This window comes from Oncorhynchus clarkii, chromosome 33 (genome assembly GCF_045791955.1).
Source record: "Oncorhynchus clarkii lewisi isolate Uvic-CL-2024 chromosome 33, UVic_Ocla_1.0, whole genome shotgun sequence".
Taxonomy (NCBI): Eukaryota; Metazoa; Chordata; class Actinopteri; order Salmoniformes; family Salmonidae; genus Oncorhynchus; species Oncorhynchus clarkii.
Window position 1 is genome coordinate 10,224,175 of NC_092179.1, and position 60,948 is coordinate 10,285,122.

Consider the following 60,948-nt stretch of genomic DNA (forward strand, 5'->3'; position numbering starts at 1 on the left):
CACACAACCTAATGGTGGGGAAAAAGGGCTGCCTAAGTATGATCCCCAATCAGAGACAATCAGCTGCCTCGGATTGGGAACCACACTCAGCCACAAACAAAGAAACAGAAGACATAGAATTTCTCACCCGAGTCACACCCTGACCTAACCAAACGTAGAGAATAATAAGGATCTCTAAGGTCAGGGCGTGACAACACTAGATGGTTTCATTTTATTTTTTGGCAGTGAAAGGAGGCTACTCAGGCGAGAAAAAAACCTCCCCCATTGGAATATATAAATGTTTGAAAATGTAAAGAAGAAAACATTTTTTTTTTTAATATGTAGAGATTGAATTTTTCAAAATGTGACTACCATTTCTATTTGGCGTACCCTCGACGGCATTGCACGTACCCCCAGTACGCAAGCTAGGAAACTTTAGGCAGGCAGGCAAGTTGCAGAAGGACGTGGATGCTACAATTCCTCATTGTTTATCAGTGCAATTTTGACAGCCAACTTGCTGAAAAGGTTTGAGAGGGTTTATCTAATGTTCCTTTGTTATGTTTTAGCTCATCTTGCGCTGGCTAGCATTAGTTATTGATCTTGTTGATTTGCATAACTGAGAGAGAGCCTACCTTTTCATGCTTGTTTGATCAATAGGACTGTAAATTCCATAAATGTAAGAGGACATCCGTGGTATTTACATTTTTGCAGAAATCCATTCAGGTGTATTTTGTGGCATTTGGCAAATGCGTTCTAATGATCTAAAGTCGCGCTGTTGCAACTGCCTGTAAACACACAGTCCAGTTCAAAGGGAATGGTGGCAGGCCTGTGTGGCAATGGCTTGTTTGAATAAAGGCCTATTGCAGCTCTGATTGGCTATTGCGCACCGGTCTGTGTAGACTCCGGTCCTGGACGAGACAGATGTTTTTATAAGGTTTTATTTACTGCAGTGTCTATTAATTGTCCAAACCACAGCCGCTTTCCCACCCCTGTATTGCTATAGAAGTTATATAAGCAATTCCCAAACGTTCTAAGAATTTATGAAAACGTGAAAACGACCATATCTCAGTGCCTTTTTTTTTAAAGTGTCATATTCTTCCTGGGGGTGCATATAAACAGATGTTAAGAAGATTTATTGTTGCGAAAAAATGCTGTCATTTCCAATTGAACTTATTTTTTTACTAGAAAACATAGAAACGCACAATTTTCATGTTGATGTTGGGGGTGGTGCTGGGGAAATATTTAGAAATGTTCCATTTAATCTTTACATCCCTATTGTATATGTTTCCACACTATGAGGTTGGAAATAATACTGTGAAATTGTGAAAATTATGATAATGCTCTTTTTAGTGTAAGAGCTGTTTGAAAAAGACGGCCTGAAATGTCTGCCTGTTGTGCTGGGATGACGTTTTGGCCTGCCTGGTGACATCGCCAAATGGTAGATTAGATAATAAACCAATAGCTAAATTCTTGCTTGATCAATAGCTTTTTGCTAATACGATTTTTTTTCTTCTTTTTGACCTTTAAAAAAAAAAAAAAAATCACAGTAACGTACTCAATTGTTCCCACAGAAATGGTTTGATATTGAGATAAAAACAGCTGCATTGGACCTTTAAGAGACTGTTCCATGTAAAGGTATTGTACAGTCAGTGAGCATGTACAGTACCAGTCAAACGTTTGGACACACCTACTCATTCAAGGGATTTTCTTAATTTCTACTATTGTTCTACATTGTAGAATAATAGTGAAGATATCAAAACTATGAAATAACACATATGGAATCATGTGGGTTAGCAAAAAAAAAAGTGTTCAATCAAAATATATTTTAGATTCTTCAAAGTAGCCACCCTTTGCCTTGATAACAGCTTTGCACACTCTTGGCAATCTCTCAACCAGCTTCACCTGAAATGCTTTTCCAACAGTCTTGAAGGAGTTCCCACATATGCTGAGCACTTGTTGGCTGCTTTTCCTTCACTCTGTGGTCCAACTCATGCCAAACCTTCTCAATTGGGTTGAGGTCTGGTGATTGTGGAGGCCAGGTCATCTGATGCAGCTCTCTACCACTCTCCTTCTTGGTTAAATAGCCCTTACACAGCCTGGAGGGTTGGGTCATTGTGGTGGGTTGGGTCATTGTGTTGGGTCATTGTCCTGTTGAAAAACAAATGACAGTTCCACTAAGCGCAAGCCAGATGGGATGGCGTATCGCTGCAGAATGCTATGGTAGCCATGCTGGTTAAGTGTGCCTTGAATTCTAAATAAGTCACTGACAGTGTTCACCTACTCTGCGTATCACAATGTCACGGCGTTTAGAACCAAAAATCTCAAATTAGGATTAATCAGAACAATGGACAGATTTCCACCGGTCTAATGTCCATTGCTCGTGTTTCTTGGCCAAAGTAAGTCTCTTATTTTTATTGGTGTCCTTTAGTAGTGGTTTCTTTGCAGCAATTCGACCATGAAGGCCTGATTCACGCAGTCTCCTCTGAACAGTTGATGTTGAGATGTGTATGTTACTTGAACTCTGAGAAACATTTATTTGGGCTGCAATCTGAATTCATCCTCTGCATTAGAGGTAGCTCTGGGTCTTCCTTTCCTGTGGCGGTCCTCATGAGAGCCAGTTTCATCATAGCTCTTGATTAATTTTTGTGACTGCACTTGAGGAAACTTTAAAAGTTCTTGAAATTTTCCTGATTGACTGACCTTCATGCTTAAAGTATTGATGGACTGTCGTTTCTCTTTGCTTTTTTACAGCTGTTTCTTGCCATAATTTGGACTTGGTCTTTGTGAAGCAGTAACCGAAGCAGCGGATTGGACAGTGAGGAGACAGACAGGATCTTAGGGGGTGGTGCATAATTTCCCATAGACATAACATCATAAGCAACGTTTTACATCAACACACACACACTTCAGTAACCTGTGCCATAGCTACTTTATGTCACACGATACACATTCATGAAGTAATTCGCCCCCGCAATAATTCATCACTTTGGTTATTCCCGTCAACCAATATATATTTTGATTTGTTGAACACCTTTTTGGTTACCACATGATTCCATATGTGTTATTTCATAGTTTTGTTGTCTTCACTATTATTCTACAATATAGAAAATAGTCAAAATAAAGAAAAACCCTGCAATGATTAGGTGTGTCCAAACATTTGACCGGTACTATATATATTTCCATGCTATATGATGATATTGTACATAGTGCACTGTGCCATTAATCATTTTCTTTAGGCTGAATGTCACAGTCGTGTGCAGTGCCACCTGCTTCTAGCTCGCCTTGTATAAACATCCCTTCAGGATCAACATTCTCATATTTCTTTCTATTTCCATGTGATAGTGTCTTCAGTGGCTGGTGAGGCCTCAAAAGGCTAGACTAGCATGTACAGTAAATAAAATAACAATGAGGCGTGTGTGAGACTGAGTGTGTGCATCGGCGCGCGCGCGTGTGATTACACTGAGGCATAGCAGGTCCCCTCTCTTTCCCTCGTTTGTTATCGTTAGGGTGATTGCCTCAATGTCTCGCTGACCTTCAGACACCATCCTCTGCTCTAGTCCACGCACACACACACACACACACACACACACACACACACACACACACACACACACACACACACACAAACACACACACACACACACACACACACACACACACCAAGAGATGATTACTTCTGTTTTTATATATTCTCTCTATCTCTCCCTTTCTGTCTTTGTCTGTGTGTCTGTGCTGTGTAATAGCAGAAATGTGGATATTTTCATAGCGATGTATGTTTTCACTGTTAATTTCAGCTTCCCGATGACTTCCTATGAGACTACTACTTTCACTCCCTTTCTGTATTTCCAAAATAACCTATTCATAATGGACAGTAGTACAGTACAGTGCTGTGTAGCTAGCCTAGGTGGTTGCTGGGGCAACGCATGGCTGTCCAATCCCTGATTCCCAGTTGGCAGTGACAGTTGGAAGTTTCCTGTGTGTGTGAGTGTACATGTGTGTGCTGAGACCGAGGCACTGTTTCACTGAGCGGCTTTGACCTTCAACAGTGATTAGGGACAATTAAATTGTAAACAGGCGGTTGAAACAGGCCCTCAGTAGAGAGGAGCAGTCCACACGGGGGGAGAGTAAGAGGGCAGTTGGGTGTCATCGTGTCACTTCCTCCTGAACCAGGAGCCAGCCGTGACTGGTCAGGGCTACTGTGGGCGTGGTCATCATAGGGTCGTGACCTCACTGTCAGCGTACATGCCAACCGTATCATCTGAAGTCGACAGAGAAATGGTAGTGAGGGGGTTGGGGGGGGGGGGGGGGCTTGTGTGTGTGTGTGTAGATGCATGTGCTTGCTTGTATTCAATTTCTCACATTTTCACGACCTCGCCCAATGGTAGCAGTACATTATTTTTGTTATTGCTCATCGTCATCACAGCACCATATCAATATTTATCAGCAGCAGCAGGACTGAAATGGAGGAACGATGATTAATATTAATTACAGGCGACAACGTGATTGAAGGCAGCAAGGTTTCTCGTGGTGGAGTGCCTGATGATGTCTCCAGAGTCCCTCCCACGCAGCGTGAGCAGCCCCAGCCAGCCAGGGGAGGGTTGCCTGAGTAGCAGCCCAGCCGGGACTGACATAGCGGGGAGGGAGGATTCTCTCAGTGCTCTATGCTGTCTGTTTCTCCTCCACAATGTTTTCTCAGACTGCAACGTGGTTGAGCACGTTTTCCCTTCCTTCAGATACGCCTTATTGGAACAAATTACGCCGTCGCCATTCCTCCGCGAAATACCCCTCAGCACCAAGTGATTCATTATGTCCACTCAACCATTTAACATACATACAGCTATGTCAGTCTCTCCTCCCAAACAGTGAGACAATCATGGGTGGTGAAGGGTGGTGTGCTATGGAATTGATTTCTATGGTAACAAGTCAGCCAGCATGCACGCGCCACTCATCTGAGATGAATAGTGTCAATGTTAGCATTCTGAACTCTCTCTCTCTCCTACCAATAAAGTTGGTTTGAGTCTTCCAGACCTTTAGACCCCACAGTCTAGCCCGTGTCTGTTATTGTAGATTGACTGAAACTACTATGTATCTATCTCTATATCTGACCAGGCCTGACCCGGGTGGTGCTATAGTAGGTTATGCATGATGTGGTCCACTCTGTGTTGAGTGTTAATGTGTGTGGAGGCTGGAGGACCAGGCTCTGGTGAGGGGGTTGTGTTGGGGCCCCGGGAGAGGGTAGTGGGGAAACTGAGGGGGCCTCTGAAATTAAGAATGACTAGCACCAGGAGCGGTGCTGTGGAGCGGGGCAGGGGAACAAGTCTCAGCTAATGAACAGAGCCAGGGGGCGAAAGGAAAGCCCCGTGGAGATAGATACAGAGAAATGCACACACACAGTCGGCTCTGATCAAATACAGTAGTTCAGGAGGGGTAACTATCTGGAAGTCTTTGGGTGCAGCGAGCATGCTAATGCTAATTAGCAATGGCTCGCGAAACTACCTCCTTCATGCTGGATGCAGAGACATAAAAATCCTGAACTATTAACTTCACCATAACTAGGAAGTCCAGTGTTCATTTATTTCATTTTGTGTATTTAGAAGAGAAATGGGTGTGACAGAGTAAATGTTGAAAAAGCACAGGCAGCCGGTGTGGCATTATTGCAGCAATCAGTGCTCAATAATTTTATGAGTTTATAAGTGTCAGCATAATTAATATCACTGTCAAGTTACTTCAATGACAAACATTTTTGTTGGCTTCGCCGGTGATGTCATTTACTTTTCGACTTTCCTGTTAGCGGGAGTTTTTCAACGCAGATGTGCCAATGAAAACAGCTCCGCCGCTACCCCCCCCCCCCCTTCTCCATTTTCCTCCTCTGACTCTCCCTCTCTCTCTCTCCACTCTTCCCCTTTCTCTCATTCTCTCTCTCTATCTGCCATGTTCTCAAATGTCCCTCTCTCTCTCTCTCCCTTTCTATCTCTCTCTCTCCTTTCTCTCAGTCACACTCTACCCCTGGCACTGGAGATGTTTTCAAGCAGAAAAGCATATCCATACACACGGTAAGGGTTTGTAACCAATGTGAGTGGCTTTCACTTCTCTGCCATCAACAAAAGCTTTTCCTTGCTTTGTAACAATTTACTATTCCCGGGAGAAGTGCGTGTTTACGAGTAAGCTTCAATCGTTCTGACACTCTGGAATTGCTTAGCAGAGCAAATGTTTCATCAGTTTCATGCATTGTGTTGGACTGCCTGAGAATAGAATCCCATACATGTTTGCAGGGAACGTGTTCTTGGCGCACAACCAGGAATTCTCCATAAAAACAATTCTGGATTTCACTTCACCTACTTACTCATATTGCACTGTTGAATTGTACTTTTAGAATGATGAAGAATGAATAAGTGGCATAAATTCACTTTGAATAACCCCCATCGTAGCACTTCACATTGCGTGGCGGTAACTCCCCCCACCTGTAAGAATTAGGTGGTATCTCCCATGGGGGGTTGAGGTATGTAGACGTCAGGCCAGCCCACTCCTCTCAGAGGACCAGTGCATGGGGGAGTCAGTCAGTGAGTGGGCATGCAGCCCTCCCACACAGAGCAGGTGTACTTTTAAAACCTCCCTGGCCATATTCATCTCTAATGAATAATGATGCTGGGGCTGTTGTTTATTTGCTGGCTCTGAAACAGGATCAGGCTTATTTAGTAGGACCTCTCACTCGTCCTCCATCTCTCTCAGTGCTCCCTCTCTTTCTCTCCTCTTTATATCTCTCTCACTCTCTCTCTCGCTCTTTCTATCCCTCTCTCCCACACACAATCTCTCGCTCTCCCACTCTCCGTTTCTCTCTCTCGCACACACCATCTCTCTCTCTGTTTTTCTCTCTGTTTTTCTGTTACTCTCCGTCCCTCCCTGCCGATACATAGCTAATGGTTGGCAGATGCAGCAGGGATCCGTGTGTTTGTTTGCACAGGCCAATTCCTCAGACTAAACTGGTATCGGCCTCTGCCAGCTGGGTCGTATCAAAACAGTGCGACTGTGGCGGCTCCACCTGGCAAAACAAGATGGGAACCAACGTGACCTGAGTATAACATCTCTCTTTTAACAAACGAGCAGTTTACTGAGCGAACGCATCTGAGCCCCCACTGTTGTTTTAGCTGTAAATCCTATCGCTTCGCGCAGACGAAGAAGTGAGATATTAGACGTGTTGAGAAAAGGAGAGGAAGGGGGGCAAAGGAAAAAACATTGAGTGCTTTCTTTGTCTGTTGAAACGGGGTCAGACTGAAATATGTGATCCAACGGTACAAAAACCAGACTCTATATTTAGTCTTTAAGGGTTGTGAAGAGATGGAAAAAATATTTCCTCTCCTGTCTGACTTATATGATACAGTACACACTCTCAGTGATACTGATGATAACAACCTTAAGTTCCTCACAAGTGTATTGCCGGCAGATGCTCCTCTGGAGCGTATATTTTGGCATTTGGTTTCCATTTAACCATGTAAGTCATGCTGTTAAAAATGTGTCTGGGAGTGTGCAGTTCCAGGCAAGCCTAATCAAGTATCACGTAACTTGGACTGTCCTGGCTACGTTTGTTGAGTTTGTTTAAAAGGAAATGTAACTCACCCTAGCTACTCAGTAAACACCACTGGGACTATGTGGCCCTCGGGAAACGGGGATTGCAGTTAGTTGGTAACAGAATGAAGTGAAGAAACAATGTGTTCCTGATGCTTCACTTCTCCACAGGTGTGTCAGGTTTAAGCTGAGGTAAAATAGGCCACCTTCCCCCACGTACACCCCTTACAATACCTCACCTAGCTCTCCCCCCTGGCAGCGGGATAGGGGAGGAAGAGGTAGCCAAGGGAGGGATGAGAGGGAGGAAAAGGGAGAGGTGGAAATGGAGGCAACGGGACAGAGGTAGAAGAGGAGGAAAATTGAGGAGAGGTAGGAGTGGAATCCAGAAGTGGAGAAAGACAGGGTGGTGGTGGTAGAGGAGGAAGAGGGAGAGGGTAGGCGAGGAAGGAGTGGAAAGGAAGGGAGACCCTGGCCGCCCCGTCTGCATGTGTCTCCACAGGTGGGTGTATCTGCAATGAGTGTAATGGATTCATTTTGGTGAGGAGTTGTTCCTATCTGGGCAGTGCTGCAGAGATTTCCTGATTTCCTGATCACCTGAGTTCCCCAGGTGTCGGCAAAAAGGGATCTAGTGATGCTTTTATGGCCAGTTAGAGAGCAACTGTTTTCTCACACAATTCCAAGAATTAGACTCAACACTCGTCAAAAGAGTCAGTGAATACTGCGCTGTAACTACTGATGCTGCTGATTTAAATGTAATGACCGTGTCACGTCAGTGTGATTTTTAATTGTCCATCAGTCCGACTTGATGATCAAGCAAACCGACAGAAGGAGGAGATCATCTCAAGGTCATTTTTTCATTTCTCCGGCCTATTCAAATCCTCCGGCTGCAGACCTCACACGTGATTGCCTCCAGTTAACGACATTCAAATCAGATGAATGTGATCATGCAAAATCATGTCTTTGAAACAGTTTCAACACCAACAATCCCTTGTAGAATACCGCTACGGAACAGAAATATCGGCCTTCTTTTTTTATCCCAGCACCATTTTATTTACATGCTTGCCCTCAGTCCCCCTGACTGCCGTTCACATGATGGACCATTCCTCGCGCAAAACAGCATCCATCTTTAAAATGCGTGAGGATTGCATAGCTACTGGCCGTAGCATGTGGCTGACTGCATTATCTCACTGCTTGCCTGCCTGCCTGCCTGCCTGCCTGCCTGCCTGCCTGCCTGCCTGCCTGCCTGCCTGCCTGCCTGCCAGCCTGCCTGTACTACTTCATAAATAAAGCCATTCCACACCACTGAATGCGCTGAGAATCGGTAGCTAGGTACTCATTGTTCTGTCATGGGATTCAAGCCCCCTCTCTCTCACTCACTCAACCCTGATGGAATGACTTCTAGGGGTAGAACTAAGGGAGGCAGTGCAAATGTAATATATTGACAATATAAGTAAACTGAATATATTGACAATCAACAAACAATGAAAGTATCTGATATTATATATTTCCTTCATTGTCAATGCCAATTGATTGCTTTTAAAAGTGGTATGCTTTGGGACTCTTTTAACTGGAGATTCTGAGGGGATAAGTACATGGGTGGCGGCCATTTTCTTTCCTCCCCTTCACTCTCCCCCAAATTCTCCCCGTTGATTGACAATATAAGGCTTGAATTTGTTTCAGCACTTCTAGTAACTTCAATGCAGCTGTCTACGGTGCTTTATGTTGCACCACAATATTCATACAGCACTTGCACGCCTGGGTCTGTGAGTGATTTCCAGACGGCCCAGTCCGGGTTTGTGCCGATGCTGGGGGAATCGAGTGAAGGCCTGACTGAAGTGTTGGGTCTGACAGAAACCTCCATCTGATCCATGCAGTTCCCGATGGGCCTCAGGGGCTAAAGCCCTCCAGAGCCCGTTGGTGTGTTTGTAATCATCCCCCCCACCATCACCAGCCTCTCAAGGCCCTTTCTCCGTCTCCACACCAAATAAGAGCGTGAAAAAAATGGAGGGGGATACGAGGAGGATCTGAGCCAAGCAAAACGGGAGGGCCTTGTTTTAAACATATTTATTTTTGAAGACGCCCTCGCGGTGATGTGGCTGTGCGCTGATGTTCCAGCAGTCTCAGGTGTGGCAGTTTGAACAAACAGGCCTCTGTTGAGGGAGAGAGAAGGAACAGGGAGAGGGGCCGGGCGTTTTAAGCCCTGCTGTTATCTTACGTTCGCTGCAGGGAGAGCACGAATTAGGACTGTGGCTCTGCTCCCCTTTCCCCGAGGCCCCAGCCCCAGAGAGGGAGAGGGAGGGGGATAGGATAGAGAGGGAGAGGGAGGCATGGGGGTAGGGAGGGAGAGAGGAAGCGGGAGAGAAGGTGGAAAGCTTTCAAAGGTTCTCTTTTTTCTTTCTACCTGCTTCCTACTTAAGGGGGAAGCAACAGACTGGCACACATGCACTCTGTGGCATGCTTGGGTGAGACAGTGAACGTTTGTGTGGAAGAGTTTGTAAAATATGTATTTGTTTTACCACGTTGCGGCTTTAATTGAATTCTAACGAAAAGCTTTTTTTTGTGTCCACTGCTTGATCCTTGCTCCTTGGCAAACACACACGCACACACACATGCACACGCACACACACACACACACACACACACACACACACACACACACACACACACACACACACACACACACACACACACACACACACACACACACACACACACACACCAGCCAGCATCATGATAGAACAGCAGCCAGCCTCTGCCAAAGTGGATCATTATTTACTAAACAAGTTGCTTGCCTAACAAGAGAAGACTGATTACCATAAAGGCTGCTATCAAAACCCAGGCGCTGGAGGAATAGCCATCATAATTGATGTGTTGCAAAGCAGATTACACACATTAACGCACACACTCCTAGATATGACAGCTCCAACTGAACATGACAAATTCCATAATGCGAAGAAAAAAAAGAAGGTATTTTAATCTCTGTGTATTAGGATGCAAAACGGCAAGTAACAAAGGAGCATTTGCATGTTGTGTGTGTGCGCTTGTGTGTGTGTACACACACCCCCACCTCTCTCTCCTCTTCTCTCCCCACTCCTTAATTACATTTTATTTGTGGCAGAAGAGTCCTTCTGTACTGTAAACTGTTGTTTGGCCTGGCAGGCCTTCTCCTCAGTTCATGATGTATTCACTCATCTGTGTTAGCTAATCCTAACATGGCATTCAGCTACGTAGCTGCTCCGTACGATGTGTTTGTGCTGGGGGGTGATAGCAGCTGTGGTATTATTTACAGAACGCCGACGCATGTTATCCATAGCACAACAGAGAAGCTCATTTTAGTTGGCTTGCTCATTCATTTGGATGGCATTAGCCTGCTCTACCCTTGTATAATCACCGGCAGGCGGTATAAATAGGCTTTTGGATACATGGGCGTTTCACTCCTCACTCCTCTCTCCCTAGTTCAGTTAATCAACTCGACAGCGTTGAGAGGGTCTGCCTGTGGATCTTCTGTTTCCTTACTGTTCAGTAGTGTACATCTTGGTGGAAGGGTGAGGAGATTTGCATCTAGATCGGGTCGCGGCTGTTTGATCGAGGCCTACGTCTGATGGACCCTTTTCATAGTTATTTGTTTTTGTAATTTCATTTCATTTCCAAATTTTTTTGAAAGTTCAGAATAGTATGTTCTGTTGTTCCTCATGTACCTATAGTTGATTTGACTAGTAGCCATTTCTTTATCCAGGCTGCGTTTAGTGATTATGAGTTTCTATAAGGTTTCTATAACACTAGGTTGAGCCTGAAGTGCAGTGTCTCCAGTTCAAATGTATGACACAACATTGTGTGTGTCATTTCAAATGTTTCAATGACATGTTGTCCTATGTATGAACTTCAGTATTATTAGTCATATTATTGTGTATTTATCATGTCGTAAATTGTGCTATTTTATCACAGCATACATTAACTCTGATTAACTCAGTATACAAAATGTTTCATGCAGAGTCTATTTTAGACTATTAGTGTGAACCGTGTTATTGTTTTAGGACATTTTGTTTAAAAGAAGCCAGCGGTAGCTGGATCTCTACTGTGTGTTTATGTGTCGAGAGGAGCGAACTCTTCAGAACTGTGTCGTTAGATTAGCAACGCACCCACTCCTTAGGCTACGATCTCTTAATTAACACTCCATGTTAATCACTTTGAACCCAGCCAAGGTAATGACATTCCATCATACAGATCTCTATACACACTACACCTCACACAATATTTCCTCCTTTCATTTAATCTCTCTCTCTCTCTGTGTGTGTGTGTGTGTGTGTGTGTGTGTGTGTGTGTGTGTGTGTGTGTGTGTGTGTGTGTGTGTGTGCGTGGAAAGATACTGTAGTATTTCAATGAGGGCTTTTGTGTAATAAATGTGTGTAAAAAGGGAATTGTATTGAACAAAACTGTCAATCACACTGTGGCGTCACATCGACGATACAAACACTTAGTGTGATATGACACCAAGTACGATAGAAAATGAAACACCCAGCCTCCTTATACACTCAGGCATCTGCGGATATGCATAGATTTTAAAAATATATTTTCCCCAAGACTTAATATAACTTAATGGCACATTAATATGTGTTAGGATACATGTAGCACACAGTATGCTATCTAATCCATTAACCAAGTTCCTACTTTATATACACTGATATAGGCTGTTTTAAATACATGTTGGCTAAATATCTTCTGCCTGCCTGGCGATGCGTTAGCTGAAATAATCATTTCGATATAAGTTAAGCTGATTTGCCTAAGCTACCGAGTAATTAACTGAACTTAATCATTTCATTTTGATTCATTTCCATCACCTGAATTATGTTTTGTCCTCCCTTTTGTGATGGTTGCATCTCAAGCTTTAGCCTCAGCCTTGTCAGGCATTTAGAGATACCTTTTAAATCTGTAGCCACACTGACCTCTAGTGGTGCCTGGTCCCAATCAGGTCCTCTCTGCGTCTCTGTCCCTCCCTGGTAGAGATTACATTTAACTGGGCTCAGTGGTGGCCAGACAGACACTCACTCTGTGTCCCAAATGGCAACCTTTTCCCCTATATAGTGCACTGTTTTTGACCATTGCCCAACACGGTGCCATTTGGCACGCAGCCTCAGTCCCATCTCAGGTAACGAATCCGCTTTGGACGGACGGTCTCGTCGGAAGGCTTTACCCTCCAAACGCCCAGAGCTGGGATTGCCCACGACGGGCCTTAGAGAGATTAAGAGTCAATGTAATGAGAGCAAAAGAGGTTCTTTTAGATCCTTTGTCTCTCATCCAGTCCTCTCACTCTGTACGGAGACTGACTTAACGTCTCACAAACTCCACACGGGCCAATCACATTGAATTCTTTCTTCATCATTCCTCTCGCTCCTCTCCTCCCTCGGCCGGCCTCCTCTCTTTCGTTTTTTTCCCCTTTTCCCTACACCTCTGTTTTCCCTTGCGTCCATCCATCCATCCATCCATCCATACCCACTCATGCATACGATCCCATCTCCTAAGATCTTTGGAATATGGAAAAATGCACACACTACTACTCTGCAAACATGGTAATAGGTATAATAGTGTCAGGTCTTGCATTTAATAAACAATTACCCATCAATTATGAATGAAGGCCCAGCGATGGCCTGGATTCCTGGGTGAGGGAGGAGAGGAGAGGGAGATAAAGAGGTGGATGAATAATGTAGACGAGTAGAAAGATGCCCATTGGAGAGAAGAGGCGCCCACCAAACGCCTCGGCCCACACAGCTAGGGCCAATTATCTCACTGTGGTAATGATCATCATATCAACCCCAAACTTGGCTGACATTTACCCACACATCACGCCCTGCACCACGCCTCACCTCATCTCTCTCTTGACTAACACACACCCACTTACGCCGGAGACGCGCAGGAGAATAGACAGACACACACACTACAGCACATTGTCCAATCTCCACTGTTAGATTCAACTTTTCTTTTTTTTACAGACTATTTTTTGCTCGGTTGGTTTCCCCCTCAGGTGTCTGGGGGGGTTCGGGGCGGTAAGGGGTCTGGTGTTGGCAGTTAAAGCAGCGACCGTCATAGCCTTAGACCTGTCGCTCCCGTTTTGAATTACAAATCAATCAGGGCCTTCCATGGCCACGGCCCCGCCGTCCCCCCCGCCCACCGTTCCCGCCAACCCCACTGCCCCACCAAGGTCACCCAGATTACAGAAGGTTACCAGAGGGAGAACGAGGAAGAGTGGGAGAGGGGGCCAATGATGGGAGGATTAGCATAGCAGTTCCCAATAGTGGAGGAATTAAACGGGGAAAGTTAGACGCTAACCCAACAAAACGGACCTGCTCTTCTGCTCCATTAGAATACGTTAGCCGGAGATATTATGGATGGAGAGGGGGAGTCTGAGAAGGGACATTTTGGCCTCCTCGGATCAGAGGCTGGGTCGGAGGTGCTAAAGGCAAACCGGTAGTGTGGAGAACGAGGCCGAATCAGGGAGCCACAATTGAACCCCAATTGGGCCCCAGTGGATGGCTCCTCTATGTGCCAAGGCTGGATAACACGGACATCTTGGATCCCTGGTGGATCCCCAATGGCTCCCTCAGGCCCTCCTTGTAATGGGATCAGAGGCAGCTAGGACCCAGCCTGGACACAGTGCAGCTAGACACACTATTAGCCGAGTCTGTGGCATAAAGGAGGCTGCCGGCTGCAACTACTTCATCAGTACCTTCCTTCTTATAGTGTAGTTCTTGGTATGTTCATAGACGTGCGTATAGACATCTGGCCATGTAATTGAATGTATGTCCATACGCATGACCATATGCCTAGGCTATTCATGTGAACACCCATATAAAATAGTGAGTTCAATAATTGTTCCTCTTTTTTTTTCATTTAATTTGAACACTGAAAGAGAGATATGCAGAGGGATCACATTAACGTTTCAGAGAAACCTTGATACGGTTTGTCCTGGCTTCCTGCACGGAGATATTAACTGACTGCATGAATGCTACAGTGCTCTGTTCTCTCTGTCGGTGGTTGGATTGACATTTTCCTAATGATGTGCTTTCTTTCTCTCCTCCATGTCCCTCCACTCACCTCTCAGCCCCGCCCACTGATTTAAAACACATTCAACTGTAACCGCCTGCCTTTCTTGTCAGAATAAAACAAAAACTGCGGTTCGAGACACCTTTGCCCCCCCCCCCCCCCACCCCCCCACCCCCCCCCCCCCCCCCCCCCCCCCCCCCCCCCCCCCCACCCCCTCCGCGCCTCCATCTGTTGAACATCTGGAATTGTGTGGCTCAAATAATTGGAAGTCAATTTGTTTGAAGTTATGTTTTGGCATCTGTTTCGATTCATAAAAACCTCTGGAAATGGCATTCATTTAATAGCGTTTCGAAGCCCAGCTGGTTATTTTTCATCCATTTGTGTTCCGTCGTTAATGCAATGGTTTGCTGGCATGTGACGTGGGAGTTTGTGAGAGACTGGTCATGGTGTGGTCTCGCCTCGTAAAGGCTCAATGGACTGGAGGCCCAGCCCCGAAGGATCATGGGATGTATTGTGGTGGTACTGTACAGCATTGCGGAGGGGCGCTACAGTATCTGCAAATATCCAATGACACTCTGGCTCTGGTCAAAAGTAAGCTATTATATTATAGGGAATACGGTGTTATTTGGCATTGGTCAAAAGTACTGTACTAGATTATCAGTGGAGTGCAATTTGCCATATGTATCCAGTACCCAGGATCTCTGGATCAGAACCAGCATGTTGTTTACCACACGGCAACTCTGAGTCCAGGCATGAAAATACATATGACACTGCTGTCACTTTGTTACTCACAGTCAAATGTCATTGAACTTTGTGCACAAGCCTTGTCACAGGCCAGAGGATGATGGCCGTTTGTAAAAATGTATCCCCCCCCCCCCCCCCCCCCTCCTGCTCGGGTTGGTGTGGCAGATGAGGAGGTGAGAAGATGGTGTGTGTCAGAGTGCCTGTTGTGTTCCAGAGTTGCCATTGGCAGCTTCAGCAGGGGGAAGCATTGTAGCACGCTACGCTGGCAGCTGTGGCATGCTGTACAGGAGACAGCTCTGCTGCATCCGCGTCAACCTTCGTGGGAAAAGGGGTGAGAAAAGGTTAGCCGCGCTAGCTAGGAGGTTCATTACATCAATTGGGTTCATAAGACTGGTCTTTATTGGAGTCCATATACTGTACATCTAGAAGAAACTCAAATGTACTTGTAATTTTACTGGCGTAAATGTTAAAATTAAAATATGTTCATAATTATTTTTTTTTATATACTAGAATGGAAGGAGTTAATTAACATTAACATGAAAGCCTTTTGGGGTTTGTTCGTTCGCCTCGCTGGTTAAATCAACCACAATAACTCTCTGGGTTTGTATTGGGATTGGTAAAACGAGAGCTTTGGGTATTTGACCAGAGTACACAGCATACTGCTGCCACCTACTGGTGAACTATGACATTGAACTACTCCTGCTTCAGGAAGTAGTGAGGTTATGCTCTGCTACGCACGGAAGTTATACAATAAAGCAATGGAAAGATTGTTTTACAAACCACACAGTTTTGGCAGTTATTCTAGTAGAGGAATAATTATAATCTCTGTCGTATGGAGAAGGTTAGACAGAGGGCATGGCAGCACCATATCAAGGAAGGATATATACTAATCTGTTTTACATCTTTAAATAAAATCTGTTTTTACATCTTTACATTCATCTTTAGTTATTGAATGTATCGGTTAATGTTTTCTATATTAAACTGTTATCGGATACTCTTAATAATGTATGACTGTATCCCTGTCTTGCCCCTGAGTTTCCAAAGCTGTGGTTTAATGGTATTCCAAATCAAACTTCCTAGTTCTGATGTCACCGTTGCCTTAGGCCACATCACTGTTTGAAGACCTTGAGTAGAAGCCCTTGAACTTTGTTCAATATGATCTTTGATGAAGCAAGGATTCTGGACAGGGTTGAAATGCATTCAATCTATGAAATGTGTTGATTATTTTAGTCACATAATGATAAGGTTGTGTATACAAATTATGTATTTTTTATTTTTTTTTGCAATAGGATAGTATATCTGGAGATATTCATATTGACATCAAAATGTAAATTGTGGCCTTTGGGAAAATTTATTTTAAGTCAATCAAAATTCTCTGAGACCCTCCATGTTTTCTCCTTAATGAAAATCCATATTTACCTTCCCATAATTGCGTTGGCCAATTACCTGTAAACATCACTCATCGCTTTGTAGTTGGGCTGTCTATATTGAATAATGATTGGGTGTTCCATTTTATGTTGCAGCTAGAGAGGAGATGCAAGCAGGAATCTTTCAATTTCATTATGGGAGAAACACACCAGCTAAAACATTCATTTAGAAGAGCTTTGATGAGGAACACGGGGTATCCACTGAAACACATTGAAATGTTGCTCCCCCCCCCCCACTCTGGACTGTTTGTTGTATTATTAATGCATAAATGTAATATGATTAGAAAATATCCACTAATTAAAGATTTTGTCTAAAGATTTCAGCGTTATATGTATCCAAAACAAGTCTGACTAAACTTTTATGAGTGAAGTTTAGATTTTATTTTAAGCAACTATTTTGATTTAAAACCAGTCATCTAGCTTCTTCAGAGAACTTTTAACGGACAAGTCTCTTTAAAGCCTACTCTATACTCGCCTTTAATTCGGCCTTTTCCCCTGTCCTTAAGAGCCCATCACTCCTCGTTTTCCCATTCTCTCTGTCCTCTCTCTGTCACTCATTTACTGTCTGTCACCCTGGGTGAAACCCTCATTTTACCCACACCTTCCTCTGTTCAGACACAGCTCCCCTGCATGGCCCTTTATTCATCCGTTTTAGCCTCATAGGTCTAGCCTCCTCTGATTTTGTGATAATCAACCTTTGTCACTCTTCCTGGTTCATAACTGAACTGAACTGTTCCTGTTGGATAGGAAATGATGAAAGTTAACGGGTGTCCATACTTTTTTTGATGATAGAGCAGGGCGTTATATTACAAATTACACACGAGAGGTTTTGTGTTGGGTATGTGGTGCGCGTGTGTGATTGTAATGACAAAACGGCAAGTCTGATTTATTTAAAAAAAAAGGGGTTTATTATATTTTCCCCACCCCCACCAATAGAAAAGAGAGCATGTTAGATAATGTCATGTTTTTTGGGAATACATGGATTAAAACACATATAAATACATGAAACATTTTATAAAAATAAATGTAAAGATGAACGAAGGACGTGTTAGGCTTTTTCGGCTAGTATCACTGTTCCATTTTAATTTCTGTTTTTGATAGAGGAACCACCAGTAACTAGCTCTCGATAGGGCCCATCAGTGAATCTCAATGGTTTAAAGTCCTTTTATACAAGAACAGTAATACTATACCTCTGAAAAGGAAACAATCCTCTTTTGGCATGTCGCAAAGACACATGATAGGTACAGTGAAGTAGTCTGCATAGTTTGCAGTGGTGTTCAACAACCCCAGTGTTCAATGCACTGTGGAGCAGTATTATATGATCAGTATGGACCGATTGTCTTTCTCCCTTTTTCTCATGAGTCTGGTTCTGTCTGCGAGGCAGAGGTGCTGTATGCACTCTCGATCAAAGTTTTCAAAAAGTGGAAGTGCCAGTGGTAACTAACCCTGGTCCTGGAGAGCCACAGGGGGTGCAGGCTCCGGCCCAGCACTAACACACCTGAGCCCACGAATCAAGCTCTCAATGATTCGAGCTGGTCAGTGGAATCGGATGTGTTGGTGCTGGGCTGGAACAAATCCCTGCACCACTTTGTGAGGGTGACCAACTGCTGTTTGTCCCTTGACCTTTGACACGGGGTCGCGGAGGGGTCAGGGATCATAGGTCATCGTCGCCATCGTCCGAGCTGAAGCTGCTCCTGTGACTGGAGTCCTTGGAGGCGTCGGGCGAGCCGGCGGAGAGAAGCGGGTCGGTGCCGAAAGGCGAGAGCGGGTTGTCCATGAGGATCTCATCTAGCCGTTGCTCCTCTTTGAGCGTGGAGCTGAAGAAGTCTGTGAAGTGAGAGAGCGGGTCGGAGAAAGTGGTGGAGTCATCAACCACCCCCTGACCCTGGTCTGTAACCCCGGTGACCATGGCTGGCATGGAGGTCCTCTGGAGGTACTCCCCGTTCAGTTCTTCCTGGTACAGGGGTGGCTGGAGACCCTGCAGTGACTGGGGAGCCAAGGGCTGCTGCTGTTGTTTTTGTTGTTTGAGGAGGTGGGAGGAGAGCTCTACAGTACCCAGGGCAGTGGCCATGCTGGGGAGGCCATGAGCACGGGCCTGGATCTCCAACTCCTGAAAAGCACAGAAAGGGACCAAGGATCAGGACAGTGTTATTCTCAAAAACATATGAATGTGTTGAAGAAGAAGACTTTTAATGAAGGAGATTACTTTTCTCAGAATGAGCTCGGTACGAGTTGGCAACCCTCACACACACACACACACACACACACATGGGTGCATACACATTACACACATACACTCCCCCCTGACACACACGCACACATCCCTCATAGTCTGGTAGATTATTATGGATTGACTTTAGAACTTCTTCGGGATCGGGGACAGTTGAGCTAATGTAGACTAATGCGATTAGCATGAGCTTGTAAGTAACAAGAACAATTCCAGGACATAGACATATCTGATATTGGCAAAAAGCTTAAACAGTGAAATAATACCATGCTATTGTTTGAAGAGAGTGCACAATTTTGAACATGAAAAGTTATTAATAAAAAAATTAGGCACATTTGGGCAGTCTTGATACAACATTTTGAACAGAAATGCAATGGTTCATTGGATCAGTCTAAAACTTTGCACATACACTGATGCCATCTAGTGTCCAAAATCTAAACTTGCCCTGGGCTGGACAAATACAGTATGGCCTTTCTCTTGCATTTCAAAGATAATGGTACAAAAAAAAAAAAAAAAATTGTCTTTAACCAGATCTATTGTGTTATACTCCACTACATTTCTGTTCACATTTCCATGAACTTCAAAGTGTTTCCTTCCAAATAGTACCAAGAATATGCATATCCTTGCTTCGGGGCCTTAGCTACAGGCAGGTAGATTTGGGAATGTCATTTCAGGCGAAAATTGAAAACAAAAAAGGGGGCAATCCTTAAGAGGATTCTAATAGCACTCTAATGTAGCGGAGGCCAATCCATTTCATCTACCCCTCGTCTCCAGACCCCCCTCTCAGGAAGCAGCCAGGGCCCTCGGGGTTTGTGTCATAAACATGACAGGGAGGAACTGATGACAAAACCTCATCAATCAGCAGCAGGTCAGCAATATGGTTCACGTCTCCCCATCGGCGCTCTACTGGCACTAACAATATGGATAATAGTCTGTTGTCAGTCTGCCTTGGTAACGGTTAACCAAGCATGTCGTTTTGCAAATGTTTTATTTTTTTTTAAACACGGGGGATGAAAAAAAGTGTCGAGGAATGCGATGCCAGTTGGAAGCATCACTGTTCCCACGTCACGTGATGCAAAGTTACAACCATCTGTTTTTCTCTGTTTAAGCATCTTTCTGCAGGATTCCAACAGTGTATTTAAGTAAGACTAGCTGGGACGTTTCTGTGGGTGATGCGTGGCGTTGATGCCGTCTTTCTCCCCACAGTCTGTTATCAACTGTCACCAGCACTTATTTGGGCTAACACTGTGAAGCTAGCACTCTGTTAAATGCTTTTGTTAGCTCCCTCCACACAAAATGTCTCTTTACGCCTCTTTTGACTTTCGTGTGCTTTGTTGCTCTCGACATCCTTTAGGGTGACACTGTTACAATGAGGGTGACACTGTTACAATGAGGGTGACACTGTTACAATGAGGGTGACACTGTTACATTGAGGGTGACACTGTTACAATGCTTGGCTCTGCTCTGTTGCCATGCCAATCCCTAGTCGCCCCGGTTTAACGCATCATTTTAGGGCGAGGGGAAAGTGGGGGGAGAGAGGCATGACTCTGGGCATTATTATGACTCACAATCTAATTCTGACCTGATTCCTCCTTCCGGACGAAGGGAGCCGAAGTCAAACACTGTTTATTAATCAGGTCATTATTGTGTCTTGGAGAGGTGGAAAAGAGGAGAGGTGGAAGAGAAGAGAGGTGATGGGGAACTGCTTGACAAACATCAATACGAGCAGGGCCGGTCTCTGTCAGGGAGTGGGGGTGTAAGGGTATGGGGGTTAGGTAGGTATAGAGCACTGAGCTGGCTGGGGAAGGGGTGGGGGTGGGGGGGGTCTCTATTGAGCATCAGGGCCGTGATGGTGTGCATTGGCATGGTGTTAAGGATGAGGAAGTCGCTGGGTTGGGGATCTGTAGTGGTCGGAGGGCCGGGTTTTGAGGGTGTCTGTCTTTCTCTCTCCCGTAGTCCATACCTGGATCCTGAGCAGTAGCCTCCTGTTGGCCTGCTCCATCTTCTTCTGCCTGTTCTCCAGCTCTCTGGCGTGCTGCTGCTCCTTCTGCAGCCACTTGATGTACTCCACCGACGCCTTGAGAATGGTGCCTTTGTTCCAGCGCATATCACTACGGCAGAGGGACATAAAAGATAACCTTTTATTCACCGCCTCAGCGGAATGTTCTGTACAAAAACTTATGCAGGAACCCATTTTTTATTTTTTATATATGAATAAGAAATGGTGATTTACATGGCCAATTATTCATTCTCGGACATTACATCCAGCCTTCGAATGGGAATTTTAATAGAATAGTTAAGTATAAGTACGTCTACAGAAAGTCCATTCTGGAACCGCTTCTATGGTAAAATTAATCCTCAAGTAAAAATAGGTGTCGGAAGAGGGGGGGGAATGTGACTTTGGAAGAAGCCAAGAGTGCAGGCTCCATTCCCTGATACCATTACTTTTTAAAAGCAGGACACAGTTGTAAAATGCACCTTTCTTTGGAACAAGACGTTGGTCTGCTCCACAGCTAATAATCTTCTTTATCATGTCTTAATGGCACGGCGACAGCCGTAACCTTCCATTTAAATTCTATCAAAGGTTCAATTGTGGTTGGGCCAGTCGGATTCCAATTCCGGCTTCCGTATTCCACCCTAGTGGGCCAATTGTGCTCAAACTTTGATTTAAATGGGTGGTGGCCCTCTTTGCGTTTGACCCCAATCTTCATCATTGAGCTCTAAGCTGTAGTCTACTGTTAAGAACCCAAAGAAGATTCAGACTCACTACTTTGCAGAGCGTGAAGACTACAATAGCTACTCAAGTACACCCTTGAAATAGGAGCGAAATGTGCTCTTGAGTATTAATTTGAATTCAATGAACAACATTTAGCGGGCTGTGCTTAGTTTTTGAGATGCTTAACAGCAGCCAGGCATGTGTACATCTATTCATGGCAATAGACTTGATCATGGGGAGTTGCTTTGCAATATTGAGTCAGGTTAACTTACGGGTCATTCGACTTTGGTATCATTGTTCCAAGTTCTTTGATTCTGTAGTTGATGTTGTACCTTCTTCTTCTTTCAACTGGTGAGAGAGAGAGAGAGAGAGAGAGAGAGAGAGAGAGAGAGAGAGAGAGAGAGAGAGAGAGAGAGAGAGAGAGAGAGAGAGAGAGAGAGAGAGAGAGAGAGAGAGAGAGAGAGAGAGAGAGAGAGAGAGAGAGAGAGAGAGAGAGAGAGAGAGAGAGAGAGAGAGAGAGAGAGAGAGAGAGAGAGAGAGAGAGAGAGAGAGAGAGAGAGAGAGAGAGAGAGAGAGAGAGAGAGAGAGAGAGAGAGAGAGAGAGAGAGCGCGAGAGAGAGAGAGAGAGAGAGAGAGCGAGAGAGAGAGAGAGAGAGAGAGAGAGAGAAAATTAAGTTACTTTAGTGCCCCACACAATGTTTCTGAAGGTACTCTGTATTGAGTGGGGCGGCTCATACTCAAGTTGTGGTTGTCTTTCTTCTGTCGTTCTTTGGCCATCACTCTCGTTTCATGTTCTGTGAAACACAAAAAAGAGTACAAGCTTATAAGAAACGCACACAGGGCATAAAAGAAGCTCAGACCACAGACACAGAGCCTGAACCTTCCACAGAGCCTGAACCTTCCACAGAGCCTGAACCTTCCACACAAGCACACTCGCACTCAGTGAAAGGACACGATTTATCCAGCTCGCTCCCAGCCCGCCTGGCATACATAGCATCGTCTCTTCTCTTTGGTTCATTGTGAAAAATCTGTGTCCTCTTTTAAGCCACTCAGCCTGGCAATTAAGTCCGCTTAACAAATTTGCTGATCTAACCATGAGGGGGAAAGGCATGCTATAGCGTTCATATTCACGTTCACATTTCTCCCAAATGATATAATCAGAACCTGTGATTGGATTTCTCAATTTGTCTCCGTTGATTCAATAAGGTCATTTAGACCTCTGTAACTGCCCGTTGTCCGACCGCACACTTATATGAAAAATATACTGATTCACTTATTTTCTCGGCGGAGCTAATTCAATTAGCTTTACTTGATGCATGGCATTCATAAACCGCTTCACAGAGGTCCTTTGTGTTGGGGACCAGAACACAAAATAATCCACGGTGCGTCCATAGATTATGAACCGAGGCCATTGATAATTAGGGATGTGAGTGATACAACTGTAATCCAAACACTACACATTTAAGGGAAACATCTATTTGCTACATGGAAACAGTAGTTTGTATAGAATAGCTTGTATAGGATGAATGCTGTACACGTCAGGGCTAAAGAAGAGGGCTTTCCCAGTAGAACATGGTACTCTATAGACCTCTAGACCTCTACTGCAGTCTCCTATTGGTCGGTAATAGACTGTGGGACCACCTTATTAGACTGGAAGGCTCGGTTTTGGTTAATCCTGCCACCAGATTTAGGATTTGTGCATTTAGGACATGCCGCCTACACAGCATTTTGTCTTCGTTTTAGTCAGCCAAAGAATAAAAATGGCTAAATGGATTACTCTTTCTCGTTTCCTGTTGTCGTGCACCTTAAAAAAAAATGCTAAACGTATTCATTCATAAAAAAAAAAAATGAGATGCCAGTAACTGACATGATTTGTCAGGAATGTGTTTCCTAAAGTGTTGTATTTTTATGCTACATTATGTGCTTGAGTTTCACACGTCTATCCTCTTGAAGCATGTCGATGTGATCATGCATAGATTCTTTTTTGATGCATTGATAATCTTCAGCGCTATGAAGTGTGTTCGTACCTGTGACTTCCCTTTTTACAGTAGTGAGCATAGTGGGGCGTGAGGTGGGTGTCATTCGGCCATGAGGGGCTGTAGTCATACCTGGTTCACCCCCATAGATGTCCAGCATGCTGCTGCTGAGCACCTGGAGAGGAGGGAAGGAGAGGAAGGAGATGTCAGGGAATGGTTGAAACACAGACACACAGACACAGAGAGAACATTTCATTCAGACTCAGCGACCTCAAGTTCACAAAGTCATTGAAACTTTTGGAAGCAGGTTGACATCGGCTCATTTGAAAGCTTTGAAAGGGTAACGGGAATTTGTACGGTTTCAGATGAGGTTGGGCGTGAGGGCAATCACAGCACCGTTGGCAGTCCTATTGCTTCTCAGCCCTCAGGGCATTGCTTTTGTGTGATCCAGCAGGAGAGGCTAGGGGCCTCCATGTCTCCCCACCAGTGGCCTGCCTGACCACAGCCTTGTCTGGGTCCCCTAAGGCCCTCTCAGGTCCTTCTCTGGGAGTACGACCTCGCTCCATGCCCCCGTTTACTAGCCTAAAATGGCCATTATCAGTGACCACTATGACTACTCTGCTTGAAAGGGCCCCAGAACACAGAGGCGTCTGTGTGTTCAAAATAGCACCGGGTCATAACCCGCCCAAACAGACACCAGACTGTTTTTCTACACCGCTTATCCACTGTGAGAAAATAGGCATATATTTTCCAAACAAGCGGGACAACGACAGTCTCTTTTCGGGACTCTGTTGGAATGCTGAGAGATATGTGGGCCTCTGACACACACTGTATGCATGTCCAATCTTAGGGAGCTGTGTATTTCTAGGAATCCTACAAAAGCCGACACAGACGCCACAAGCTGTGTAAAAGACAATTTGTCACTGTGCATGTGTGAAATTCAGTTCCTAGAGTAGTGTAGAGAGGGATAAGAATAGAGGTCAAGTTATGGGAGGGAAGGAGGGGGTGGGAGGAAAATAAGGAACCGCAGACATTTCAATACTTGCAGTTGGTTTGCTTTGCCTGTAGATGGCTTTCTCTCTCTCATTATCTCTAACGGGGGGGGGGGTACTTATCAAAATGAAAGATTGCGACAGTCCCCCGACTGCTCACATCGTAATCACTTCAATCCGCTCCCATCTGTGTTCCTGGGATATGTTGACATGGCAAAACGACGTGATGCATCGTACTGTATGACTAATTAAAATGAATTGATCCATTTAAGCGCGCTATCATTTCAGAACAAGCCCGTCGGGAGTGTAGGCATTAACCCAATCCAATGCCTCACTGCCTCACGCTAAATCTCTCCTCCTCTCCCTTTTCTTCCGGTCGCTCTGATCTTCACTCTCTACACCCCCCTCCCCCTGTCTTGTCTTTCATACACACACACACACACACACACACACACACACACACACACACACACACACACACACACACACACACACACACACACACACACACACACACACACACTCCTCCGCTTTTCTGTCACCCTGTTGTTCCTCTCTGTTTCTATGTGTGTGTTTATGTGCATGCCTGCCCGCTTGCCTCTGTCTGTCTCTCTCTCTCTATCTCTCTTCATCTCTCTCCATCTCTCCATCTCTCTCCATCTCTCTCCATCTCTCTGTCACATTCAATGCTGTGGGGACACATTCTCCTTTAGTACCACATACCTCTGTTCAGGATTCAGGTGTGGCTATAATCGTTACTCAAATGTCCGAGCATCGGCTCAAAGTTTTACAATTCCACTCTAGATATAATTTGCATTGGGTCGATTGGTCTCTGCTGCTATCCAGGCATTTTCTTTCTAATGGAATGCCTAGTCTGAATAAGATCTTTTTTTGCGGTAGTAGATATCTAGCATAGTCTCGGCGTTCTCCCCATGTCTTCTTGACTACCGTTCCCAAACTCTCTGGTAGTGACCATGTAGGGCTTTCAGCAAGAAAAGAAGAATCACAGACTTAGTGTTTATACTAGTTAACACATTATTCTCACACTGTCATCGTTTACCGCGTAGTTACGTGTATTGATTTCACTTGCGGATTAATCTGTGTTGTTCGGCAGCTTGAGAAATGTGAGAAATGCTTTAAGCCTCAACCCTGGTGAAATGAACTTTGACTCATCGGTGGACTTAATCTGACTTCACACAAAGCCAGCTCCTTTTTTCCCAAGCAAGTCAAGCCTGAAAGTTCATGTTTGGCAGAGGAAGTAGTTCTCACATCCCCCTTTAAAGAAGTCAGTTATGCAACTTAACTTTAAAGCTGAACTTGACTACTCAATATCTGAAACTTCATGAGTGTCAAGAAGATTAAGGATCTTCTGGGAATCACTTCTGGATCAAGGAATCATGTCAGCAAGAGTCAATAGACAGAAACACCTGCATGTCGATAGCATCGTTGCATTTCTTTTGTTTTTACCCTTAGTTTTGCAATTCAAATGAGTGTTTTTCCCTTGACATTTGCGATTGATATAATAGTTAATATGATCATTCATACTTACGTTGTTTTGCATTATGATGCTGGGATCCATACAATCCAAGCCCCTGTCATTGAACCCGGACTCCAGGCTAATCAAGTCATCAATAACGGCATCCATTGGAAACTAAAAGAAAACAGCCATATTGTACCAGCCTCAGTTCAGTTCGGATACATAACAGGTAATAAAAACACTAGGTGAGCTAATGCTCTCGCTGTAATTCAATGTAACATTTCTTTTTTGCATCATTCAGAGGGAGGGACAGTTAGGATCCTAATCCAATAAGAGACATTTCTTCACCACCATGCTGGAAGAGATCAGCCGTCATGGTGGGAACAACATGTTTGTTATCAAACTAGTTTCCTCCTTAACAGAGATTCTCTTTAGGAACTGAATCTCTGAAGTTATTGATGAGCATTTTAGAGAGAATGGGCGGGTCACTAGAGATAACTGAGTGGTTCACACAGCAGGAATCTCATGTCAAAGAGATTTAGGACTCTGTAATCAAACCTGCATTGTGTTATTAACTCACAGAATTATTTCTGGCACTGCAAGGACCTACTAAACACAGACACTGAGATAAAACAAACAAATAGCGGGATTGATTGAATCCCAACACTAAATATCAAAGGTACAGTTGAAGTCGGAAGTTTACATACACTTAGGTTGGAGTCATTAAAACTAGTTTTTCAACCACTCCACCAGTTTCTTGTTAACGAACTATAGTTTTGGCAAGTCGGTTAGGACATCTACTTTATGCATGACTCAAGTAATTTTTCAAACAATTGTTTACAGACAGATTATTTCACTTACAATTCACTGTATCACAATTCCAGTGGGTCAGAAGTTTACATACACTAAGTTGACTGTGCCTTTAAACAGCTTGGAAAATGGCAGAAAATGATGTCATGGCTTTAGAAGCTTCTGATAGGCTAATTGACATAATTTGAGTCAATTGGAGGTGTACCTGTGGATGTATTTCAAGGCCTACCTTCAAACTCAGGGCCTTTTTGCTTGACATCATGGGAAAATTAAAATAAATCAGCCAAGACCTCAGAAACAAAATTGTAGACCTCCACAAGTCTGGTTCATCCTTTGGAGCAATTTCCAAATGTCTGAAGGTACAACGTTCATATGTACAAACAATTGTACGCAAGTATAAACACCATGGGACTACGCAGCCGTCATATCGCTCAGGGAGAAGACGTGTTCTGTCTCCTAGAGATGAACGTACTTTGGTGCGAAATGTGCAAATCAATCCAGAACAACAGCAAAGGACCTTGTGAAGATGCTGGAGGAAACAGGTACAAAAGTATCTATATCCACAGTAAAACGAGTCCTATATCAACATAACCTGAACGGCCGCTCAGCAAGGAAGAAGCCACTGCTCCAAAACCGCAAGACTACGGTTTGCAACTGCACATGGGGACAAAGATCGTACTTTTTGGACAAATGTCCTCTGGTCTGATGAAACAGAAATGGATCCGTTTGGCCATTATGACCATCGTTATGTTTGGAAGAAAAAGAGGAAGGCTTGCAAGCTGAAGAACACCATCCCAACCATGAAGCACGGGGGTGGCAGCATCATGTTGTGGGGGTGCTTTGCTGCAGAAGGGACTGGTGCATCATGAGGATGGAAAATTACGTGGATATATTGACGCAACATTTCAAGACATTAGTCAGGAAGTTAAAGCTTGGTCTTAAATGGGTCTTCCAAATGGACAATGACCCCAAGCATACTTTCAAAGTTGTGGCAAAATGGCTTAAGGACAACAAAGTCAAGGTAATGGAGTGGCCATCACAAAGCCCTGACCTCAATCCCATAGAAAATGTACGGGCAGACTAAAAAAAGCATGTGCGAGCATGGAGGCCTACAAACCTGACTCAGTTACAGCAGCTCTGTCAGGAGGACTGGGCCAACTTATTGTGGGAAGCTTGTGGAAGGCTACACAAATTGCTTGACCCAAGTTAAACTATTTAAAGGCGATGCTACCAAATACCAATTGAGTGTATGTAAACTTCTGACCCACTGGGAATGTGATGAAAGAAATAAAAGCTGAAATAAATAATTCTCTCTACTATTATTCTGACATTTCACATTCTTAAAATAAAGTGGTGATCCTAACTGACCTAAGACAGCGACATTTTACTATGATTAAATGTCAGGAATTGTGAAAAACTGAGTTGAAATGTATTTGGCTGTGTCTGTAAACTTCTGACAACTGTACCACGATGAACACATACTGAAAATCAAAACGCTTACTCACCTCACTGTCATGGTTTGATGCCAGGGTCAGCAGTGTAACAGGGCTGCTGGGGGTGCTGCCATCGCTGAGGGGGGCCAGGTGGCCGTTCCTCATCACTGGAACGGCGCCCAGGAGCTGCCCTCCCTGCCCAGTGGGGTGAGGGTGGCCCCCCTGTCCCCCGGCCACCTTGGAACCCAGCGTCAGGTACTGCTTGACCTGCTGACTCTGGGCCTGGTGTAGGTGGAACTTAGAGCCCTCCAGGTGGCTCTGGACCTGTTCCATACAGACCTAAGATCAGTTATTGGGTAACACAACAGGCAACGGTTACTATGTAGTCTCAAATAACAGTTCAGTGTTAGTATGCAATCTCAGATAGACATAAAAAATAAAAAAAAGTCGCTGCTCAGTGCAGTCTCAGAGAGAGCACAGATAGTGCAGCAAGTCATGAGTCATGTTTCATCAAATTGTTCTTAATCATGTTTTACCCCTGAATCCTCTTGACTTCTCAAGCAAATGACGAACCAATCAAACTTTAGAAGTTAAGAAGATGATTTACCGCAAGTGTAAAATGTTGTAACAGTAAGTACAGCATTAGCAGATGTTCCAATGTACTACCGTATCCTTCAAATGTCTATGCCCTAAATGTATACACACACCATACAACTACAACCAACTTACTAAAGCAATTATGAATATCTCAACAAAGTCCCCAAGTTGACTTCATTGGAGTATGTATACTGTTGCTATTGAAACATGAATCCTTACATTGGAAACTCGGGCTCCGTCTCGCATCTTGTAGTAACTACAGTCACTTAAGTGTGGCATTCTCATCGGTCAGATAGAGACTGTCTTCAGGTCTGGTGTACTAGCTGTAGAGCTGCTCAAAGTACCAGTAGGATTGTGGTTAAGAGGCTGCTATCCGGTGGCTGTCCTGGTGAGTCGAGAGGTTGAGGACTGTCCCCTCCTGTCCTCAGCCAATGTCTTTATAAACTTCTTAAGGCTCTGCACTAAATTCGCTAATTAGGCGAGAAGCCGGGCTATCCCTTAGTTTCCCTGCGTGATAATCACTTCAAACAGAGACTCATCAGATTACCCTCGGGTTTGATCCCAACAGGATATCTGCCCATGGCTTTTGCCTATATCTTGACTAATTCAACGGGACCGCCCTGTTTCTGTTTGAGAGTTATCGGCCAATCACAATTGACCCCTAGTTCTGACTCTCTGCGATCTCCTTCGGGGGGGTCTAGTAGTTGACTCTAGTACAATTGTTTCTTTCTTGTTCTTCTTTTTAAAATAATTTTGGACGGCCATTTCGACCACGACCCCTCCTTTGGCCAATCATTGTCTGTCAATTACTCTAAGAATAACCCGAGATGGACTATTCTGGGTGCTAATTTTAGTACTGTAACTATCGTGACCCTATTTTTATCCTCTTGCCTAAAAATGTTTTACTCTTGTCTAGGGCTATAAAGGGGATCATTGTCGTCCTTTTTTTATTGGTTTACAGTCGCTTAACTATTTTGAGAAGAATTGGTTGATTGATCATTGGGTTTGATTCCTCTCTACTATCAGTGAATTCCCGTGAGATTTTCATGACTTTACCATAAACCATTTGCCATGCTGGTTGAACTCCTGATAGTAGATGTTTGTCTCCTTTTAGCAGTAGCTTCTGGCTTTCTTCCTCATTCCTCGTTTAATCAATACAGAGAAGAAACAACTCAGGTCAACGTAGGTCGGTACCACAGTTGTAAAGTTGGAATCCTCGTCATCACACAGGAACATTCAGAAATACTTTTTTTTTTAGCTCCGGGACCGCAGCAGACAACTGTAAACGCTTGCTCCCCTTTACTCCAATACTAGTAACAACATCTTGAGGTTGTAAGAAAAAAAAAGAGGTCTGTACTACAAAACAAAAGTCCTAGAAGCACCTGATTTGACCACAGACACAGATGCACACTTTGCACATAACGATAGTATTGAATCAGCATTTTTGCTCAACACCAGTGCTGTCGTCTGTCGTCCACATAGATGACTGGCCCTGCTCAGAATGGACTCACGCACGACAATACTGAACTTGTCACCAATGAAGAGAGAGCAAGTCTCATCGCTGGCAGCTAAGGGCTAAACAAGATGCCATTTGTTACTCAATCAACATTCTTCAAGAGCGGATGGAAAGACTGCCAGCGTACTACACTCAGCTTGTTGTCTGAAGAGACAGAGGTTGTCCTTGGATTAATAGCCTTCTCTCTACTGTACATGCAGCAGGAGACACGCCTATTAGATCGTTAGGGGACCTCTAATTAGATTCCACCAAGTAATGTATCTTCTGTCACTAATGCGCGGCATGACAATGACAGGACTGTGCATGAAGACAAGACACACTGCAGTTCACTAGGCACAGAATAATATATGACTGGAGAATCGGCGATGTAGACGTTGGTAAATTACTTTGACACTCTTGAAAATGGAAGAGTTTGTGTCTATTCTTTTCCACTTGTTGGAACTGATTGTGACGTCCCTTCTTTCGTTCATTGGATTGTCGTGATCAGAGCCATATATTTAAAGAGTTAGGCCAACTTTTAGAATTGTGAATATTATTCTAATTCAAATTGTTTAAATATTCCCCAAGTAATGTTAATGGGGAACTAACATAGCTGCCATAGAATGTTGAAGTGTCATGTAAATGCTTCATCATTTATACAACGGCTGGGTCTAATCCTGGATGCTGATTGGTTAAAATCACATTCCAACCAGTGTCTATTCCACAAGTTACCACCAGCTAAAGCAATGATGTTGAAATGCCTATTTACTCTGTTCCAGCTCACTGCACAATCCACTGTCTCATCAGCCCAGCCAGGCAATTTATAAACTTGATCTCCACTATAAAAGCATCTAGACATTATCTTCCATTTCTTTTATACTAGCATTTGGTTTTCAACAGCGGAGATTTGTATAAACCTTCCTCTCGTTCTCTCCAACATTTGCAACATTGTTTCAATATTGAAATTCAATCTCCATCTGTCCCATAGTAATGAATGTGTCAGGAGTCGGGACGAGACAGACAGGCAGACAGTTTATCTCAGCCAGTCAAAATCATGAATCAGCTGGCATAATTTTTATGGATATATACAATGAAATGTCAATGGAAAACAAAGTGATTGTGCTAGCTGTGTTGTTGGCTAGCTCCTCTGAACAAAAGTGTCCTGACGAGAGAGTACATTTTCTATGCCAGGCCAAATCGTGCATCATTAGCTCATTGTTATGGATGTATACAAACAAGTAAATGTAACTAAAAAACAGCTTAAACAAATGCAAGTGCAGCTACTTTGCTGTTTGACGTGACTGTAAGTTAGCCGTAGTTGGCTAGCTAGCAAGCAAGGGATAAGAACGTTGCCAGACAGTATGGCAATGGAACATTTAGAACGAACAACTGGGTCGCATCCATAGATACAGAACAAAAAGACTGAACGACCGGGTCGCGTCTCTGACAACCGAACCAATAGAACGAACGACCAGCCGGCTCGGGTAGCAACCTTAGATTTGTGTCGGGACTACATCTCGTGAAATAGATTGAATAAATTCTTCAAAATATATTTTTTTTAATGAAAATAATATGTCCATCATTATTTGAATATGTTGGTAACCAGTTGTATAGAAGTGATTATGCCCTCGAAGCCGGTGTTTGGATGTCACAGTCGTATGGAGGAGACCAAGGCGCAGCGTGATATGCCTACATTCTTCTTTAATAAAGAAAGAACACTGAACAAACTAACAACATAACAAACCTTGACGCTAATATAAGAAGTGAAGCCAGGCAACTAAACATAGAATAAGAACCCACAAATACCCTATGGAAAAATGGCTACCTAAATATTGTCCCCAATCAGCCTCTGATTGGGAACCAATTCAGGCCACCATAGACCCACATATACCTAGACTAACAAAACCCCTAGCTATACAAAAAACCCTAGACAATACAAAAACTAACATACCCACCCTAGTCACACCCTGACCAAAATAATAAAGAAAACAAAGTTAACTAAGGTCAGGGCGTGACATTGGAGGATATATTAGCATGGTTTTCGGGCCCGAGACAAAGTGTCCTCCAAACAGTGGCTTCTCGGGCATTATCACTTAAGAAGAAACCACATTTGCCAGACTCTCTAAATATATGGGTCTGGTTGTGATGAATGGAGGACGCACCCACACCCTCTAATGGCAGACATATTGTGTACTCCCAATGCAGCTTGCTTATGATTGAATCAGAGCATAACTTTGTTGTTGTTTCGTTTGTTTTTCTAATGGCTGGTGGGGAGAACATCCATGAGAGCTTTGACTCCTATTAGGGCGGCAGCTGTGTCCTCTCCTTGTTTTCACTGCTTAAGCCACTAAAACGAGGAATGTCTCACAGGCAGAGAAGAGAGAGACAACTCACTGATCTGATCCATGGCTCACTCAAGGACTGACTTACTGTCTGTCTCCTACTTTGATGTATAACATGCCGCATTATTTCCCACAGCGTAGCTGTGATGGCGCTGATAAAGAAAGTGCATCACGCTTATGACATTTTCTGTCAGTTATGATAAACGAGAGTTAAATGGCATGAGCAGTACGTCAAAGTCAACAACAACAACAAAAAACACAAATAATGTATGGACAGATTCAGGTATCCCATTAAATGAGCTTTTATGCTGGAGACGGTCATAAAAAGTTGGGATAAAGTCATTTTCAAGACGAAACTTGGTAAAAAAAAAACATTCCCATTCTAACAACATCAAGTAAGACAGCGCAAAAGTAACTAAGAACCTAATATCCACTTTAAACATCAAAGACGTTAATTGATGTTTTTAACATATAAAAGTACTCTACAAACTAGACATAATATCCACACTCAAATCTACTTTCAACTGTGACTAAGTTGCGCTGATTTACCTCGGTATGTACTTTCTCCTTGAAGACAGATAGTGAAGCCCTGCAGTAGCACAGTGATCTATGGTCTTTGATGACACCTCTGCATGTCACAGAGCTCACTCCCAGGTAGCTACTGTTCACTATTCTAGACGGCCAGCTGTTGTTTGACTCAGTTTCACTCTTACACAAGTTCTTGTTTCACTTCAGAAAAATCTGGATTATGAAACACATGGTTATTATTTCACTTGGACAGGCTTTGGCAATTCTGGACATAACCTTATAACCTCACAACTGTTGGGATTCATTTCTACTATGAATACCAAACTTTAGTGTTATATTGACCAACTTAAAAATGCATGAAGTATTTTGAAGTAATACTACTACAGTAATGTTGTGCAGTAATGCTCTTTCTGTGGTGTAGATACAGACAGATATGTTCGCAGACATGGTTCCTGTGGATATGCTGAGGCAGCTAACCAGTTAATAGCTGTGACCACACATCTGAGATTGTATGGAGGGAAGAGAGATAATTCCACACTGAGTAGAATTGCCCTTTTTTGGAATGTCAGTCTTGAAGAGCATGCTCTTTGGAGCTGTGTGTGTGTGTGTGTGTGTGTGTGTGTGTGTGTGTGTGTGTATGTGTGTGTGTGTGTGTGTGTGTGTGTGTGTGTGTGTGTGTGTGTGTGTGTGTGTGTGTGTGTGTGTGTGTGTGTGTGTGTGTGTAAGTAGTAAGTGAGTATTATATAGGTCACACAGAAAATGCCATTACAATAACCCACCATACATAGACACCCCATCAACCAAACGATGCATTTACACTTGTAGCCAAGCTGCGAGTACCTCCATATGCATACAGTATCCTGGGTGAGACTGCAGAGACCATTTCCCCCCTCTCTCCTCCCTTTTTCACTCTCTCTCTCTTTCCCTATTTATCCCTCTCTATCCAACTCTCTTTTGCCTGCTGATGTCACCTACCGGCAGTATCTGGATCTCAGTCAGAGTGATCACTTTGACCACACAGGATCGACTCATGGCTCCGAGAGTGACGGCCGCCCCCCTACAAACACGACTCAGGCAACAGAAGAAGAAGCGCTACCGTACTGCCTGCCTGTCAGGATCCCAGAAACAGAAAAAGGAGAAGAAGAGAGGTGCTGCCATGTTGTTCCAGGAAAGGAAGGTATGACACATCAGATTTTTAGAGAGCAGGTCCGCTTCCTTCAAGTGTGTGTGGGCTTGCGTGAGCCAAGGACTCATTGCAAACCCTAACATTCGTTAGGAAAAGGCCTGACTGTGGCAGAAATACAGATAGCAGTTGGTCTGAAGCAGGCAGGGGGGGATAGTTCTGTGTTCCTGCCTGAAACACTTTCAGCTCTGATTAGCACATTCCCCCCCAGGTTATCTCACTGACACTCACTTCCCCAGCAATCCCTTTACTACACACACAAACACACACACAGGTCTCACTGGGTCTCCAAGACACACACACACACACACACAGACAGACAGAGGACAGGTCACTGTTCTAACCCAAGGACACAGTCTGAGAGAGTTTACTATGGAAGCCCTTGGCAGGTCATCCAGAAGGCATTGTGCTTACCAGAACCTCTCTGTACCAGAAATACTGAGGACAGCAAAGTGGAAGCTTGTGTGACTTAACCTCTTGACCCTGAAGCATCAGATCATGTCAAAACAATCAGCGAAATGTCCAAGCCAACAAACACCTAGTCTGAGAAATGGATTCTTCCACATTTCAGCAGAAGCATTGGAGGAATGAGACTGATAGTATTTTTTTAAACGCTTTCTCTGCCAAATATTCTGCAAAAACATGTTCCCTACCTCAGTCAAATCAATGCTTGTGATGATTGAACGCCCAAATAACTTTACACAGTTAAGTAAACATATCAGAGATGAATTTAAGTACAGTGTAATAAGGGTCAAATAGCATTACAATGATTACATTTCAAAAGCACCGTCTTTTATTTAACTAGACAAGTCAGTTAAGAACAAATTCTTATTTACAATGACGACCTAGGAACAGTGGGATAACTGCCTTGTTCAGGGTAGAACATTAGATTTTTACCTTGTCAGCTCAGGGATTTGATCTAGCAACCTTTCGGTTACTGGCCCAATGCTCTAACCACTAGGCTACCTGTCGCCCCAGAGTGCATGCTGTCTTTAGAGTGCATGCTTAACTTGACACTTAAAGGCTCCATTAAAGTCATGTCTCGCAGTGTCGGAAAGAGGCATATTGTTGTGAATTCTTTTTCTGGTGGGAGGCTTGTTTGTGACCTAATAAACACACTTGTCTCTGGGCCTTAATGGTTCATGGTTTTGTTATTGTGGGAAATCCTTAAGCTGATACCGTTAGGCTACTGCCCTTAGTGGAGTTGTTGTGTTGACTGACTGTTTTAATAATATGAACAAATGAGCAGTCAAATTGAAATGACACTTTAGTCGATGTTTTAGTGTCATTTTGTTCTTCGTTTAGTGGACACATTTTGTGGACAGGAAGTTCTCAACTGGGAAGGAAGTTGGAGTTCTCAGACAAGTGCTTGTTCAGCTCTCTCTCACTGTGTGTGTGTGTGTGTGTGTGTGTGTGTGTGTGTGTGTGTGTGTGTGTGTGTGTGTGTGTGTGTGTGTGTGTGTGTGTGCGTCCTGGCTGACCATTTTCCATTAATCTTGGGGCCCATCCAGAACGCTCACCTTTGTTAGTCCCACACACCACAGCAGGTATATTTAAAACATGAGCAAGGTACTTCCTGTAAGAGTTGGCCTGCTTCTGAGACAAGACTTCAAAGTCCTGCTCCCACATCTAAGGGCTGTTTTATCCTGCTAGAAAAGGAATGCATAATAGCCACTGCACCTCACTTTAATGATTCATATATAAATTAAATATTACAGCCACTTTAACATCAGTGCTATATATGTGTGCCTAACTGTTACCTTGAGCTTGATGTTGGTATAGGGGTGGTATGTGCCTGTACTGGAAATGTTGACCTTGTATTTGTAAAAAAAAAAAAACGCATGTACAGTAGCCTACGGTATATGGGGAACAGAGGGATGTGTACTGTGTAGATGGATATAGTGTTGATTGGTTTTAATGAAGACTCGCTTGTCCGTATCTATCACCATATCTACTGTACAACATAAAAAATCTGACAGCATGCAATAGATATTGTAAACTCTGATATGAGTGAATTAGAAATATCATTGCATTTCTCTAAATCAGTATGAGCATGCCATATAACATTTTAAGTGCACAGATGTTTTACTCTAGATAAACCTATAATTAGCTGATTAGTGTCAATCTCTCTGTCCAACGTATATCTTTCAGGTTATGTTTAAATCATCCATAGACTAAAGAGGTCATCGAACACTGAATGGCCATGTGACGAACTAACAGTACCATCCACACATACACACATGCACACATACAGTACCAGTCAAAAGTTTGGACACACTTACTCATTCAAGGGTTTTTTCATTATTTTAACTATTTTCTACATTATGGTATAATAGTGAAGACATTAAAACTATTAAATAATCATGTATTAACCAAAAAAGTGTTAAACGAATCAAAATCTATTTTAGATTCTTCAAAGTAGCCACCCTTTGCCTTGATACAGGTTTGCACACTCTTGGCATTATCTCAACCAGCTTCACTTGGAATGCATTTCCACAGTGTTGAAGAAGTTCCTCTGCTGTCCAACTCATTCCAATCCATCTCAATTGGGTTGATGTCGGGGGATTGTGGAGGACAGGTCATCTGATGCAGCACTCCATCACTCTTCTTCTTGGTAAAATAGCCCTTACACAGCCTGGAGGTGTGTTTTGGGCCATTGGTGTGTTGAAAAACAAATGATAGTGCTTCAGTCTGGTTTTAGACCCCATCATAGCACTGAGACGGCACTTGTGAAGGTGGTAAATGACATTTTAATGGCATCGGACCGAGGCTCTGCATCTGTCCTCGTGCTCCTAGACCTTAGTGCTGCTTTTGATACCATCGATCACCACATTCTTTTGGAGAGATTGGAAACCCAAATTGGTCTACACGGACAAGTTCTGGCCTGGTTTAGATCTTATCTGTCGGAAAGATATCAGTTTGTCTCTGTGAATGGTTTGTCCTCTGACAAATCAACTGTAAATTTCGGTGTTCCTCAAGGCTCTGTTTTAGGACCACTATTGTTTTCACTATATATTTTACCTCTTGGGGATGTCATTCGAAAACATAATGTTAACTTTCACTGCTATGCGGATGACACACAGCTGTACATTTCAATTAAACATGGTGAAGCCCCAAAATTGCCCTTGCTAGAAGAATGTGTTTCAGACATAAGGAAGTGGATGGCTGCAAACTTTCTACTTTTAAACTCGGACAAAACAGAGATGCTTGTTCTAGGTCCCAAGAAACAAAGAGATCTTCTGTTGAATCTGACAATTAATCTTAATGGTTGTACAGTCGTCTCAAATAAAACTGTGAAGGACCTCGGCGTTACTCTGGACCCTGATCTCTCTTTTGAAGAACATATCAAGACCATTTCAAGGACAGCTTTTTTCCATCTACGTAACATTGCAAAAATCAGAAACTTTCTGTCCAAAAATGATGCAGAAAAATTAATCCATGCTTTTGTCACTTCCAGGTTAGACTACTGCAATGCTCTACTTTCCGGCTACCCGGATAAAGCACTAAATAAACTTCAGTTAGTGCTAAATACGGCTGCTAGAATCCTGACTAGAACCAAAAAATTTGATCATATTACTCCAGTGCTAGCCTCTCTACACTGGCTTCCTGTCAAAGCAAGGGCTGATTTCAAGGTTTTACTGCTAACCTACAAAGCATTACATGGGCTTGCTCCTACCTATCTCTCTGATTTGGTCCTGCCGTACATACCTACACGTACGCTACGGTCACAAGACGCAGGCCTCCTAATTGTCCCTAGAATTTTTAAGCAAACAGCTGGAGGCAGGGCTTTCTCCTATAGAGCTCCATTTTTATGGAATGGTCTGCCTACCCATGTCAGAGACGCAAACTCGGTCTCAACCTTTAAGTCTCTACTGAAGACTCATCTCTTCAGTGGGTCATATGATTGAGTGTAGTCTGGCCCAGGAGTGGGAGGGTGAACGGAAAGGCTCTGGAGCAACGAACCGCCCTTGCTGTCTCTGCCTGGCCGGTTCCCCTCTTTCCACTGGGATTCTCTGCCTCTAACCCTATTACAGGGGCTGAGTCACTGGCTTTACTGGGGCTCTCTCATGCCGTCCCTGGAGGGGGTGCGTCACCTGAGTGGGTTGAGTCACTGATGTGGTCATCCTGTCTGGGTTGGCGCCCCCCCCCCCCCCTTGGGTTGTGCCGTGGCGGAGGTCTTTGTGGGCTATACTCAGCCTTGTCTCAGGATGGTAAGTTGGTGGTTGAAGATATCCCTCTAGTGTTGTGGGGGCTGTGCTTTGGCAAAGTGGGTGGGGTTATATCCTTCCTGTTTGGCCCTGTCCGGGGGTGTCCTCGGATGGGGCCACAGTGTCTCCTGACCCCTCCTGTCTCAGCCTCCAGTATTTATGCTGCAGTAGTTTATGTGTCGGGGGGCTAGGGTCAGTTTGTTATATCTGGAGTACTTCTCCTGTCCTATTCGGTGTCCTGTGTGAATCTAAGTGTGCGTTCTCTAATTCTCTCCTTCTCTCTTTCTCTCTCTCGGAGGACCTGAGCCCTAGGACCATGCCCCAGGACTACCTGACATGATGACTCCTTGCTGTCCCCAGTCCACCTGGCTGTGCTGCTGCTCCAGTTTCAACTGACCTGAGCCATAGGACCATGCCCCAGGAATACCTGACATGATGACTCCTTGCTGTCCCCAGTCCACCTGACTGTGCTGCTGCTCCAGTTTCAACTATTCTGCCTTATTATAATTCGACCATGCTGGTCATTTATGAACATTTGAACATCTTGACCATGTTTTGTTATAATCTCCACCCGGCACAGCCAGAAGAGGACTGGCCACCCCACATAGCCTGGTTCCTCTCTAGGTTTCTTCCTAGGTTTTGGCCTTTCTAGGGAGTTTTTCCTAGCCACCGTGCTTCTACACCTGCATTGCTTGCTGTTTGGGGTTTTAGGCTGGGTTTCTGTACAGCACTTTGAGATATCAGCTGATGTACGAAGGGCTATATAAATAAATTTGATTTGATTTGATTTGATAGTCCCACTAAGTGCAAACCAGATAGGATGGCGTATCGCTGCAGAATGCTGTGGTAGCCATGCTGGTTAAGTGTACCTTGAATTCTAAATAAATCACAGACAGTGTCACCAGCAAAGCACCCCCACACAATCACACATCCTCCTCCATGCTTCAAGGTGGGAACCACACATGTGGAGATCATCCGTTCACCTACTCTGCGTCTCACAAAGACATGGCGGTTGGAACCAAAAATCTCAAATTTGGACTCATCAGACCAAAGGACAGATTTCCACCGGTCTAATGTCCATTGCTCGTGTTTCTTGGCCCAAGCAAGTCTCATCTTATTATTGGTGTCCTTTAGTAGTGGTTTCTTTGCAGCAATTCGACCAAGAATGCCTGATTCACGCAGTCTCCTCTGAATAGTTGATGTTGAGATGTGTCTGTTACTTGAACTCTGTGAGGCATTTGTTTGGGCTGCAATCTGAGGTGCAGTTAACTCTAATGAACTTATCCTCTGCAGCAGGGTCATCCTTGCCTGTGGCGGTCCTCTTGAGAGCCAGTTTCATCATAGCTCTTGATGGTTTTTGCAACTGAACTTGAAGAAACTTTCAAAGTTCTTGAAATTTTCTGATTTGACTGACCTTCATGTCTTAAAAGTAATGATGGATTGTAATATCTCTTTGCTTATTTAAACTGTTCTTGCCGTAATATGGACTTGGTCTTCTGCCAAATAGGGCTATCTTCTGTATACCACCCCTACCTTGTCACAACACAACTGATTGGCTCAAAAGCATTAAGAAGGAAAAAAATTCCACAAATTAACTTTTGACAAGGCACACCTGTTAGGTGAAATGCATTCCAGGTGACGACCTCATGAAGCTGGTTGAGAGAATGCCAAAAGTGTGCAAAGCTGTCATCAAGGCAAAGGGTGGCAACTTAGAAGAATCTCAAATATAGAATATATTTTGATTTGTTAAACATTTTTTGGTTTCCATGTGATTCCATGTGTGTTATTTCATAGTTTTGATGTCTTCACTATTATTCTACAATGTAGAAAATAATAAAAAATACACACACACACATGCTCATACACACACACACATGCTCATACACACACACACATGCTCATACACACACACACACACACACACACACACACACACACACACACACACACACACACACACACACACAAATCAAGACTTTTCAATAAGAGGAGCAGCAACGTTACAAACAATTTCATTCACTTCTAATAGGTTCATAGGGTGGAGAGGGGTGATGAATGGCACAGTTCTTCTTTAGTCATTTCGCAGGAGACGCAATTACAGCCAAATGGAGTAATGCGATTTTCACTCTTTTAAATCAATTAGCCCGGTCCTTCCCTGTCATGGATGACAAGAGGCTGTTCACAGGGACACCTGGGAGCTAAGGCATCTAAGGTCATCCTCCTCCTTCCCTGCGTCCTTCTCTTTGCTCCTGCTTAAATGACAGAGATTAGAAGCTAGCAGTGCCAATGTGAGGGGTGCCTGTAAGGTTCTCCCTGTGTTTTCAGGTGTTTTGTTCACTATGTTGTTGAAAATGATGAGATGTTGAGATGCTACTGAAAGGCTAAAGGCAATGCTGTTAAAAAAGCTGCTGATAGTCTACAAGTAGTTTGTTGACCACCTGTAGATGAACGACAGACTAGTTCTTATTCAGTCAATAGATGTGCAGTTGACATGTTACTGATGGTCTTTAGATAGATTGTAGAGTATCTGCAGATGGGATATCCAAATAAAGTGTTACTGATTCGAGAAGCATGATCAACTGAAACATTGCAATTTGAGAGCTCAGAATGTCCCCTGTGTCCATCTTACCTTTAGCAGACACTCTTATCCAGGGCACTTAGGGTAAAGTGACTTGCTCAAGGGTACATCAACAGATTTTTAATCTAGTCGGCTCGGGGAATCAAACCAGCGCCCTTCTAGTTACTGGCCCATCTCTCTTAACCACTAGGCTACCATGAAGTGGCCATAGCTGTCCTTGTCATTACGCACAAGTTTACACAAGCACGAGCAGCTTCAACTTCAGGAAGTAATAGTTTGAAAAATCTTGAATCGTAAACCTCCCTGAAGGCACTCACGAAACCCTCACCTCTCCCTGAATCACCAAATGGCCATCTCCTGCCACATGACTCCTCCATCCTCCCTGACCCTCAGACACAAAGCTGCCCAGTGCCGCAGAGCAGTGGCCCATGGGTAAACTGCTGTGTCTGTGTCTGCGGTTTTGAAGGGCATCTTTGTCCCTAACCATGGCTGACCACTAGGTTGACCACTGGTCTGGGACTAAATGGATCCTCTTTATTGTCATCCTCTGGGTGAGGTTAAGAGAAGTGGTATTGCAGGCTACTTTAATCTGTGTTTTGGCAGAGAGGGAATGGGAGTACCGAGCTGTCACTTCTGTACCATTGAGGTCCTAAGATATGCACTCAGTAAAGAGATGTCTATAACGTAACTCAAGTAGAGTACAATTTCATGGGACAAATGTACCCACGTTTTTTTCACCTCCAAGAAGATACCAGCCTACAGAGGAGGCTGGTGGGATGAGCTATAGGAGGATGGGTTCGTTGTAATGGCTGAAATAAATACATGGAATGGTATCAAACTGACCAAACACATGCAGACCACATTGACACCGTTCCATGGATTCCATTCCGGGTATTACAATGAGCCCATCCTCCTATGGTTCCTCCTATGATATATTGGATATTTTCTTAAGTAGATGTTCCGATAGCAAAGTGGTAGTCTGAAAAGGATGCATGTCAAAAGCAGACTGAATACTGGCATTGTAGTACTGTATACCTAACGCAATGATATTTTCACTGATGGCCTCTCCATTGGCGAAATCTATTTTCACAAATTGATTGAATTTGAAGGGAAAAAGTGAAATACTATGTCTTATTTTAACCACCGCCATTTTATTGTTCTACTTGATTTCATATTTTACCACGCTCAGAGTGTTCTTATTATCTTATTATTATCTCACACCAGATTTGTTTTTGTCGTAAGCATTTTATGCTGTCTTTTTGCATTTTTTATTGAACCTTTATTTAACTAGGCAGATCAGTTAAGAACAGAATCGTATTTACAATGACGGCCTACCAAGAGGCAAAAAGGGCCTCCTGTGGGGACATGGCTGGGATAAGAATGTTTTAGGACAAAACAGACATCACGATAAGAGAGATACCACAACACGACACAAAGAGAAACCTAAGACAACAACACAGCGTGGCAGCAACACATAACACAGCATGGTAGCAACACATAACACAGCATGGTAGCAACACAACATGACAACAACATGTGGCAGCAGCACAAACATGGTACAAACATTGTCTAATTGATTCTATATAGGCAGTCAATACAGTTGAAGTCGGAAGTTTACATACACCTTAGCCAAATACATTTAAACTAAAAAATGTTCTCAATTCTTGACATTTAATCAGAGTTAAAATTCCCCGTCTTAGGTCAGTTAGGATCACCACTTTATTTTAAAAATGTGAAATGTCAGAATAATAGTAGAGATAATTATTTAGTTCAGCTTTTATTTCTTTCATCACATTCCCAGTGGGTCAGAAGTTTACATACACTAAGTTAGCATTTGGTAGGATTGCCTTTAAAAAGTTTAACTTGGGTCAAACATTTCGGGTAGCCTTCCCACAATAAGTTGGGTGAATTTTGACTTTGTTGTCCTTAAGCCATTTTGCCACAACTTTGAAAGTTTGCTTGGGGTCATTGTTCATTTGGAAGATCCATTTGTGACCAAGCTTTAACTTCCTGACTGATGTCTTGAGATGTTGCTTCAATATATCCACATAATTGTCCTACCTCATGATGCCATCTATTTTGTGAAGTGCACCAGTCCCTCCTGCAGCAAAGCACCCCCACAACATGATGCTGCCACCCCTGTGCTTCACGGTTGGGATGGTGTTCTTCAGCTTGAAAGCCTCCCCCTTTTTCCTCCAAACATAGCGATAGTCATTATGGCCAAACAGTTCTATATTTGTTTCATCAGACCAGAGGACGATCTTTGTCCCCATGTGCAGTTGCAAACCATAGTCTGGCTTTTTTATGGCGGTTTTGGAGCAGCGGCTTCTGCATGGCATCTTCACAAGCTACTTTGCTGTTGTTCTGAGATTGATTTGCACTTTCCGCACCAAAGTACGTTCATCTCTAGGAGACAGAACGCATCTCCTTCCTGAGCGGTATGACGGCTGCGTGGTCCCATGGTGTTTATACTTGCGTACTATTGTTTGTATAGATGAACGTGGTACCTTCAGGCGTTTGGAAATTGCTCCCAAGGATGAACCAGACTTGTGGAGGTCTACATTTTTTTTCTGAGGTCTTGGCTGATTTATTTTGATTATCCCATGATGTCAAGCAAAGAAGCACTGAGTTTGAAGGTAGGCTTTGAAATATATCCACAGGTACACCTCCAATTGACTCAAATTATGTCAATTAGCCTATCAGATGCTTCTGAAGCCATGACATACTTTTCTGGAATTTTCCAAGCTGTTTAAAGGCACAGTCAACTTAGTGTATGTAAACCTCTAACCCACTGGAATTGTGATACAGTGAATAATAAGTGAAATAATCTGTTGTTTGTAAACAACTGTTGGAAAAATAACGTGTGTCATGCACAAAGTAGATGTCCTAAACGACTTGCCAAAACTATAGTTTGTTAACAAGAAATTTGTGGAGTGGTTGAAAAATGAGTTTTAATGACTCCAACCTAAGTGTATGTAATCTTCCGACTTCAACTGTCTATGATCTTCTCTATGTCTAGAGTCTATAGCCTACAGTATATCTTCAGTTTTTACATTGTTACACTGATAGTCAGGCTGAACACAATGCAATTACCCTTCACTTTATAGCTGCCTAGACCATACCGACTGTAAACCTCCAACCTTATATTTAATCATTAATGGTTAAGCCTTCTTGGTCTGTCTTATTTCAGGAACATTTAGGTAAACAATGACTGCCGACCATCCTAGCTTCCGCTCAGAGCAGAAAGCCATCCGATAGAGGTGAGATAATGGAAAGCAATTGGTCCATTTTGCACCAAATGTCAGGGTAGATGAAATGAGAGGGAACTATTAGCTGGCCTGTCATGGCTGTCTGATTCTGGGAAGCTCATGCTGCGTTCCTATTGTTTTGATTTATATTCTACTCTGTGACTGAGGGAGAAAAGCTGACAGCTCAGAAAAATGGTTTCATTCCGACCAGGGTGATATTTACTGCGTGTTGTGAATCATCTTTCATTGATTCCTCCTATATCAGAGTTACTAAAAGCAGCCCTGCCTGGCTTAGAACGTGCAGACTGGAGATCAAAATCTACGCTGGTCGCATCCCTGCCTTACCTCCTCCTCCAGCTGACCTTTTGGATCTCCCTGGAGTAAAATTCTCCCCCAAACTTTTGAAAGTGCACATTAAGTATATATGTGGGCTAAATCTGCAAGCCACCGTTCAAAACCTTTCACTCAATATATTCATTACACCCCCCCCCCCCCCCCCCCCCTAATCTGATTGTGGGAAATCAAATAATGCAATAGCTGTTTAATGAGAACTAAGCAGAACATTTGATCAACTTTGACCTTACAAGAACAAATAATATGTGGTTTGTGTGTGGCGGACAAAGGCGCGTTTGTCCTGAGCGTCTTTGGTCCCCTGTCGCCGCACAGTTGCATGTTTACAGACGGGGACAGGGGAGAGGGCGACAGAGCACACGCGCACACAGGAGAGGACCTGTGCTACCCAGAGGCACCCAGGCGGAGGTTAGAACCGAGCGTAAGCCTGAGGAGTGAAGGATAAGGGGGAGGAGGTAGAATACTGTCCCCTGTCTGGTTATGAGGTCAGTCTGGTGCTTTCTATGCTCTGGTAGTAGAAGCAAGGTGGTAAGTTAACCCACATACAGTGTAAAGCAATTAGGATTTAAGAAAAGTTGCCAGATCATAAATTAAAATCATTATTGTGGTTATGCTCACAAGACACTGATTGACAGTACCCATATAATGTGAATACGTTATATGTATAAAAGATCCATAAGTCATCTTAACTCTCAATGCTGGCATTGCGTGGCCCAGCTAAGTGTTGTTTACCCATAATCATACATCACGGTCACTTTTATACACTTCTATTAGCCTTGTTAAATCTGATACATGCCATGGGTCAGACAAATACGGTGACAAAAAATGTCTTACCCAAGGGAATAATGACTGGATATACATTTTACAAGATCATCACAAGGATTCACGTCCCTTGACTTTTTCCATATTTTGATGTTGCAGCCTGAATTTAAAATGGATTACATTTACATTTTATTTTGTCACTGGTCTACACACAATACCCCACAATGTCAAAGTGGAATTATGTTTTTAGAAATGTTTACCAATTAATCAAATATGAGAAGCTGAATTGTCTTGAGTCAATAAGTATTCAACCCATTTGTTACGGCGAGCCTAAATAACTTCAGGAGTACAAATGTGCTTAAACAAGTCACATAATAAGTTGCATGGACTCTGTGTGCAACAATAGTGTTTAACATGATTTTTGAATGACTACCTCATCTCTGTACCCCAAACATACAATTATCTCTAAGGTCCCTCAGTAGAGCAGTGAATTGTTTTTTTTTTTAATCCAGTTTGAATTCAGGCTGTAAAACAACAAAATGTGGAATAAGTCAAGGAGTATGAGTACTTTCTGAAGGCACTGTAATTGACCTGTGTATTCTGTTTGTTTAACTGGCTTTAAATTTGACTTTACTGTCTACTAAAGTTCTATAAATACTTACAATTCGGCTTGCCAGCAAAGCAAATGTATTTTTTCCACTGACAACAGACAGAGGGGTGCAAAGAACCATGACATTTCCCCAAAGTACTCTACTATAGAGTTCATAACGGTACTGTTTTAACTTAATCAAATAGATTTTAATATTCAATCATTTCTTTATAGATTAATACATAAATTGTCCAAGGCCAGTCTGCTTTAAATTGGATCAATGGACCCCCCTCATTTCTTAATTGATTAATCAGCTCAGCCTGAGTTTAATTTGATATCGAAGAAGACAAGGCCCCAAGAGCGGGGAGTACAAAGTACACCACTGTGCCAGCCTCCCTTGGCCGGCCTGTCAAAGAAGGGCCTTGTCTCCCCTTGTCCAGGGGTCTCTGTCCCAGTCCCCCATCCCAGTCCTGTCTCTTTAGGACCTGGGCCAGGATCGAGCGCCAAGACAGTCATGGAGGAAATGTACGAATCAGCTGTACTCTTAGCCTGTCTGCATGTGGAGGAGAAGCCTCTCCTCCTTCTAAGTTCTCCTCGCTTCTAAAACCTTCTGATGACCAGCTGATCTACTCTGATTTGCATGCATATAGTAGCAGGTGTAGGCTAGCACAATCTATACCAGGGATGAGCAACTGGTTTCCCATGGGTCAAACCCCCCCCCCCCCAAAAAAAGAAAAACACATTTAAAAACTGTTGAGGGTCTCAATTTACAGTTGAGAGTTAGAATAGGAGAATACACAAGATGCAATTTGGAAATGTGGTTGTGTGACAGCAGTTTTTCTGTGTCACAGACAGCCACTCGATTAGCCCATGTCAGCTAAATTTGTTTAGATTGGTAAATTAGTCTACCGTCCAGCTATCTAAATTTGGTCGAATTATGGTTGAATTACCAAACATTTCTCTCCACCCAATTGCTCTAAAACTGCAACATCTTCTCTCTGCCCCATGGCAAAAATGTGTAGAATGGTAGGAATGTAACTCTAAAACTTTTTCTCCACGGTCAAAAAAACGTTTTAATCGTAAGGAGGAGGAGGGTCCCTCAAATGTTTTGGTTAGAGGCACCCAAATGGCAGGGCTGGCACTTACTGCATGTGTGGGTATGCAGAGTTCAGATTTTTTGGGTGGCCCCAACCCCCATCAACGTTGCCCATCCCTGATCTATACTATAGCTATTGGTCGAGAACAAGAACGATCACAGGGATTCTAACCTGCAAAAACAATCAATTATCGGGGGTTCTCTTTAATCTTCATCTCAGAATAGGATAACAGTTTAGATGTTTTTGACTTCACTCAAACCCACTGAACCCCAAGTACTAGCTGCCATGATAGTTCAAACGGTGTTCCGTGTGATGTCAGAGTGGGTCAGCTCAGCAGCAGGCCCTTTAAAGGTGTAACATAGCGATCTTTAAAGAGCTCCAACAGTTGTTTCAGCCTGGTCTTTTTAATGTAGCGAGAGACGGCTAATAATCCCAGTGTTAACATTCCTGAGATGTTTCTCTCACCTCTCTCCCTCCTTTTGGGGGGCTCAGCATCACTATGATCTGATGCGCGGGATGGAAAGAGAGCGAGAGAAAGGGAGAGAAAGGGAGTGAGCACCTGTCTGAGGCTAATGTGACACGACACCCGTCTTTTCATCACACCGGGGTGCGCTCCAGACCAAAAGACTGACTTTAGACTTATTAGGATATGAATTGCAATTAAAGCACAATTTAAAATAAAAGAAAGAAGAGTGAGTTGTAAGAGGTTAGATAGGAACCATGACAAGTGCGGAGGTGTTTTTTTTTACAACAATCACGTGTCTTCCGCTTGAAAGCTCGGGTTAAGGCAATTGAGTTAAACTCTCCTACACTCTTCTCTCCGCCATGGTATGTAGCGTGAGTTGGGCTAATTACACATAGTCTGATGTTTCAGTTCCTTCTGAATTGTGTCCTTTGACATGGAATGCTTAAAGGACACAGCTCTGTCTGTGATCAGGCAACACAGAGTATCAGTCTCAAGATGTTGTCCTCAGTTTGAATTGATAACAGGCCTATTTCAAATTGTTACATTTTAGCAGACACTCTTATCCAGAGCAATTCGGGTTAAGGGCACATCAACAGATTTCTCACCTAGTCGGCTCGGGGTTTTGAACCAGCGACCTTTGGGTTACTGGCCAAATGCTCTTAAAACCACTTGGCTATCTGCCGCCCCTATCTATAATTCTCTTTGCATGGCATGTCTCAAAAGATTGTTTTTGGACCTCCGTGTCACGCCCTGACCATAGTTTGCTTTGTATGTTTCTATGTTTTGTTTGGTCAGGGTGTGATCTGAGTGGGCATTCTATGTTGGATGTCTAGTTTGTCTGTTTCTGTGTTTGGCCTGATATGGTTCTCAATCAGAGGCAGGTGTTAGTCGCTGTCTCTGATTGGAAACCATATTTAGGTAGCCTGTCAGCACAGTTCTTATTATAGCTTCACGGTCGTTATTAGTTTATTGTTTTGTATAGTTTGTTCAAGTGTTCTCTGTTCATTAAATTCACGATGAGCACATATCACGCTGCATTTTGGTCCTCCGATCCTTCCAACTACTCCTCCAACTACTCAGTGTAAGGGAGAAACCTCAGAAAACCTGTTAAATACTCAGGTTGCAGCCCTTACTATAGCTTTCACCTTTAAAAAAAAAAAAACATTATTTGAAATGCCACAACTCTCTTCCCCTTCTACTTGTTCTATGACCATGTGCGTATTACATGGTCATTAGACTATTAGTGTAATAATAATATTACAGTAATCATGTAGCCATAACATTGCTGACGTCACCAGACTATCCCCGTGCACGTGTTGTTAATCTCGTAGCCTGTTATCCTAACTCGACTACGCGTCTCACCCTACAGGATAACCACACTGCTGGAGAAGACGAGTGGTCCTGATAAGAGCATGCCAGAGATGATTATCTGTAGACCAAGTGGTTGGGCCTTGACAAAGGGATATCTATCTGGCCATCAGAGTTCATCAAACTTTGGATGATCCTTTTCCTGGCTTTGTTGCATTATCTAAAAGTGAATTAAATTGTTTCAACTTTGCATGCACATGGTCCATTCGTGTACTCTATTGAAAATGTTATTGGTGAATTGGTAAAATGCCCATAATTCTCAAAGAGTGATGCCATATTATATTATATTTGTACCGTTTGATAATTATTGTTATTTATTCGACATTATTTCTCATCTTACTTTGAAATGAGTGACACAAAACAATACACAACTATAAACAGCATTTCCGTTTGACTTACCTGCCCATACCAATTATATTCCAGCATAATGGCTATCGCTTGATCGTAGCAGTGTTTCTTCCAGTTTAAACTGTTCTTAAAATATGATGACTTTTCGCTTCTGTATCTGTCCAACCCTTTACTTTTCCCTGGACGTTATTGGCTAATAATGCCGTCAGGTCTCGGTGGACTAGCTAGCTTAGCACTCACCCATCAACATAGCACAGCCCAGCTCAGCACAGCCTAACCACTACACTGTTGAAAGTTTTGCACTCCCAGAGCTTACGACCTGTTGATAATGAACCTGAACCCATTATTTTGAGTCAATGAATTGAAAGAAATAGGGCAAAGAATGAAAGCCACCGGGCCAATTACCGGCCTGCTTTGATGTATTACGCCGCCTGTGCTCCTCACCCACACCGCTCCACGTCTTTTGTCTTTATCCCCTCTGTTATTCATTAATTATTCTGACCGGGGTCAAGGGTCGCACGGCTAATTGTGCAGACTGTCTTACTTGGAGGATGGTGGGGATTCTGCCTAGTAACACTGACACTCTCCCTCGCTGTGCCTAGCCACCTTGCATTATGCCAATTAATCCAATTCTTTAATTTTTTTAATCTTTTACTTTTTCTCCTGGCCCCCCTTTGTTTCTTTTGGGTTCTCTTTCTTAATATTTTTGGTTTGTACATTCCACAACACCAACACCCCTCTCCCCCCTCACTTATTTGGGGGTCGTTGGGGTTGGTGATGCTAACAGGGGAATTTACCATTTAGACCAGTGGTGGGCAAACTTTTTAGCACGGGCCTGATTTTTTTTTTTGTCCAAATCAATTTGCAGGCCGGAAAAAGGGCAATATATAGGTCCATCATTGTTTTAAAAAAAGAATAATGTTACCCTTTTTTCATGGTATCCAATTGGTAGTTACAGTCTTGTCTCTTACAGTCTTGTCTCATCGTAGTTACAGTCTTGTCCCGGCCCGCCACAGGAGTCGCTAGTGCGCAATGGAACAAGGACATCCCTGCCGGTCAAACCCTCCCCTAACGACGCTGGGCCAATTGCGTGCCGCCCCATGGGTCTCCTGGTCTCGGCTGGCTGCGACAGAGCCTGGACTCAAACCCAGAACCTCTAGTGGCACAACTAGCATGTCTTTGACAGGAGGGATAAATTCTCTGTGTAATCATTCATGACAATTTTAGTATTTAAAGAATTTTATCCAAAGTGACTTAGCTTGTTATGTAACATATTCAAACCCACAACTCATGCTTCAACCAGCCATTGAAGACACTCTCTGTCCCTAACTCCCTAACCTTGATTCCCACAAGTCAAACCCAGCTAAAACTACACGGCTCTCTTTGTCCCTCCACAGTGGACTTTGCTTGCGCTTTCCATTTAATGTCCAACAGCTTAATGAAGGGTTAACCGCCCTGAGCTCTGTCACAGCTTGAGCCAGTTTAACGGCCTGTTGGAAAGGCCACACTTGATTTACGGTATAGATAGATAGTATAGATAAAGTATAGTCAATCACGCTGTTGTCTGTCTTTCTGTCTATCTATCCTACCAAGTAAGATACTAAACTCCACAATACATGGGTTGTGCACTTCAGAAGTATGTGGCCCAATAAAGAATGGCACTAGCCTTGTCTCAGATCCGTATGTTAGCCAACTCCTCAAACTCCTCTGTTGCCAAATATAAATCAGACTGGAACCAAGCTAGAATAGAATAGGCCTAGAAAATACCCAGTGGACTGCAAACACAGAGACATTCTTCTTACCCCCTTTCATTTTGAATTGAATTAAACCCTCATTTATACAGGACAGTCTCGTTGAGATAACGTCTCTTTTGCTAGAGAGACCACCTCCAACAAGAAGCACTGATTCGGCATTATACTGTAGCTGATCATGTTGGGATCCAATGATATGGACTCCCCTTTTACTACTGCAGGGCAAGTCATACACCCTCAACATCACAGAGGACTCCATGTAAATACAAGAAACAAAAGGACATATTATCCTAGCGGTGAAGGCCATGGCGGAGGAGAGGGGGCCGTCATCTGTTAAGCAACCCGTGTCAGTGTGAGGAAAAGACGGCAACTTATTGTCTGTCGGGCCACTTTATCTCTCCCTCCATCTGAAATCATGAACACGGAGATGTCGTGTCCTTGTCTGGAGATGATGGGTGAGGAAAGGGAACGTTTTCATGGGCGATTCTACAGATAGATAATGTACTTTTATTTATATGTATAAAATATACAGGACAGCAAGATACTCCACAGTGCAGCATCCACCGATGGAATTAGTGTGAGGATTTGAATTAGCTCAGTAATTGCTGTTGTTTTTTTTGCCTGTAAGCTCTTTAAACACTTAGGGGACTTAAGGGATTGTTCTAAGTAGACTGTAGAAAATGAGAGTTGTGAATTTTACAGCTCTATATTGGGCCAGTCTTAGTGAAATTTCACATTCTTTTTAACCTATTATATTATTTCAGGATGTGGTTAAACCAGTCTTTTTTATACCTTTATTTAACAAGGTACGTCAGTTCAGAACAAATTCTTATTTACAATGACAGCACACCCCAGCAAAACCCAGATGACGCTGGACCAATTGTGCACCGCCCTATGGGACACCCAATCACAGGCAGGTGTGATACAGTCTGAATTCAAACCAGGGACTGTAGTGACACCCCTTTCACTGAGATGCAGTGCCTTAGACCACTGCGCCACTCGGGAGCCCAATTATTGAGGGATTTTAAAATTGAATTTAGTTGCGTACAATTTAAATATACATGTATAAGATATTGCATATCTCATACTGCATATCTTATCAGTAATTGTATTTTTGGTTTTTAATTCAGTTTACTGCATCTCCGAAACCAAAATAAGATTTGTATTTATTTTCGACGTGTGGCTGTGGTCTTTCTATGCCAGCTAGTCCTCTAAATGCTCCCTTAGTTGTCTAGTGATGAAAATCTCAGATCTAGGGAAAAGGGGACACCTAGTCAGTTGCACAACTGAATGCATTTAACCAAAATGTGTCTTCCATATTTAACCCAATCCCTCTGAATCAGAGAGGTGCGGGGGGCTGCCTTAATTCACATCATCGGCGCCCGGGGAGCAGTTGTTGTGGGGGTTAACTTTCTTGCTAAACGGCAGATTTTTCCACCTTGTCGGAAACTAAGATTTAAAGCAGCGACCTTTCGGTTACTGGCCCAACGCTCTTAACCGCCAGGCTACCTGCCACCCTGGCAACAGCCTGTCTGCCTAGGGAGACTAATAGTTGTCTGTCATGAACAGACAGACGTGTCTCTAGTCTCACCCCTACTGTGTTCATAGTGGTCTAGTTAATGTGACTGTGTATCACTGCTAGCCTGGTCTCCATGGTTGTCCTCTTCAAAAGGGAGTCACCTACTAGCCTGGTTTCCATGGCTGTGCTCTTTAAAGGTAGTCACTGCTAGCCTGGTCTCCATGGTTGTGCGCTTCAAAGGGAGTACATGCAGCCCAGCACCACTGACTAAGACTGGTCTCAGACTGGTCCCTTTTCCCTCTCCAAAGGTTCGTTCCTGACGCCACTGGTAATAGGTGTCCCAGTTTGGCCTAACTTGGTTGCCGGAGAAGGGACATGGGGGTGAAGGGATGAGGGGGCTAAGTTACATCAAATTAGTGGGTCTGAAGGAGTTTGGAGTCTTCTCTCACATCTCATCCTTTTTAGATAGGTAGCAGGTCATAGGTGACTAGGAAGGACAAGATAAGATCACACTAGGGTCTTTCACGAGGCCACTGGTGTATTTGACCTGGTGGTGTTAACAAAATCGAGATCACGAACGATTTTGGAACAATTTGTCTGCTTCACCACTTAGAACGTAGGGAAATGATGAAATGTGAAGGGCTTTGCTGAAGCAATTCCTATTTCTCTAAAATATGATCCGCGTGAAATGGACTCCAGGTTCATATTGTCCGTGAACATGACACAAATAATAGAGCATTTATCCCTTGTGTGGTCCCTTTGATGAGCACAGTGGGATAAGGATCTATCCAATAATCAGACAGGAACGTCACCGTCCACAAACCTCCCCACACCAACCACAAACATCCCCCACCTCAAACCCCTCACTAGTACCATAAGCACCTCAACCCACCACCACACCCTCCCACCACTGAGTCCTGATCCCCCTCTCAGCACCTCTAGCCTCCTGAGACCCCGGCCTCACCCCTCTCTCATTATAAAACAGATCCCAAATCAGCGGAGGGGAGGGCGGCAGATCTCCTCAGGCCATACTAGCCCATGCTCACCGCTCACTGCTCCAGCCACACACCACTGGACTAACTGGTTGCTTATTCTATTTCATGCATTGTACCATTGTAGCTTTTCTTTTGAATCCTATTAGAGGCTGAACTTGGTTTAACTGAAAAAGACTGACGACTTCACTCAATTAGCCGTAATAGGATTAACCGCTGGTATGGGCCGGGAGGTTTAAATAGGAATGGAATTTTGGCAGACACCTGCTACATGCACTGCATTCATCTCATAACGTCTAGTATGTGGGGGGCTGCTTGTTTAATGGGGGCCAGTGTTCCAGTGTGCAGTAGGCCCTGTGTGTATGTGGATGATGGGGCAGGGATCTGAGAGTTGGCACACACACAGAAGGCCGTCCCTGTCCTGTCTCAAGCCCCAGCCTAGGCCCGTGAGGCTGCCAAGAACCCACAATGAGGGGGAGGGGTGCCTCAGGACTGGGACTGGGACTCAGGACTGGCACACACTGTGTGTGTGTGTGTGTGTGTGTGTGTGTGTGTGTGTGTGTGTGTGTGTGTGTGTGTGTGTGTGTGTGTGTGTGTGTATCCATTTGATATATGGAAAGGAAGAAAAGGTGGGTCACCTGAAAATGGTCTGACATACGGGACTGTCCCGGGATGACATGGTATTATTACTATTAACATTTATTTTGACAGGGAGTCAACGCTGAGACCAAGGTCTCTTTTCCAGATGGGCCCTGTATAGCACCACAATACACATCAAAATACAATAAACACATTACACCACAATACACGAAAAGCAAAACACATTCATAAAAAAACAGCCACATTCTTCAGTCGAAAGTCTATTTCCCCCATGTCGTAAAACACAACATTTAAATGCTGTTACGAATCACATCTGAAAATCGCCAAACGTCAAACAAGATCATTACTTTAATGTATTTAATGCTGGAATGAATTCATGTGTATTTTTACATGTCATTTGTTTTTTAAGTGCATTTCCTTCTGTTAACCATCGGGGAGGAAAGTACAGTATGAGATATACAGTACCAGTCAAAAGTTTGAACACACATACTCATTCCAGGGTGTGCTTTACTGGTGACATGGTCTGTGATTTATTTAGAATTCAAGGCAGACTTAACCAGCATGTCTACCACAGCATTCTGCAGCGATACGCCATTCCATCTGGTTTGCGTTTAGTGGGACTATCATTTGTTTTTCAGCAGGACAATGACCCAACACACCTCCAGGCTGTGTAAGGGCTATTTGACCTGTGTAAGGGCTATTTAAAGTGGGATAGAGTGCTGCATCAGATGACCTGGCCTCCACAATCACCCAACCTCCACCCAATTGAGATGGTGTTGGATGAGTTGGACCGCATATTGAAGGAAAAGCAGCCAACAAGTGCTTATCAAGGCAAAGGGTGGCTACTTTGAAGAATCTCAAATATAAAATATATTTTTATTTGTTTAACGCTGTTTTGGTTACTACATGGCTCCATATGTGTTCTTTCATAGTGTCACGTTCTGACCTTAGTTCTGTTATTTTATCTTTGTTTTAGTATGGTCAGGACGTGAGTTGGGTGGGCAGTCTACGTTTATGTTTTAAAATAAACATTATGGACACTTACCACTCTGCGTTTTGGTCCTCCGATCCTTCTCGCTTCTCCTCCTCAGAAGAGGACGAGGTTCGTTACACATAGTTTTGATGTCTTCACTATTACTATTTTCTATTATGTAGAAAATAGTTTTTAAAAAGTAAGAAAAACCCTTGAATGGGTAGGTGTGTCCAAACGTTTGACTGGTACTGTACGTATTGACCTATTTGCTGGTGTTAATGTCTTATTTCCTCCCAGCGATATTACATCTATTGATTTTCATATTTGTTTCCGTCTCTGATACACAGCAAGAAGAACACAGTAGCTAGCCATTAAATACAGTTCAATGGAGGCCATCTTTATCTGGCTAAAAGTAGTTAGTGATAAATGTACTATCCCAGGGCTGTCTCGAGCAGGGTGAATGAGATACTGTAATTACACTATTAAACCACTAAGCTAACCAACCTTATAGTATTGTCATGGTAAATACACCTAGATGCACATTCAATGGGGGTTAACCCGCACAGGGCAAAGAGCTAAAGTATTCAATTAGATGTACAGTTAAGTGATTATGCCGGAGAAGCCGGTGTTTGGAGGATATATTGGCAACAGTGTTGTTCGTCTCGAGCCACATACAACAAAGTATATTACATATATTTTAGTTTCTGACACTGTATCCTGGCCAGAGACAAGAAACCTAAAAAAAGCTGAGTAGCCTAGGTATAGTTAAAAAATGCTACAGTACTGTATAGTCATTTCAACTGGCCCTCGGGTCTCCCAGGCAGACTCAGAGTGTGTGTAGGCCTGCACTATAAAAGCCTTTCTGTTGAACCACAGAGGCCCTGGTTTTGCTTAACTCGGCAAGTCAGTTAAGAACAGATTCTTATTTAGAATGACGGCCTACACCGGCCAAACCCAGGCGACGCTGGACAAATTGTGCGCCGTCCTATGGAACTCTCAATCACGACCGGTTGTGATACAGCCTGGATTCAAACCAGGGTGTCTGTAGTGACACCTCAAGCACCGAGATGCAGTGCCTTAAACGGCTGCGCCACTTGGGAGACCACTGGTTTTGTGGCTTCAATATCCAACCTCTGGCTCCATCTCTGGATTCATCCCAGCAGAGATGGGGTCTGGACTGGAGTGTGTAGATACATAGATAGAGTCCCTCATGCTGACTGACTGCAGGCCTAGTGGGCCACAGCACGACACCCCCGGGCACTGCGCCAGCCCAGATGGGTGGTCTGGCCAGATCACTGCCTGAATCCCTACCTATCCCTCCTAACTACACCTCCCCCCTTTTCTATACCCAGCCCCTCAGTGAGGTCTATAGGGCTGTCAGCTTTGGGCCCCCCACCAACCCCTTCACCTCCACCTTCCCTGAGACAGTCAACATCAGGCATCATCAGGCTCACAGCAGGGGCTGCTTGTGCATTAACAATCTGGATTCTTATCCATCCGTCCCTCATGCCACCCGGCAACCTTAGGGGATACCCTGCTTCTGAGAGGATAGGCCCTCTTGCTATCACTTACACACACACAGGCAAACACATGTGTGAGTACAAACACAAATGAATACACAGGTGTATACACACACACTCTTTATCGCTCTCTCTCATTCTCTCTCACACACACACTCAATGGCACACACCGAGACACAAGTGAGGCCTTAGCTCCCCTGAACCAGACACACTTTAACACATGAAAGGCCTCCTGCAGACCAGAGAAAACAGAATTGCTTCTTTGAAGTTTCCCTGACTTCTCCCCAACACCGGCCGCAAGTCTGATTCATTTCTTGCTATGGGTAACCTATCTGGGCCAACTGCAACAGAGCTGGGAGTTATTGTACTTCATAGACTATAGCCCCAACATCCCCAAACTGGGATATATAAACTCTCAGTTGCATAGCTAGAAGCCAGGGGAGGAGAGAGAGAGAGGGGGGGGGGGGGGGATACTCAAAAGAAACTGGATTTACGCCATAGCGTTAGCACAACCAAAATAAACACAGACAAGCACACACATCTTAACGCTATAATTCCAGTGACAGTCTTGGCTCAGTGGTCCATCAGCACTTTGTGAGGAGGACTTATTCTCAGGACAATACCGGCCAAATCCTGTGGGACAGAATTCCAGAGAAATGACCCTTGAAACACAAAGAACCTTTTTGGGTGGTTCCTGGCTCAAATGTGCGGACATCGGCATTCGTTTTTAATCACATCATGAGATTAACTATCAATGGCAGAGCAGAGACAACCAAAACGCATGGACAGACACACACACACTCAGCCAAGCCTCACACAACACACTCATCCATTGCTTTCCTCTCAAAGGTTTGTTTGATATGGTGTTTCTAATCTAATCAAAATACAGATTCCACCACCACCACCGGGCCAGGGACAGTAACAACACTGCCCTTGAACAGAGATAGGTGCCTCACCTCAATTGCCTACTATACCCAGCCATATGAGCTCCAGAATGTGACAGGATCAACAACGATGAGCATCATTCACCTTGTTGATTTATGAATTGGTGTGCCTTCGTTGATACAGTTAAATAAAGGTAAAATAAAATGACAAATTAAAAACACCACAGCCAAACTTTACAACAGATCACAACTGGTCGATCTCCAAGGCATTCCTATTCAATCACCAAACATTCTGGGGGAAAAAAACAACAAAAAATGTACTTTTTTGATTTTGAATTCGTTTTGCTGTTGGCGGTAGGTGCACTCGATTCAGCTGCCCTGCGCGCCGGGTAGGAGAAGTGTTCCCATTTTGAACCACTTCATGTGTCCGAAGGTACCATGTTGGCAGCAACAGTAGCAGGCATAAATAAAAGCTACAGCAAAGTTGATACTGTGAGATTTCTAAATGTTTAAAACCATGACTAGAGAGAGACTGTCAACGAATACAGCAAAGAGCTTTTGTTTTTATGAGGGAGTTCATGTTCATGTTCTTGCTCGGCACTGTCAACACTTTTATAAGCCACGACAAGCACTGTGACGAACGAGTAGGAAAGTGTATCGGTAGACTTGCATTGTTATTATTAGCGTCTTGGCTATTTTTTGATAGCGAAGAATTGGTGTCCCTTTTTGGTCAGTGTCAACAAAAGAAAGGGCGAGTGGAGGAACGTTGAGAGATGGGCCATCACATGCTGACCAGACCGCTCGCGTCCATGTTGATTTTGTCCACCCACACCAGAGGGTCAACTGTGTTCGTTTCTAGCAATCTCTTCTCCTTCAGGCTTCTTTTCCTTTGGACTTTATATGGCTGTTGGCAACCAACTTTAAGGTGCATTACCACCACCAACTGGACTGGAGTGTGGAACTCAGTGAATCTTTCAATCACCCACATGGGTATGTGTTCCTAAAAACCAATGAGGAGATAGCGCGTGGGTATATGCACCTAAAAACCAATGAGGAGATAGCGCGTGGGTATATGCACCTAAAAACCAATGAGGAGATGGGAGAGGAGGGACTTGTCTAGTGTCACAAATAGGATTCCCAAGTGGGCTCCCAAGTGGCCTCCCGAGAGGCGCAGCGGTCGAAGGCACTGCATCTCAGTGCTAGAGGTGTCACCGCAGACACCCTGGTTCAAATCCAGGCTCTATCACAACAGGCCGTGATTGGGAGTCCCATAGGGCAGTGCACAGTTGTCTGGGTTTGGCTGGTGTATTCCGTCATTGTAAATAAGATTTTGTTCTTAACTGACTTGCCTAGTTAAATAAAGGTTGAATGAAAAAACATTTGAACCAAGTTCTATTTCAGTGCCTTGCTACACAGACGCCCGCGAGCAGTGTGGGTGCAATGACTGAATAACATTAAAGTGGACATTTATTTTGCAATTCGAGCTGTGTGGTCAGCATGTCGGTCTGCTGCTCTCTCCCTCCGCTTAGACTGACCATCAGATGCAGGCACCATCAGCCCAGTAAAACACAAATGCAAAGCTAATTATTTAAATGTATGCTCACTCAGCTGTGCCTCAGAAGTAATACAACAACTGATCAATCTATTACCGGTGTGATCATATAGCCTGCCTCAAATTTTGAAATATGATTGTAAAAAATGTCCCGAACAACAATGAAAGTGATCTTGACTCAGAAAAGGTTGGTTGATTTGGTGGACCACTGCTTTACAATGTACAGTAGATTTGTCTATCAGTCATATAGGCTGCACATAAGGAAAGAGTTGTTTATCTCCCATGTGAGAAAGTAAACAAGAAGGTTGTCCATATACCTTCCATGTGTTGTGTGGTTGATACCAGGCTGGAGGCTGCTGCTCTGTGTAGTAGTCCTCTGGGTATGGGTATTGAGGGTGGGCAGGCCGGGTTGGACAGGCAGGGTGAGGAGGGTAGGGGTAGGGCCAGTGCTGCTGGGGCCACGTATGGGGGTGGCGGTGTGGTCCTGGGGGGCCCAAGCATTCCTGCGTCACCCCCCCAGGCTGTCCCCTTAGTTGACCCCTCACCAGCTGCATCACAGGCAGGTCAGTCTGAGAATCGAACATGGCTCTCCTCTCCACGGATGGTCTTGTCTGGGTCAAAGAGAAACAGGACAGACAACGGCCTGTACAGTCATTAAAACGTCTTATGGCTGCAGGGGCAGTATTGAGCAGCTTGGATGAAAGGTGCCCAGAGGTGCCCAGAGTAAATGGCCTGCTCCTCAATCCCAGTTGCTAATATATGCATAGTATTATTAGTATTGGATAGAAAACACTCTGAGGTTTCTAAAACTGTTTGAATGATGTCTGTGAGTATAACAGAACTCATATGGCAGGCAAAAACCTAGGAAGAAATCCAAACAGGAAGTGGGAAATCTGAGGTTGGTTGATTCTCAACCCAGACCCTATTGAATACACAGTGGGATATGGATAAAGTTGCACTTCCTAGGGCACTAGATGTCAACCATCTTTAGAAACTTGAATGAGGCTTCTACTGTGTTGTGGAGCAGGATGGGAGCTCTTTGAGTCAGTGGTCTGGAAGAGAGCCAGGTCCCGGTCATGCACATTTCACATGATAGCGACCTGCGTTCCACGGCTTCTCTACAGACATAGGAATTCTCCGGTTGGAACTTTATTGAAGATTTATGATAACATCCTAAAGATTGATTCTATACATAGTTTGACAAGTTTCTTCGACCTGTAATATAACTTTTTGAAGTTTTCGTCCGATGTTCGGCTGGACCTGCACAAGCATTTGGATTTGTGTACTAAACGCGTTAACAAAAGTAGCTACTTGGACATAAATAATGGACATTATCGAACAAATCAAGCATTTATTGTGGAACTAGGATTCCTGGGAGTGCATTCTGATGAAGATAATCAAAGGTAAGGGAATATTTATAATGTGATTTCTGATTTCTGTTCTCCAACATGGCGGATAATTTTATTTTTTTCTGCGCACCGTCTCAGATTATTGCATGGTTTGCTTTTTCCGTAAAGTTTTTTGGAAATCTGACACAGCGGTTGCATTAAGGAGAGGTATATCTATATTTCCATGTCTAACAATTGTATTTATCGACATTTATAATAAGTAATTC

General features: G+C 43.7%; 1 protein-coding gene across 1 annotated transcript; it reads right to left on the reverse strand.

Annotated features, from left to right (window-relative positions):
* Positions 1–18,375: 18,375 nt before the first annotated feature.
* On the reverse strand, positions 18,376–59,917 carry LOC139392815 (transcription factor EC-like). The gene is made up of 8 exons (XM_071141093.1): positions 59,651–59,917; positions 28,455–28,706; positions 26,212–26,313; positions 23,722–23,845; positions 22,432–22,488; positions 21,967–22,042; positions 20,942–21,089; positions 18,376–18,861 (listed from the first exon to the last, which is right to left on the reverse strand). Exons 1-8 carry the CDS (start codon positions 59,915–59,917, stop codon positions 18,406–18,408), a joined length of 1,482 nt encoding a protein of 493 aa, XP_070997194.1. The 3' UTR covers positions 18,376–18,405.
* Between the last annotated feature and the right edge of the window lie 1,031 nt (positions 59,918–60,948).

Bases quoted from the DNA above. Each gene is read 5' to 3' on its own strand.
- LOC139392815 (XM_071141093.1), bottom strand. From the start codon at position 59,917: ATGTTCGATTCTCAGACTGACCTGCCTGTGATGCAGCTGGTGAGGGGT. The intron at 28,707-59,650 runs GTATATGGACAA...TGTATGGAACAG, and splicing joins AACCACACAACACATGGAAG to GTCCAGAGCCACCTGGAGGG. The intron at 21,090-21,966 runs GTAAGTTAACCT...CCTCTGCCGTAG, and splicing joins ATACCAAAGTCGAATGACCC to TGATATGCGCTGGAACAAAG.